The sequence below is a fragment of the Apodemus sylvaticus genome, chromosome 9 (assembly GCF_947179515.1).
Source record: "Apodemus sylvaticus chromosome 9, mApoSyl1.1, whole genome shotgun sequence".
NCBI lineage: Eukaryota > Metazoa > Chordata > Mammalia > Rodentia > Muridae > Apodemus > Apodemus sylvaticus.
The window spans coordinates 54,122,340-54,194,428 of NC_067480.1; the positions used below are offsets into that span (position 1 = coordinate 54,122,340).

At 40.6% G+C, this 72,089-nt stretch overlaps 1 protein-coding gene across 1 annotated transcript; it reads left to right on the forward strand.

The window, feature by feature from the left end:
- Positions 1-10,714: 10,714 nt before the first annotated feature.
- Positions 10,715-52,037, forward strand: LOC127692308 (cation channel sperm-associated targeting subunit tau-like). The gene is made up of 13 exons (XM_052192521.1): positions 10,715-11,092; positions 22,467-22,553; positions 23,635-23,686; positions 25,511-25,656; positions 29,767-29,892; positions 30,841-30,885; positions 31,843-31,911; positions 34,246-34,325; positions 37,942-38,076; positions 43,216-43,321; positions 45,185-45,248; positions 50,410-50,447; positions 51,675-52,037. Exons 1-13 carry the CDS (start codon positions 10,715-10,717, stop codon positions 52,035-52,037), a joined length of 1,689 nt encoding a protein of 562 aa, XP_052048481.1.
- The last annotated feature ends 20,052 nt before the right edge of the window (positions 52,038-72,089 follow it).

Sequence of the window (72,089 nt, forward strand, 5' to 3'; positions counted from 1 at the left end):
GCAAAAGCCTCACTGATTAACTCAAGGCAAATTGGTAAGGCTATAGACGACAATATCAGACCTGTCAAGTTGGACTCTTTGAGGATGAGGCGTAGGTTTATGGGAGCAAGGAGAAGGGAGGATGAGGCTCTCAATCTACTTAGATCTGGGAATGGAAGGATCTAGGGAAGGTTTGTGGGTACAGTCAGATGCGAGCAGGGGCTTTGTAAAATGGATGATTTCCTTCTAGAGATGAGTACCAAAAAAGTAGAAGGGCGAGTGAGCTTAGCACGTCAAAAAAATCTTTGATCATCAGTGTTTATAAACGATGAGGAAGGGGTTTTGTGCCACAGACTAAATGTGGAGGTCAAAGGACAACTTTGTGTAGTTGGTTCTCTCCTTCCCCATTCATGTGGGGTCTGGGTGGGCTTGTGCAAGGATGTTGATCTACTGAGCCAGCTCACCGGTTCAGCTCAGCATTCAAAAAACAAAACAAGTTTTATTTCTATTCATATGAGTGTGTGTTCACGCCACATGTGTATGGTGCCCTGCAGGCTAGAAGTATCAGATTTCCTAGAGCTACAAGAAGTTGTAAGCTGTCCAATGTGGGTACTGAGAACTTAGTCCTCTGAAAGAGCTGCAGGTGCTCTTAACTGCTGAGGTGTTTTCCCACGCTCACCTGTAGCAGTTTTTGGAGATTTTAAAACATCGCTGAGAGATATCTGGCTAGGTTTAATGTTAATTTTTACCTCATTTGCCTCTTCTTTGTATGCTCCCCTCTTTTTATTCAAAATCTTTTGAAGGGAAATTTATTCTAAGAATTAAAGGGCATCTGTCTATGAATGTACAGTATCATTAAAGTAATCAGAAAACATAATTCTGGTCTGCCAGCCAGCCGGTCGTGGGGCCTGTGTCCTACCAGGCAGCAGAGGGAGTGAATCCCCGCAGCTGTCTTCGCTACTTGCCGGGGCCGAAAAGTATCACTAGGTACTGAATTATCCTGAGCTTAAGATCTCTGGGGGTGCAAGCCGCCAGGGGTCTGCTTGCGCCCAGGACCTGAGCACATAGGCGGTTTGTCTGCCAGCCAGCCTGTCTGGGGGCCTGTGTCCTACGTGAGGATCAACTGAGGGAGTTACTCTCCACCACCATCTTCTCCCCATGACAGAGCAGTCGGGGAACACCTGGTTCACTGAGACAACCCAAGTATAACATTGCTTGAGGCAAGACTCAGCAGGGCTCCAAAGGCACAAAAGAGGAAGGCAGCATATCAGCACTCTGTGCCAGAGGAAACCCAGTCATCCAGTGTCACGAAATAACCTTAAAGGTCCACAGGAGGTTGAAGCACAGCCAGTGCTTCAAGACCATCTAACACCAGTGAGAAACAGATGGCTAAAGACAAACGTAGGAACATTACTAACAGAAACCAAGGCATTATGGCAGCATCTGAACCCAATTCTCCATCAACAGCTAGTCCTGGATACCCCAACACACCAGAAAAACAAGAGTTGGATTTAAAAGCACTGGTCAGGATGCTGTTAGAGGAACACATGAAGGACATAAATAAATCTCTTAAAGAAATTCAAGAGAAAAATGACCAAAAGCTAGAAGTCCTTACAAGGGAAACACAAAAATCACTTAAAGAAATTCAGGAGAATATGGGCCATAAGTTAGTAGCCAATAAGGAGGAAATGCAAACATCACTTAAAGAAATACAGGAGAACTTTGATCAACAGGCAGAAGTCATGAAAGAGGAAACACAAAAATCTCTCAAAGAATTAGAGGAAAACAAACAAGCAAGTGAAGGAACTAAGCAAAAACATTCAGGATCTAAAAACAGAAGAAGAAACAACTAAGAAATCACAAAGGGAGACAACTTTGGAGACAGAAAACCTTGGGAAGAAATCAGGGGACATAGATGAAAATATCAACAACAGAATATAAGAGATAGAAGAATCTCAGATGCCAAAGATACCATAGAAACCATGGACTCAACAGTCAAAGAAAATGCAAAATGCAAAAAAGCTTGTAACCCAAAACATCCAGGAAATCCAGGACACAATGAGAAAGCCAAACCTAAGGATTATAGGCATTAATGAGAGTGAAGATTTACAACTTAAAGGGCCAGCAAATATCTTCAACAAAATTATGGAAGAAAACTTCCCTCACCTAAAGAGAGAGATGCTCATGAATATACAAGAAGCCTACAGAACTCCAAACAGACTGGACCAGAACAGAAATACTTTCCATCACATGATAATCAAAACCCCAAATGTACTAAACAAAGAAAGAATACTTAGGGCAGTAAGAGAAAAAGGGCAAACAACATATAAAGGAAGACCTATCAGAATTACACCAGACTTCTCACCAGAGATCATGAAAGCTAGAAAATCCTGGGCTGAGCTCATGCAGACTCTAAGAGAACACAAATGCCAGCCAAGAATGCTATACCCAGCGAAACTCTCATTCACTATAGATGGAGAAACCAAGATATTCCATGACAAAACCAAATGTACACAATATCTTTCCACAAACCCAGCCCTACAAAGGATAATAGGAGGAAAACACCATTACAACGAGGGAAACTATACCCTGGAAAAAGCAGGATATTAAACTTCTTTCATCAAACCCAAAAGAAGATAACCACACAAGTATAAAATTAACATCAAAAATGATAGGAAGCAATAACCACTACTCCTTAATATCTCTTAATGTCAATGGACTCAATTTCCCAATAAAAAGACATAGACTAACAAACTGGATACGCAAACAGGACCCTACATTTTGCTGCATACAGGAAACACACCTCAGTGTCAAAGACAAAAACTACCTTAGAGTAAAATGCTGGAAGACCATTTCTACAAGCAAATGGTCTCAGGAAACAAACCGGAGTTGCTATTCTAATATCAGATAAAATTGACTTTCAACCTAATGTCATCAAAAGGGACATGGAAGGACTCTTCTTGCTGGACAAAGGAAAAATCCAACAAGAGCTCTCAATCCTGAACATCTATGCTCCAAATACAAGGGCGCCTTCCTTCATAAAAGAAACTTTACTAAAGCTCAAGGCACACATTGCACCTAACACAATTATTGTGGGTGACTTCAACACTCCACTCTCCTCAATGGGCCGATCGAGAAAACAAAATAAACAAGGAGACAGTGAAACTAATTGAAGCTTTGGACCAATTGGATTGGATTTAACACACACACACACACACACACACACACACACACACACACACACATATATATATATATAACTTTTCATCCCAAAGCAAAAGAATATAACTTTTTCTCAGCACCTCAGGGTACCTTCTCCAAAATTGTTCATATAGTTGGTCACAAGACAGACCTCAACAAATATAAGAAGATCTAAATAATCCCATGCCTCCTATCAGATCGCTATGGAGTAAAAGTGGTCTTTAATAACAATAAAAACAACAGAAAGCCCACATACACATGGAAACTGAACAATACTCTACTCAATAATACTTTGGTCAAGGAAAAAATAAAGAAAGAAATCAAAGATTTTTTAGAATTTAACAAAAATGAAGGCACAACATACCCAAATCTATGGGACACAATGAAAGCAGTGCTAAGAGGAAAACTCATAGCTTTGAGTGCCTCCAAAAAGAAATTGGAGAGAGCATACACTAGAAGCTTAACAGTACAACTGAAAGCCCTGGAACAAAAAGAAGCTAATTCACCCAGGAGGAGAAGAAGACAGGAAATCATCAAACTCAGGGCTGAAATCAATCAAGTAAAAACTAAGAGAACCATACAAAGAATCAACAAAACCAGGAGCTGGTTCTTCGAAAAAATCAACAAGATAGATAAACTCTTAGCTAGACTAACCAAAGGGCATAGAGACAGTATCCAAATTAACAAAATTAGAAATGAAAAGGGAGATATAACAACAGAAACTGAGGAAATTCAAAAAATCATCAGATCCTACTACAAAAGCCTATACTCAACACAACCGGAGAATCTGGAGGAAATGGACAATTTCTTAGACAGATACCAAATACCAAAATTAAATCAGGATCATTTAGATCATCTAAACAGACCCATAACCCCTAAAGAAATAAAAGGGGTCATAGAAATCCTTCCAACCAAAAAAAGCACAGGACCAGATGGTTTTAGTGCAGAATTCTATCAGACCTTCAAAGAAGACTTAATACCGATACTCTTCAAACTATTCCACCAAATAGAAACAGAAGGAACACTACCCAACTCCTTCTACAAAGCCACAATAACACCGATACCAAAACCACACAAAGATCCAACTAAGAAAGAGAATTTCAGTCCACTTTCCTTTATGAATATCAATGCAAAAATACTCAATAAAATTCTTGCCCACCGAATCCAAGAACACATCAAAACGATCATCCACCATGATCAAGTAGACTTCATCCCAGGGATGCAGGGATGGTTCAATATATGGAAATCCATCAATGCTATCCACTATATAAACAAACTCAAAGAAAAAAACCACACGATCATTTAATTAGATGCTGAAAAAGCATTTGACAAAATTCAGCATCCTTTCATGCTAAAAGTCTTGGAAAGGACAGGAATTCAAGGCCCATATCTAAACATAGTAAAAGCAATATATAGCAAACCGGTAGCCAACATCAAACTAAATGGAGAGAAACTTGAAGCAATCCCACTAAAATCAGGGACTAGACAAGGCTGCCCTTCTCTCCATATCTTTTCAATATAGTTCTTGAAGTCCTAGCTAGAGCAATTAGACAACATAAGGAGATCAAAAGGATACAAATTGGAAGGAAGAAGTCAAACTATCACTATTTGCAGATGATATGATAGTATACTTAAGTGACCCAAAAAAACTCTACCAGAGAACTCCTACAGCTGATAAACAACTTCAGAAAAGTGGCTGGTTACAAAATCAACTCAAGAAAATCAGTAGCCTTTCTATACTCAAAGGATAAGCAGATTGAGAAAGAAATTAGGGAAATGACACCCTTTACAATAGCCACAAACAGCATAAAGTATCTTGGGGTGACTCTAACCAAACAAGTGAAAGACCTATATGACCTATATGATTTTCTTCTTCTCTGAAGAAGGAAATTGAAGAAGACCTCAGAAAATGGAAAAATCTTCCATGCTCGTGGATTGGCAGGATTAATATAGTTAAAATGGCCATCTTGCCAAAAGCAATCTACAGATTCAATGCAATCCCCATCAAAATCCCAACTCAGTTCTTCATAGAGCTAGAAAGAGTAATTCTCAAATTCATCTGGAATAACAAAAACCCAGGATAGCTAAAACTATTCTCAGCAGTAAAAGAACTTCTGGGGGAATCAGTATCCCAGACCTCAAACATTGCTACAGAGCAATAGTGATAAAAACTGCATGGTATTGGTACAATGTCAGTCAAGCGGATCAATGGAATAGGATTGAAGACCCAGAAATGAACCCACACACCTATGGTCACTTGATCTTCGACAAAGGAGCTGAAAGCATCTAGTGGAAAAAAAGATAGCCTTTTAAACAAATGGTGATGGTTCAACTGGAGGTCAGCATGCAGAAGAATGTGAATTGATCCATTCTTATCTCCTTGTACTAAGCTCAATTCCAAGTGGATCAAGGACCTCCACATAAAACCTGACACACTGAAACTGATAGAAAAGAAACTGGAGAAGCCCCTTGAGGACATGGGCACAGGGGAAAAGTTCCTGAACAGAACACCAATAGCTTATGCTCTAAGATCAAGAATTGACAAATGGGACCTTATAAAACTACAAAGTTTCTGTAAGGCAAAGGACACTGTCAAAAGGACAAAACGTCAACCAACACATTGGGAAAGGATCTTCACCAACCCTAAATCCAACAGAGGGCTAATATCTAATATATACAAAGAACTCAAGAAGGTAGAACCCAGAGAACCAAATAACTCCATTAAAAAGTGGGGTACAGAACTAAACATAGAATTTTTACATGAAGAACTTCAGATGGCTGAGAAGCACCTTAAGAAATGTTCAACATCATTAATCATTAGGGAAATGCAAATCAAAACAACCCTAAGATTTCACCTCACACCAGTCAGAATGGCTAAGGTAAAAAAATCAGGAGACAGCAGGTGTTGGCTAAGATGTGGAGAAAGAGGAACACTCCTCCACTGCTGGTGGGATTGCAAGATGATGCAACCACTTTGGAAATCAATCTGGTGGTTCCTCAGAAATCTGGGCATGACACTTCCGGAGGACCCTGCTATACCACTCCTGGGCATATACCCAGAGGATTCCCTGGCATGCAATAAGGATACATGCTCCACTATGTTCATAGCAGGCTTATTTGTAGTAGCCAGAAGCTGGAAAGAACCCAGGTGTCCCTCAACGGAAGAATGGATACAAAAAATGTGGTATATTTACACTATGGAGTACTATTCAGCCATTAGAAACAACAAATTTATGAAATTCTTAGACAAATGGATGGAGCTGTAGATCATCATACTAAGTGAGGTAACCCAGTCTCAAAAGATCAATCATGGTATGCACTCACTAGTAAGTGGATATTATCCTAGAAATTTTGAATACCCAAGACATAATCCACATATTAAATGATGTCCAAGAAGAATGCAGGAGTGGTCCCTGCTTCTGGAAAGACTCAGTGCAGCAGTATAGTGGAATACCAGGACAGGGAAGTGGGAAGGGGTGGATTGGGGAACAGGGGGAGGGAAGAGGGCTTATGGGACTTTCAGGGAGTGGGGAGCCAGAAAAGGGGAAATCATTTGAAATGTAAATAAAGAGTATATCGAATAAAATAAAAATAGAATATTAAAAAAAAGAAAAAAGAAAAGAAAACATAATTCTATAATATTTAATATCCAGTTCATTTTAGAATTTTTCTGGTTGTCCCTCATGAAACTGAGAGGCCAAACCTACTCCATCTTGGGACTGGCTTCCATCTTAACAAAACAAAAAACAAATAAACAAAAAAGTCTGAGAACTTGACCTGCAGCAGAACCCAAGCTGCACCCACATACCAGGAATGACTCCACGGCTTGTCCTTGGCCAGAGTTACTCCCTGGCAACTTCCTAGCAACAGCTAATCCAAGATTAGTCTGATGATTTCAGATGTACTTTCTGACCATTTGTGATTGTATATGGTCTTGCTTCAGAGGCCCCGCCTGTAGGCTTACAGTCACCCTACGAACTGCTTGCCTGACAGCAGTCTTCCCTACCCCCCCTCACTTGCTCCTATTTTCCTATGAAAACTTGCCCTGCTGAGAGTTTGAGGCTGCTCCCCCTTCCCTTCCCATCCTGCTGGGTCAGGGTTGGGTGGGAGGAGCACCCAAGCCCCAGCTTGTAATAAAGAGACCCTAATGCTATCACATTAGAGATGGCTCCTTGGTAGTCTTTTGGGGTTCACAAACGGTTCCTGGCACAACAAAATCATATTTCATTTGGTTGTTATCTCTCAATATAAAATTATGTATTTATATTTTAAATGTAAGTTTCTTTAACATCTATTTCTTTTTCGTGTATATGTGTGGATGTGCATAGCAAGGTCAGAAGAAAGTGGGGGTCAGTTCTCCTTACACCTTTGGGTTTAGGGGACACTCTGCCGCATTCTGAGCATCTCATCCTGGGGTCAGTTCTTACACCATGTGGGTTTAGGGGGCACTCCACCACATTCTGAACATCTTGTCCTGACATTATCTCAGACCCAGGCAGGTGAAATTCTCGTAGGACTCGTGGAAGGACTTGGCAGGTTCTACACTTATGCCCTTTGTCATGTGAGCACAGTGTTCAGGAGATCTCTGCAAGGCAACACTGAGAAAGCACAGACTATGAGGCTGCAAACCCCGTCAGCTCCTCCAGTCAGCCCTCCAACTCCTCCATTGGGTACCCCGTGCTCAGTCCAAAGGTTGGCTGCTAGCATCTGCCTCTGTATCTGTCAGGCTCTGGCAGGGCCCCTCCGGAGACAACCATAACAGGCTCCTTTCCATATGCACTTCTTGTCATCCATAATAGTGTTGGGGTTTGGTGACTGTTTATAGGATGAATCCCCAGGTAGGACAGTTTCTGGGTGGCCTTTCCTCCAGTCTCTGCCCCATACTTTGTTTCCACACTTTGCTTCTGTGAGTATTTTGTTCCCTTTCTCTGGTCTTCCTTATTCTTGAGCTTCCTGTGGGCTGTGAATTGTAACTTGTTTATTCTGAGCTTTTGTACTAATATCCACTTATCAGTGAGTACATAACATGTGTGTTCTTTTGTGATTGGGTTTCCTCACTCAGGATGACACTTTCTACTTCCATCCATTTGCTTAAGAATTTCATGAATTCATTGTTTTTAATAGCTGAGTAGTACTCCATTTTATAAATATACCACATTTTCTGGACCCCCAGGGCTCCCAGGGAGTAAACCATCAACCAAGGGGTACACATGGTTCCAGCCTCAATTGTAGCAGAGGAATGCCTTGTCGGGCACTGGTGGGAGAAGAGGTCCTTGGTCCTATGCAGTCTCGATAGCTGCCCCAGTGTGGGGAAGTCGAGGGGATGCAGGTGGGAGTGGGTTGGATGGAGGGGCATCTTCTTGGAGGCAGGTGGTGGGAGGATGGGTTGGGGGTTTTCTGGGAGGAGGGGAAACCAGAAAAGGGTATAACATTTGAAATGTAAATGAAGAATATATTCAATAAAACAAAAACAAAACAAAAAACCAAAAATCACCCCCCAAACCCCTCAAACCAAACAACAACAACAAAAGAAAAAGAAAAGAAAGCAAGCAAGCACAGGCTAGACCCTCAGCAGGCAGCGGTCCTCCCAGCATTTGTATCTTGAACTCGCCAGCCTCCAGCACGGTGAGAAACACATTTCTGTTCTTTTCAAATTGTCTATCACTAGTGAACGAAAATATCTAGAGATAGGAATTTGTTCACAAGACTATATTTTGTCCCACCCAAAGACCATTGCTAGTTGAAACCATCAATTAGGTTCAAATAAATTTTCAAACTTGGTAACAGTTCAGAAGAAGCAGGCTTTTGTGGACCTGAAGAACTATGCCTTTCCTTTATACATCATATATTTCACCGTAAAACAATAATGCCATTGTTTTCCAGAAGCTGCCTCCAGCGACAAATGCCCAGAGCAAGGATTTCAAATAGTGATTAACTTGTCCCTCACTGCTCAGGCCCTGGCCAGAAAACGCTAAGCATTCTGGAAAATGCACAGAGTTATCTGCTAAAGTGTCCTGCAGACCTGGACTCTCCTTAGGGAGCCAGTAAACAGAGCATGGGAATAGTATTTTTTTTTTTTTTTGGTTTGTTTTCTTGGGTTTTCAAGAAAGGGTTTCTCTGTGTAAACCAGGCTAGCCTCGAACTCAGAGATCTGCCTACCTCTTCCTCCCAAGCACTGTGTTTAAAGGCATGCACCACCACGACCGCCTAGTGGGAATAGTTTTACAATACAAATAAAATTATCTCTCATGGTTTAACAATTCAAAAACCGAGATTAATCTGTAAATGCTAGGTATACTTTATGCTGCATTACATGAACCTGTGGAAGTCAGAATGATCTGGTAAAAAACTCTCATTGGGCATGCGCACGGATAACACACAGGAATCAGGGGGCTTGGGATTTTATGCCAAGAAACCAGAAAGGCACACTCTTGTTTCTAAACAATTCTGTCTAGAGCAGTACTACTGTGAGCCCTGTATAAGGGGTATGCCAAGCAGTCGAATGGAGACAGTTAACTGTGTCTGTGGGGTGTGTGAGAGCACTCGGAAAACTGCTTTCCGGAGGCTTTTAATCTACTTAGAGAGAGGTGGATGTGGAGAATCTAGGAAAGGTCTGTAGGTGAGATCAGGTGTGAGCAGGAACTGTGTCCGATGGAAGTTTTTTAGTGCTAGAGATTAGTTAAAGATTTTGAGCAGACTCTCACTTAAAAGAAGGCATTTCAAATATAGCAGTGAATAATAGCTCTGAGGTAGGAAAATATATTTAAAATGTTTCATATTTTTAAACATCTAAAGCGCTATCTACCTTGCCTTAGAGCCAGCTTTGGGAAATATTTTTAAACGTTGAATGGTCAATAAAGTTTCTGGGTTTGCTTTGTATATAATGGTAAAATTGTTCTGATACTGAGAGAGCAGAAGGCATTGAGTAGGCAAGCTGGAACTCTGTAAAATAAATCATTATATTTGTCTACATGACAGATACCCCAGAACATGAATGGTAAAGAGAAAGCGTTCTTCATATCAAGATACATTTTTTTAAGTGTCATAATTTTACCAATGTAGCATTACTACATCAAATGGATTTGGAACATATTAGGGGCTGAGGAGGTAAGATAAAATGTATGAATGTGTCTTGTGTTTGTGGAACAGTCAAAAATGTTCAAGAAGGTTGCTGGAAATATCCAGTTGGCACCCAGGTGACAATACACAGGAGGTGATGCTGATACTACAAATCAAGAAAGATACGGTGTGCAGAGAAGATGGCTCCTGAGACTTAGGTAGTATTTCCCATCATGTGGAGACCGGTGACCACGGGAGAGCTCTGGCTTCCGGGGAAAACGGAAACTGCCTGGCAAGGAACCACACCCGATGGTCCTGCTTGGTAAAGCCTCCAAACTCAGGCGACTGAGACCGAAACGCGGCTCAGGCGTTCTGCACGTGGTCCAGGAAAGCGCGGGAAAGGCAGCGGCGCTGCGCGTGCGCAGCAAGCAGCGGTTAGGTTAGTGGCAGATAGGGCCCTGAAGAGAATGCAGCAATGGAGTTGCCTCCTCCGGGGAACCGGAGGGTTTCCATCAATAACCCTCAAGAGACATCTGGCAGGGTTCCCACCACCCCAGCCGTTTATCCCAGCCAGCCATCTAAGATCTCTTCCATCTCCTCGAAGCGCTCCGCCTATTCTTACGCCTACAGGCCTTCCATCATGAGCAACCGCAGCTCGGGGGCCCAGTCCCTGCTGCCGAACCCCATTCTCCAGAAGACCTCCCTCAACGCCCCAGGTGCCCTGCAGAGCAAAGCGTCCAACGTCTCTTCAGTCCGCTATGCTGATGAAGAAGGCAAGCCACTCACGGACCAGGACAAGGACAAAGACAAGGGCAAGGGCAAGGGTAAAGGCACAGGAACTCGGCTGCTGAGCGTGAGTGGCCACGGAGGAGGGTGGGCCGAGGATGGGAGGATGGGAGGCCGGGGGTGGGGTGGGGTGGAGCGGGGCAGGGGCTCCCTGGGGACTAAAAGGGCAGCACTGGCAATCCTGAGACCTCCCTCATCTCAAAGGTGGTGACACTAGAGACCTTAGTCGGTTACTTTAACTTCCTGAGCCTCATTTTATCAACTAGCATATGAAAGACTGATTAAGAAGGAGATGACAATGTAATTGCTGTTTTAACAGGGCAAAGAACAGTCCCTCACCGCAGTCAATACCATCGCTGCTAAACCCCAGACACTTTATTTTTATTTTTTGATTATTTTGTTATGGAGGGGCCTTAGTTTGCTTTATTTTTGCCTTCATACACAAGCCCTGGTTGACATGGTACTTGCTGTGTGGCCCAGACTGGTCTCAAATTCTTGGCAATCCCCCTGCCTCTTCATAAGGTCTTTCTTTAATAGTAGTGAAGGGATGGAGATGTAGATCACAAGGAAGAACCAAATTGTAATTCCCTTTTATAGAAATGTTATTAGAAGATTACTAGGAAATTTCACATCCTCTGTTGGCCTTACTTTACTAAGAAATAGTGCAGTTAAATTATCCAGAAACAAAGGCAGTGATGGCACATGCCTTTACCCAGGAGAAAGAGTCAAGTGAGTCTCTGAGTTCGAGGCCAGCCTGGACTATAGAGCAAGTTTCAGGATAAGCAGGGCTGCACTGAGATACTGTATCTCAAAAAATAAAAAAAATAAAAAAATAAAAACTCAGAAACAAATGACACATACAAAAAATTGAGCTCTATCTTTGTAAAATTAATTACTTGGTCTAAGATTTTCCTAATTCCAAAACCTTAGCCTGCTTTTAAAGCATTGTCATGATAATTGAGAGCATATTAAAGCACACTAAAGGACAACTTTTTAATAATATTAAATTGAAAGGCACAATGATTTGTAAGAGAGGCATGCTTTGAAATCCAGACCATGGGCTGAGTTTATTTTGCATGATCTTAAGGAATTTGGGTTTTATTTCTCAAAATAGTGACTTTTCATATTGTTTTGAACATGATGATTCCTTTTCAATGTAAAAATTTCCTTAGCATAAAAATAACTGGTCTTTATTATTCTCTCTAGGTTGTTTTGTTTGTTTGTTTGTTTTAGTTTTTGTTCATCTGTATCCAAAATTTGATCTTCTGAGGTGCTTCCTAAAATGTTGATCGGGAAATACTGGAGAGATGGCTGAGTCAGGAGCTATGCTGTTCTCGCTGAGGAACTTAAGTTCAATTCTATACTTGGGCAGCTTGCAACCACCTGTAACTCCAACTCCAGGAGATTTGGCCTCCGAGCATATTTTCACTCATGTGCGCTCTCTCTCTCTCTCTCTCTCTCTCTCTCTCATACACACACACACATACACACACACATACATACACACACACACATACATACACACACACACACATACACACACACAAACAGACACACAATACACACACACACACACACACAAAACAAATGTAGATTTTTTTGAGACTCCACCTAGTCCCCCTGAGTGAGAAGGGTAAATGCAGGAATGTGATCAAATAGCTTTATTTTAACTAGTCTGGACGTGAGCTTGGGAATCACTTCAGAGGAAAAAGGGAAGCATTGCAACTGTGACTGGGTCTGTAGGTTGGAGGTGCATGCAGCCAGAGGAATGCAGTTGGAACCACCTCATGTCTTTCCACCCTCACTCCAGCACCCAAAATAACAACTCTGAGACTTAATTTTATTTACAAACACCTAGCCATATAGCTAGGCATGGTCTCTGGCTAGCTCACATCTTAATTATCATACTTATTCTGCTCTATGAGTGCCACGTGGTTGGTTACCCGGTCCTCAGTCTCCTGTCTCCTCTGTCTCCGGGACAGATATTTCCATGCCTCTTTATTCCCACAGTTCTCTGTTCCTTCTGGAACTCCACCCTCCAATTTCCTGCCTTTTGCTAATAGGCCATAAACTTTTTATTTACATGTGAAGCTTCCACACAGTGCACAAGAGAGTCCTTCTACAGAGGAACTGGATAAACCCTGGTAGGGATGATGTCGCTTAGTTTGTTGAATATTTGTCTAACATGCACATACCCTGAGTTCAAGCCCCAACACTTCAGAAACAGTGGCAGTGCCACAAGACTGAAATCTGAGTATCAGGAGCTGGAGGCAAAAGGATCAGAAATTTAAGGCCATCTTTGCGTACATAGTAAGTTTTCAAAAAACAGATGAATCGAGCAAAAGCAGATGGAGGAATAAGTGACTGGAAGGCTCAAATACTTTTTTAATTTAAAATTTTATTTGTTATTGTGGTTTTTTCCCCTTTGTCAACTTGACACAAACTAGAGTCACCTGGGAAGAAGAAACCATAGTTGAGTAATTCCTTCTATTGGATTGGCTTGTGCCTATAGTTTGGTTGGTGGTTGATGTGAAAGGGCTCATCCCACTGTGGGCCATGCCACTCCCAGGACTGTACAAGAAAGCAGGGGGAGCAAGCCGTGGGGAGCAACCAGTAAGCAGCATTCTTCCACGCCCTCTGCTTCAGTTCTTGCCCTGTAATATGAAACAGATCCTTTCCTTCCCAACGTGCCTGGTGGTCATATTGTCTTAATTACTTCTCTGTTTCTGTGAAGAGACACTACGATCAAGTCGATTGAAAAGCATTTAATTTGGGGCTCATGGTTTCAGGAGGTGAGTCCATGACCATCATGACAGGAAGCATAGCAACAGGCAGGCAGGAAAGCTTCTAGAACAGCGGCTGAGAGCTTACATCTGACCCGAGAGAGAGAGAGAGAGAGAGAGAGAGAGAGGAAGAAGGAAGAGGAGGAGGAGGAGGGAGAGGGAGGGAGGGAGGTGGGGGGGAGGGATGATGCACTAACCGGAAATGGTGCGGGCTTTTGAAAACCTTCAGTGACACACCTCCTCCAACAAAGCCACGCCTACCTCATCATCTTTCCTAAACAGTACCACTTATTGGGAACCAAGCAATCAAATATATGAACATATGAAGGCCATTCTCTTTCCAACAACCACCATAGTATTTTTTGACAGCAATAGAAAGTAAACTAGGATAGTTATTACAGGGAGTTGTTGCAGTGTTTGTGTGGAGATCAGAGAAGGATTGTGTGGGGTTACTATGTGTGTTCTGGGGGATCAGCTCAGCTCCTCAGGCTTAGGCAGCAAACACTTTTACTAGTTGAACCATTTTGTCAACCCTTAAAGAGATTTTTTTCCAAAAAGTTTTAAGATATAGATTACTGAGAAAATTGGAAAGATTGGTTATGGATAGTTCTTAGATTAAGATATATTGTAGCTTATGATGCCAATAAAATTGTATATTGCTATCCAGGTTTGACAGCACACACCTGTCGTTCCTGCATTCAGAGGCTATGACATAAGGATTGGGATCTCAGGGTTGGTCTGGGCATCACAGTGAAAATCTGTCTCAAGGTTTAAATGAAAGCCAATGTGAAGAAATACCCCATGTCTCAGCCACTGTTCTTTGGACCCCTTCGAATCCTTTGAGCAGATCACTGCAACTCTTAATGCTGGACCTTGTCTTCCTCATAATAGCTTCACTGCTCATGTGCTAGAGTCCAGTATCCTAGTTCCTAAACTACAACTGATTTACATTTATTAGTTCTGCTATTTGAAATACATGCCAAGTTCTGGCCTAGATGTGGAAGGCACAGTAATGGACAAGCCAGTCCCCTTCGGGGAGGGACATGAGAGGAGGTTAGAGCATATCTCTTTGTTTATTTAAGTCTCCACTAAAATTTTTTGAGAAAGAATTGAAGGATCAAATTATTTTTCTGTCATATTTTTGTCTTTTTCTCTTCAGTTTTCCCAAAGTTCTTTAATTATTTCCCAAACTTCTTTAATATATACTATATATTGCTCCTCTAATATATACTCCTCTGTGATAAATATAAAAACTAAAATAGTAGAGCTGGAGAGATGGCACTGCGTAATGAGCACTGGCTGTGTTTCCAGAGGGCTGGATTTAATTCCTAGCACCTATGTGGCAGTTTATAACCATCGTAATTCCAGTCTCAGGGGACCTAACTCCCTCTCTGGCCTCATGCAAGTTAAAGACATATATGCATATAAAACATGGATACATAGGATAAATAAATAGAAATATAAAAATAGTCTTCTGACTGCTTGTGGTATTTTTTGGCTATATGACTCTTTAATTAGCACAATTGCTTTCCTGAACTCTATTCACTATCTTTACCATTTGTTTCTTTCTTTCTGTTATTTGAACTTTCCGTTTTACTTTTACTTCCTTCACTAAGCTGTAAAGTTAGCTTAAGTGAGAGGTCTCTTTTTTGGGTTAGGCCTCTGCTGTCATTAACTTTCCCTATAGAACTTCATTTGCAGCATTTGGATGTTGTAGAACCATTTTTGTTTGTCTAAAGTATTTTAAAATTTCTCCTTTCATTTCTTTTACCTGTTGGTTTCCCAGGATCCTGTTGTTTTTGTGTAATTTCCATATGCTTGTGAATTTTCCCAGTTTCTTCTTTTTACTGATTTCTAATTTCTTACTGTTGTGGTCAGAAAAGATACTTGATACAGTGTAATGTATATGTGGAAGTAATCTATCCTGAAGAAGGCACCATGTGCCCTAGAGAAGATCTTGTGTTCTGCTGCTGTTGGGTGAAGTATTCTCTATGTTATCAGGCCCTCTTGGTCTAAAGTGTAGTTTTGAATCTAATGTTTTCTCATTGGTTTTATGCCTGAAAACCTGTTCATTGTTAACAGTTGAATACTCGTGGGGATAGCAATGATAGTGTACTTGAATGTTGTATTGTCTAGTTTTAAGTCAACTGACACAAGCTAGAATCATCAGATAGGAGAAACCTTATGTGGGAAAATGCCTATGAGATTTGGCTGTAGGCAAGCCTTTAGGGCATTCTCTTAATTAGTGATTGATAGGTAAAGGTCCAACCCATTGTGGGTAGTGCCATCCCTGGACTGGTGATCCTGGGTCCTATAAGAAAGCAGGTTGAGCAAGCCATGGGGAGCAAGTCAGTAAGCAGCACCCATCCATGGCCTCTGCATCAGCTCCTGCCTTCAGGTTCCTGCCCTGTTTGAATTTCTATTGTGACTTCCTTCAATGATGAATGGTGATGTGGAAGTGTAAGCCAAATAAGGCTTTTCCTCCCCAACTTGCTTTTGTTCATGGTGTTTCATCACAGCAATATTAATTCTAGTGGCCAGTTTAGGAAAGCAAAATAATAATAGTAATAATTATGAGTATCTAATGTGACCCAGTAGGGGTGATTCTAAATTTCTCTGATTGCACCTTCATCAGTAGAAAATATATTAGCACCTACAACCAATGTTTGTTATGTATGTGTGTGGCAACTTCTAAATTCTAAAACCCCAAATGTTTAAAATGACAAATAGACTTGGTGTCACAGGCCTATAACCCCAGCCACTCTGGAGGCAGAGGGAGGCATGTCTGGTTACAGAGTAAATTCAAGGCCACACTGGGCAACCTGGGGAACCTGGTCTCAAAATAAAAAGTGAAAATATGGCGGGGTTTCGGTGACAGCGACCTTTCCTAGTAGCTATTAGGCCATAGGTGAAGAAAGATGGGAATGAAGAACAAACAAAAGAACCAAGGGAGGGAGGAAAGAGGGTTTCTGATTGATTTTAGATACATTTTATTTATTAGCACAAAACCAAACCATTACCATATTTGAAAAGCATGATTTGGAAGTCCAGTTGTAATGTGTTTATTTCATTTATCTTTTTGTGTATATGTTTACGTGTGTATGATGTATACACACATATATGTGCGTACACATGCAGAGGTCAGAGAAGGACCCTGAGTTTACTGCTTTATCACTCGATTACCCTCCCCCTTAAGAAAGACCGTCTCACTGAACTTGGACTTAGGCTGAAGCCAGCAGGGACCGGGATCTTCCCGCCTCTCCACCCTTCCATTTTTTTAAAAAAAAAAACCAACCCAGAATTTATTATAGTTTTCCACATATTCCACACCTTAAAATTTTTCCATGAAAAAAAGTTTTTTAAAGCTTAAAAAAAATTATTATGTATACAACAGTCTGCCTGCATGTATGCTTGCATGCCAGAAGTGGGCACTAGATCTCATTACAGATGGTTATGAGCCCCCAGCTGGCTGTTGGGAATTGAACTTAGGACTCCTGGAAGAGCAGTCAGTGCTCTTAACCTCTGAGCCATCTCTCCAGCCTGAATATTTTTTCATCATTCCTTATCCATCTGTAAAATTAGACTACATACTCTACTAGATAAGGCCATATAAGTGATTGACCCACTCAGCTGGCAAATGCCATCCTCTGGAGTTAAATGTGAGCATGGAGTATTGCTGTGCCTGCTGTCACTTAGCACTTTCTAGGGATAACTCTACTCTTCAGAGTCAGTCAGTCATGCTCACAGGTGGTATGTGCATCAATAGATAAGCTAAGTGGAGCCTTTAAGAAGCCTAGATATATCCTTAGACTTTCTTCTGCAACTTTAGGGGTAATACCTGAGTTTTGTTTTTTGTAGTAGTCCTTGTTTTGTGGGAGAAAGAACCCAAGAAGGTAAAGGGAAGCCATTGTTTTTAATCTTGGCAAGGAAAAATAATGCTAAAAAGAATACACTTTGAGTGACCAGTTCCTTACACAATGAGGACTCGTTTAATGAGATCAGTGAGGCTTCCTCTAATGTAGAAGGGTTGGGCTGGACAGATGAAGACAAAGGCTTCCCTTTGTATAACTGTTTTGTATAATAATGAAACTGTAACTATTATTATTATTATTATTATTATTATACCTATCTGTTTTCAACACCAGCATTTACCACTTGAGAGCAAGAATCCTTGAAGCTAGAATCAGGCTGGTGCCAGACATGCAGCTGTGTGGGTAATCTCTGACTAATTAACTTAAGGATAATGGGGCTCAGTGAGAACTAGGAAGTAAACGCATTCCTAGAAAAGTAACTGTGTAGGCTCATGGGTTTTTGGAAAGATCTGTGGAATGGAAGAGTGTGGGTAAGAGGAGTCTCAGACTGGAGGATGGAGTGCAGACGGTGTGAAGGCGGCACAGGCTTTCCAGTAAAAGTGTCACTGGGGCTTTCTCAAAGTGGGACTGAATTCACGAGACAGAGAGCTCGGTGGAATTATCTGAAATCAATCTCTTCCCAGGCTCAGCAGACATTCTAGGTCGTATCAGAATCTTTATGTGATGTTTTTAGAACCTTTGTTAAGATTCTGATAGGAATTTGGCAAATATGTCCTTTGCTGGTGTTACTGCTGTCCAAGAGAGCTGTACTCAGTTGAGGAAGGGAAACCCAAAGGTAACAGTGTAAGGGAGGCAGCACCACTGTCAGGTCGAAAGAAGTAGGTCGTTACAGAGTAGCCTGTAACGAAGGCTTCAAAGGATCCACTTACCTTATATCTATTGATTACACATTCAAAATGGACTTCTCAGCCAGCCACGGCCCTGCCAGGACCTGCAGCGTTTGGAGACGGGGCAGTGGGGGGATGAGGGAGCGGGGCATTCCTGTGGTTTTGACAACTGTTTAGACTGTATAACGAACTCACATTAGCCTGGCCACAGAGTGAGACCTTAACAAAACAGACTTCCAAAATAAAAGAATATAAACATTATAGTAAACATGAAGTTTCACATAAATACATGCAGAATTATCATTGACATATTTTATGATATGGTAATTGGGAGTAGTTACTTTAAACTACATCTAAGCAACAGATGTGGTGTGCTTGTGTGTGTTGCAACAATAACAAGGTGATTGCAGATACATTGAATAATCAAATCAGTTGTTTATTGATAATTAGTATTGATTTTTTAATGAAAAATGGCAGTATTGGATTTCTGGGTCCCATGCATACCAGGCACTTTGAAATATGCAATACATTATTATTATTAACTATATCCAGCATTCTATTCGACAGATCACTGAAACTTACTTAGCTCATAACTGAAACTATATACACTTCAGCTACCATCTCTCCACCTGTCTACCTGCCTTCCCTGCAGCCTACACTCTAGTCTAGCAAGAGTTTTCAGGCTCCATATATAAATGAGATCATGGCAGCCTTGTCTTTCTGTGTCTGTCTAATTCACCTAGAATAACCCATTTCAGGCAAAGGGCAGAATCTCTCTCTCTCTCTCTCTCTCTCTCTCTCTCTCTCTCTCTCTCTCTCTCTCTCTCTTTCTCTTTTTCTCTCTCTCTCTCTCTTTTGGCTGAAGCATATTTCATTCTGAGTGTAGACTGGATTTTTCTCACATCAGCAATGCATAGACACTGAAGTTACTTCTTTCTTAGTGACTAAGGACAGTGCCACTATGAACGTGAAAACACAGGAAGTCTTCAGCATGCTGTGTATGAAAAGCCACAGCAGACCTTACACTCAGGTGTGGAGAGCAGGAAGCTTGCCCTCTGACTCTGAGACCTTGTCTAAGATGCCCGCTCCTAGCATTTGTACTTAAAGCAGCACTGATAATCCTATCCACCACAAGTAAACAAGAAAACAGAAAAAAAAAAAAAAAAAGGAAAAGGAAAGGAGTGAAAATTTCTGTGTTTGCTTTACACATTTAAACCTTAATTATGGTACCAGAAACCTGTAAGAACTGATAATGTAGAATATAATCAATGTAGAAAAATCACTGTAATTGTTAAATGCTTTCAGTATGTGACAGGACATCATAGTCCAGGCTGGCTTTGAGCTTGCTCTGTAGCTGAGGCTAGCCTCAAACTCTTTTTTTTTTTTTTAAACAGATTTTTTTAAAGATTTATTTATTATATGTAAGTACACTGCAGCTGTCTTCAGATACCATAATATGGCATCAGATCTCTTTTATGGATAGTTGTGAGCCACCATGTGGGTACTGGGATTTGAACTCATGACCTTCAGAAGAGCATTCAGTGCTCTTACCCACTGAGCCATCTCTCCAGCCCTAGCCTCACACTCTTGATCCTGTTGCTTCTGCCTCCCAAATGCTGTAATTACTTGTGCGTGCCACCATACCCAGCTTTTAAGCACTTTAATAAAAAATTGTCAACTAAGAATTTGTTGTATATTTTAAGAGCTGAACAAGTAATTCTTGAAAAATATTTAGCACTAAATCGGGAAGTTAATGCTTAAAAGTCTTACTGATGTTCAGCAATAGAGGGTGTGAAGACAACTGCTTCTTTAGGTTAGATTTCTAGTAGACAGCTTTTCCCTAGTCTCCTTTGGCCTGACCATTTGGGATCGAACAATCTTTGTTGGCCATCCCTTGAGAAAATGGACTCCTCTCTCAGGAGTCACTGACTGACCATGGCTCTTCAGCTAGAGGAGGACCTTGTGGAATCTCCCCATTCACATTGGAATGCCAGCTGGTGTTGTCATTATGAAGGTCTTCTTCATGCCATCATATCATTAAGATTTCATGGGTGCGATCCCCTGTCATGTCTACACAGTGATAGACCCTACGTGGCTTGGGTCCTGGAACCCTGAGAATCTGACTAGGGGCGGTGAAGAGCTGAAGAGCTGACAGATACACATACAGAAGAGCTGGGATCCTGTGGGCTACTGTGCTCTGATGGAGCTGTACCCACTGCACAGCAAGCCAGAACCCCAGTGTGTTTGTTGCATACAGCACAGGGTCAGGAGTTGGCCTTGGTAGGAGGTGTCTGTAGGTGAGCAATCTCAGGCTGGAACATCCAGGAGAAGGAAGCTACAGCTGCTGGTTTTTGCACACACTGCCCACATCCACACTCAGACGTCTCTCTGAGCATGGCCTAGGCTGTGGCTTTGCTAAATTCCCATAGGACTGCGGCGTTGGTCTTTGATATGGGCATGTCTATGTCAGCAATACGAATTCACTCGGATTTTTGTTCTTTATTCATTCACTCAAGGCTTCCTCAGCCAGTCAAGGGGTCCTGCTCCTCTGGTCCCTCTCTATTCTCTGTCCCTTGCATGATTTCCCCTTGCATGTGCGGGTGGCATGGCAGATGTATCAGTTGGGTTTGGACACCCTATTTTGACCAGTTGTGAATCTCTGTAATAGTCTGTCTCTATGGCAAAAAGAAACTTCAGTGATGGGGTAAGAGGTACATTTATCCATGGGTATAAGGATAAGTATTTAGAATATAGTTAGAAATTATATTAGTTTTCAAAAATGGTAGTTGTAGGTTCTCCTTTAGTGTCTGTGACTTCTCAAGCCACAGGTAGTTGGCCAGGTTTACAGTGCTGGCCACGAATTCCCTCCCATTAGACAACTGTTGGTTACCTGCAAGATAAAGGTGTCATTGTTGTTCCACTGGGACTGTCTTGCTGGGCTAGTGACTGTTGTGGTTCACAGCTAGGTAGGACTTGGGATTGCTTTGCTTCCTTGGCAGCTTGCATAACCCCGCCACATACGAGAGCCAGACCTCAAGGAGGAGGCTTCCAATAGGAGAAAAATGGCCATCAATAAAAATCTCTCCCAATTCTTGCCCTATAGTAAGTTCTAACGCACTTGATTTGGTTTTTCTTACCCCTAATCACCTTTTGCACATGATCAAGTGTGCCTTGCTTTTAAAAAGCATGTGGAAGTGCAGTTTCTAGGGACGAGCTAAGTGGTGGAAGGGGAGCATGTCATCAGTCTTTGTCGTTCCGATAGCCTTAATCTCCCCCACAACACCTTTGTTTCTCTTTCCTGTCACAGGTTCAGGGAACCTACTGTCTTCCTAGAGAAGCATTTCTTCTCCAAGGAGGCCACAGCTGGGCCTGCTCCTTCCCTTCAGGGCTCCTTTGCTTTTGCAGTGTTGGGTCTTCTTGATTTTCTCTCTCCGTTTGCCTCTCTCTCCTTTCTATTTTCCACATTCACTTATGGGTTTTCTTGTCTTGATCTCTGTCTCCACAGATTTGTACTGGAATTTTTATTTTAAGTCTCTCCTTACAGGAAATCTGGAAGTTGTGATGCCCCTTTCTACTGTGCCCTGTGTCTCACCTGTGTCATTTTGATATATTTGAATAGAAGCTCTGGTTCAGGTGATCGCCATACTGGTGGCAACTGGATGGAGTGATATCACAAATGTTTCAAGATACTCTGCTCTCACCAGCCAGATACCCATAGTTCATACACACTTTTGGTTTCCTTGATAATTCCATATCTAATTATGTATATTTTTCTTTGTTCACCTATTTATAAACTTATTGAATATGAAAATGAGTCTCCATCTATTGCATCCATTCATAGAGCACCAGAGCACCAGATACTTAATAGATACCCGGGAAATATTAAATTGAAGTAATATTTTATCCAGTTATGTTCTATTCTTTCTTCTAAATTGTGATATTTGTTTATTTTATTATAGATGCTAAGGAAAACTCTTCAAGGGTCTCAGAGTGACGAAATGGTAGTAGCAAATCAAACACAGAATTTGATACCATTTGGAGATGTGGTATGTATGAATTAAGCTTAAATAAACCTTAACAAATTATTTCTAATTTGATATGAAACACAGTTGATATTATCTGATAATTAAAAAGTATATGAAAAAATAGTCCGCTATGACAAACATGACCAAGAATTTTTTCTAATTCACAGAAATAATGTTTTCTATAATAAAGATTCCCAGTTGTCCCACCTGACAACTATAAGACTGATTTGGGGCACCACCTAAGATCTGTGAATGTCCTGTGAACCAATATTTTTATTGAGTTCATTAAGTGATTATACTTATTTCTAGATTGACAATTGACCTTTCACCACTCCTCCATACTCCAACCCCCACCAAACTTCAGAAGTAAGGTTTCCATGTGGCTTCTCTTTCTGCATGCTTAGAAGATACATTGTTTGGGCTGGTGAGACGATCCAGTGGGTAAAGGCGCTTGCCACTTCTAAGCCTGAGGACCTGTTTCCACCCCAGGACCTGCATGGTAGAAGGAAGGAACCAACTTCTGCAAGCTGTTCCCTGACCACCACCACCACCACCACCACCACCACCACCACACACACACACACACACACACACACACACACACACTTTTAAACAGCTTTTTTTTTTTTTTTCAATTTTGCTTGAATGTTTCAGTACTGACAAATAAGTAAGTGCACTATGTGTCTGCCTGGTGCCCGGAGGCCAGAAAAAGGCCTCGGTCCCTGGGAACTGTCCACCTGCTGTGGGTGCTGGGAACGGAACTTGAGTTCTCTGTGGTTAGAATGAACCCTTAATCACTGGGTCATCTTTCTAGTCCCAAGAAATCATACTTCTAATAAGAACAAACAGCAAAGTGTTTCTAGTGGGAAAAAACGAACGCAATTGTGTTTTCAAAATTTAAAAATAGTTTCTGCGAGTCCTCGTGGACACAGGTTGAATGAGGGAGGAATGTGCAGACAATACTGGGGGGAGAAGAGGAACGGGGAGGGGGGTGGGGGTTTTGATCATGTAAAGTGAATAAATAAAGAAGAAGAATTAAATTTGACGTTAAGACAGTTAGTGTTAAAGAGATGTGCTTGACTGTGTTTTGTTTTGGTTGTAGGTGGGCTGTCTGGCGATTCACATAAAGAGCTGCAGACAGTTTGCTCAGAGGTGTATCCTTTTGGTTTGTAGATGCCAGGACCACCGCAGCTTACTGTTTTTGGTTACTCATTGCTGACTTAATAACCACTCGAAAATACAGCAGCTTGAAACACTAACCATTTTTATCCTCAAACCCTCTGTTTACCTACTAAGTGGTCCTTGTGCTTCAGAGCTGCAGTGTGGCAGTTGAAAGGGACTAGCTCCCCTGGTGCATCAGGGTGGAGCCAGCCAATGTGGGCGGGGCTTAGTGGCTGGGTGGCGAGAACGCTGTTCCTATCACATGACCACTCGTATTCTGTGGTCAAGTCAGATTAAAACTATTATACACATTAAAAAAGATCCTGATCACTATAGTTTTTCATGTTCCCATTGATGAAAGTCTGTCTCATCCATCGAAATGCCATTTTTAGTCACATTCATTGAATCTATGTTAAAGTGATCATAAATGCCTGTTCAGGTTCCAGGACACCAAAAGTAGGTAAATCCCACTTTTCAGTGTAGAAGTAAAAAAACAAAATAATTTTTTGACCACCTGTGATTTACCCCAATCTCTCTTTGTCTTTAGATATAATGCTAATTTTTTTGTAAGCAACAAGTCTACTACTTCCTTTAAACATTTTAAAAAGAATTTACTTTAGTGCATTGTTTTTTTTTTTGTTTTGTTTTTTGTTTTGTTTTTTGTTTTTTTTTTTGGCTCTTTGAGACTAAGTCTTGCTTTATAACCCAGGCTGGCCTCTTGGTCCCCTTGTCCAAGCCTTCCAAGTGCTGGGATTAGAGGCTTGAACTACCACACTCCTCCATTCATATCTTTAAGCCACTCTCATATGGTCTTCCTTCCTTCCTTCCTTCCTTCCTTCCTTCCTTCCTTCCTTCCTTCCTTCCTTCCTTCCTTTCTCTTCCTTCCTTCCTTCCTTCCTTCCTTCCTTCCTTCCTTCCTTCCTTCCTTCCTTCCTTTCTCTTCCTTCCTTCCTTCCTTTCTCTTCCTTCCTTCCTTCCTTTCTCTTCCTTCCTTCCTTCCTTCCTTCCTTCCTTCCTTCCTTCCTTCCTTCCTTTCTCTTCCTTCCTTCCTTCCTTCCTTCCTTTCTCTTCCTTCCTTCCTTCCTTCCTTCCTTTCTCTTCCTTCCTTCCTTCCTTCCTTCCTTCCTCTTCCTTCTTTCCTTCCTTCTTTCCTTCCTTCCTTCCTTCCTTTTTTCTTTCTTTCTTTCTTTCTTTCTTTCTTTCTTTCTTTCTCTCACACTTTCTTTTTTTCTTTCCTTCTTTCTTCCTTTTTCTTTTTGTATAATGGGAGATTTTCAAATTTTCTCTATAGAGATGTTTTAAGATATTTAAATTTTGAAAGCATTTTTAAACCCCTGCAGGACATGAAAGCAATTCAGTACATTGAAAATGAAGACTGTAGTGCATTAGAGTAGGACACTTAGCTGTAAATTCTGAGAATCAATTATTTTCAATTATATTCTTACTTAAAAACTTTTATACATAATTATTTCCAGGAAATAATGTCAGCTATGTATTATACATGCTTAGTCACCTTAAACTGAACATATAGAAAATGAACATATAGAAAATGGACATATAGAAAATTTACAAAGGAATTACGGTGATGACACGAGAAGACAGATGTGCGAGGTCTGGAGACAGGTAAACACTGCTGACATTGTGCTGAACAGTGAGAGGAAAAATATTATTTTGAATTTTTTTCTGTTGCTTAATTTACTCTGATATTACCTTCTCTATCTACTTATTTTTATATTTTGGCCTGGATTGTTTAGATTTTACAGTGTGTTCTTTGATCAATCACAATACGACTTGTTTCCTAAATATTCTATTTTTAGTCGTTGGCCAACAGTATTTTAATCTGTTCATACGTGTCTCCATAAACCACATTGTGAAATGTACAAAACCTCGCCACTTGAAAGCTGTTAATAATGAAAAGAACCTTGTACTCAAGTTTGACGAGGTGAAGTATTTTTCTGTACAGGTAATGTGAAAATTTCTTTCTCAATATAATGATGTGTCTTTACAGTTTCAAATATTCCAGCTACTTATGTCTTTTGGGAAAAAGGCAGACAAGACGCAGAGGCAGGGCTAACTGTCTCCTGTAGGGTTTTGCAGTGCTCTGCTGCTGGCAGGCCTGTGGTGTGTGAAGTGCTCTGCAGGCCTGCCCTCCGCACTCCTCCCTGCTGTGTGGCTGTGAGGCTCTAATCGGGTCATAAATAAGGTTTGCTCTCCTTGCTCTTCCTGTTTCCCCTGCCACCTCCCACCATTTCTTTATCCACTCTCATTACTTTCTCTCCACTTATATATTTCCCTCAGATGCACACCTCTAATTGTTTTCAACAACCCCAAATCTCTCTTTTTCCCACCCCCTCTGTCCCACAGACAGACAGACATACATCAGACAGACACACTTTTAAAAATTTATCTTTGCAGTGAAGTAATTGAGGTACCATGAGACTTTGTTGGGGTCCTAGGGCTGGAATGTGAGGGAGCTGGGGCTTGAAGCCATACTCCCTTAAATCATCACTCAACTGGAACTTGGTTGCTTCTGTTTACAGCGAGCTTCTCAAACGCTTAAATATATTTCAAAGCTTTCTTTAAAGTAGTGACTGATAGTCCAGTGGTCAAGGCTATTGGCTGTCCTTGAAAACAGCGCAAGTTTGATTCCCAACACCCTTATCACGATGTAACTCCAGTTTTAGGGGATCTGCCGTTCCCTCTGGCCTCCATGAGAATCTGCATGCATGCAGTGTGCATGTGTACACTCAAGCACACGCACACATTTACACAAAAAGTAAATGAACAAATCTTTTAAAAATCAGTAGTAGTATTCTTTTGAGTTCCAAGATTCATTAATTAGTCCAGTCATTTCTTAAAAGCTTTATTATATTGAGTTTTACCAAAATTCTCAAGCATTTTGTCTGCTCTATATGTCTTTGTGAAGTTTATTTTAATTAAGTGTTGAGTAAGAAAGATAATTTTTAGTTCTGACTCTCAGGAGGATGTCTGGGTGAGTAAAGGCACGCACACTAATGACTTGAATTTGATTTCTGGATCTCCATGGCAGAAAGATAGAACTGACTCCTCTGCCCTCTGCCCTCTGCCCTCTGCCCTCTGCACATGCACTGTGGCACATGTGCTCTCCCTATAACACATAGATATAAATGAATACATAAATAAGTGCAACTATAACAACAAGCAAGGCATAGTTTTAAATTAACTAATTTATTTTATTTGAATATGTTAACTGTATAAAGCAATGACCTTCCCTGACATTCTCATACACATATAGAACATAACTTGATCATATTAGCCCCTCCTTACCCTCAGCTGCCCATCTCTTCTAATTTTCCTCCTTCTAAATCACTAAAAGCTTTACTTTTTTTTTTTTTAACTTTTCCTTTACTTTTATTTCCTCTTTCTCTTTTCCTAAATCCCAGTTGTGAGAGAGCACTGGTCTTTGTAAGTCTGGCTTATTGTGTTTAACACAATGATCTCCAGTCCCATTTTTTTCTGGAAATGACAGTTTCATTCTTCATGACTGAATAAAGCTTCTCTGTGTACATATGCTACACTTTGGATGTCCATTCCGTCCATTCCTGGGCACAGAGGTTGTGTGCTGCAATCTGCACGAGTATGGGGGCAGGCTCTACTGTGTGCTGACTTGAATCCTTTATTTTGAAAGTGATGTAACTCAATCAGATGGTAGCTCTGTTTCCCCTCCCTCTTCTCTTGCCAGTCCCACCCTTTCAGATCCCTCCCCCATTGCTCCTCTGAGAAGGGGAGCACCCCTTAGGTGCCACCCCATCCTAGGTCATCTGGTCCCACCTGAACTAGGCATAGCCTCTCCACTGAACCCCAACCAGACAGTCCAGGTCGGGGAAAGGGGATACAATGGCAGGGGACAGAGGCAGAGACAGACCCTGCTTCACTTGCTAGGGGCCCCACATGAAGACCAAGCCTCAAGTGTGGAGTGTGGGCTAGACCCAGGGTCTGAATGCTCCCTGGCTGGTGGCCTGGGCTCTGTGAGCCCCATGGTCCCAGGTCAGTTGACTCTGTAAATCTTCTTGTGGTGACTTGACCCCTCCGGCTTGTTCCCTTCTGCCTCCCATTCTTCACAAGATTCCCCGAGCTTCTCCTGATGTTTGACTGTGGGTCTCTGCATCTGCCTCCGTCCCTGCTGGATGAGCCTCTCAGGAGAGTTATTCTAGGTTCTTGTCTGCGAGCATAGTAGAGTATCATTAATAGCATCAAAGGTTGGTTCTCTCACATGGGTTGGGTCTCAAGTTAGGCCAGTCATCGGCTGGCTATTCCCTCAGTCTCTGTTCCATCTTTATCCCTGTATATCTTGTAGGCAAGACAAATGTTGGGTTGAAGGTTTTGTGGATGGATTGATGTCCCCCTCCCCTTTTGGAAGTCCTGTCTGGCCATTTCAGTCTGGTGGCCATTTCAGTCTCTATATCCCCCTCTGGTAGCAATCTAAGCTAGGGTCACCTCCTAGACTCCGTGTATCTTCCCATGCTCACACTCTCCAGGCTGCCTCACCTGCACCACCACTATCAGCATCATTTCTAGTGTGCTGCCCAGGTGAGGTGCAGGGCCTGCCCTCCCTGAGTGCTGCAGCAGGTGGTGGCAGGGCCAGCACTCCTGCTCTTATGACCCCATCTGGGCTAACTCTTCTATCAGCCTTTGGAAGCAAGGACAAGAGGTTATGGAGGGGATTTCTCTCTTGCTGTCCACCACACAGGAGGTGCAGGGCCTGCTCTCTCACACTCATGCACTCTGGACTAGCTCACCTACAACCCTACATCATGACCAGCTCTATTTTGCTGCCCAGGTGAGGTGCAGAGCCTTGTCTTCCAAGTGCTACAGCTGGTGATAGACAGGGCCAGCTCTTCTCCTCTCTTGACCCCGGGGCCAGGTCTCCTGCCTGCCAAAGGTGGTGAGGGGCAAGAGGAAAGGAGTCTATCTCTCTCTTGTCTACACCACCACAGGGAGATGAGTGGTAAGGGCCACCTCCCCCATGCTTGCTTGCACCCTGACTGGCGAACCTGCAATTTCTGCATTGTGTGGGATCAGCTCTCCTGCTTTCAAGTCCAAGCCAGCTCTCCCACGATGCCCAGGTGAGGGGTGAAGCCGGTTCTGCACAGTCCTCAGACATCAGCATGTCCCCAGAGGCAGCCCAGACCAGGGATATCACCTGGCCTTTGGTGGTAACAGACCCCTACTGCTATAGTGTCATGGAACCAGACATGGCCCCCAGTGTCAGCACAGGCCAGGACCCCACCATGGTCCCAGGTGGCATCAGCTACTCATATCAGACTGTTACTTACTACCATAAGTCTCCAGTTGTACCGCTCTTCATCGTGCCCACATCCTTCTGCTTCTCTTCCATTTCTCCACCACTTACTTGTTCCTGTTGGTGCTGCTGGGGTCTCTGAGTATCTGGGTCATCTCAGGAGTGGTCTCGGGAGTGCTATGCCCTGCTCATGCATTATGGCCCCAGGCAGGAGTCATATCAGGCATGGTCTGCCCCCACCTCCCAGACATGCAGGGGGCCAGACTTTTCTCCAATGTGTACTTTTTGTGCCTGTGGGAAATCAAGAGGGCGCACTGTGCGGACTTCTGCCTGACCCCGTGTTTGGCTCCATTGGCCTGTACCTGCTGTGTCCCAGTGCCATGCTGAGTTTCTCACTTTGGCTCTGTTAGGATGATTTGAAATCAGGTGTAATGATACCTCCAGCAGTGTTCTTTCTGCTTAGGATTCCTGAATCTCTTCTTGGCATGGAGCTTCAGTAGAGTGTTAAGGGCAACTCTTTATGTGTTGCTAAAAATACATAAATTGTATGTAATAGATGATTCAAAAGATCATAATTAACATTAGACATAAGCAGGTCCTGATTTTGTTGATATTAGAATATGTGGAATGATGAATTTGAAAAGTCACAAAGATAACATAAAAGCTAATAATTAGTGATGCCCATGATATAGTATAACTTAAGATGTATTATAACTTAAGATGTATTTGGACATTATGTCTGAAATTCAGAGTTAAAATTTAATACTACTTCTCATATATTTTGCTATTGAGGTTCCTAGACGTCAAGATGATGAGCGGAATTATATTTACTTGGAACTAATGCAAGACGGAGGAGATTCAGAAAAGCCTCCTTTTCCTTTAGGCAGTGCGGAGTCACATCTGTATGAAGTAATACAGGTATATATAAAAGTGTCAGTTACATAGGGGCCCACACCTTTAATCCCAGTACTCGGGGTTACAAACAAGACAGGGTTCAAGCTCACCCTCTTCCACATAGTGATTTCAGGGCTCCAGGAGACAGTCCTACAAAGACAGAAACCATTTTTCTTGGTCCCATGCTGTCTAATTGGTATTTGTCATGATGGCTCCTGATATCTGATGGGTTAATCACATGCATAGGAAACAAAGTTCATTCTAAACATATGAAAAATATTAGAATTGTCAGATGGCTTGAGGCTTAAAAAAAAGGAAATTCTGAATTTCCACTCAAGATCATGTAATTTGGAACAATCAAAGCTAATGTGGCTGAGTCCGCATTACTTTCTGAACAATTCCATAAGAGACACACTGCATGGTGGTGGTCAAACTGAAAAGAAAGCTCCGTGAAGCACTCAGCATGTAGTGTTAAGGTTCCTAACCGTGAAATTGGGAGTAGTAAAAAATGCTCACGGAAAAGAATTAAGCATGGATGTTGGACTGGGTGAGCTAAATCGTAGGACAACAGAGACGACCACAGATGCAAACCAAGGATGGAAGGTTTCAGATCCTGTCCATATCCTTGCAGTGTGAGAAACCTTCCACCTACCCAGGAGCTTGTCATGCAGATTTACATATAACTCTCAAAACCAGAATGAGAGTTGATTTCCAGAAAGGGAAGTCAAGCCAGCAAAACATATCTGCCTCTGTAAATGCTACTATTTACTTTCATTTCTGCCATTTGCAGTGGAACTTTTCTTCTACTGAACATTGATTTTAATTTACTTAAAATTATATTGTACTTGTATTTTAGCCATTGAACTAATTTATATTTTGAAAATTACTGCCTGATTTTGTATTGTTGCATGCTTTAGATAAATTACAAATATATACATGAATAATTCTACATTTAAGATTTTTTTTTTCTAGAAAGGCTGCTTTACCGAAATAATGCAATTGATGCGTAGAAACTCCGTAAGAGCTTTACAAACCTTCCTAAGATTTATGCATGTGGGATGTTTTAACACTATATAGAACTTACTCTGATAGTTTATAGCCTAAACCTTTAAAGTTTTCATTTCCCTAACCTTAGGGAATGAGTATGTGTTTGCTCATAAATTCTCTACTTATTTTATAAAAAATACAGTGTCATTTTCCAGACTCAATTTAACTTTCTATGTTTGTTCTTTATAATAATTTTTAAGTTAGAAAATAATATTATTCCCCCTTCTATGCTCCCTCCTTGTTCTCTCTCAAATTCATGGCTTCTTTTTCTAATTGTTATGTATATACACATATACAAATTTCAACACTTTGACCTTCTTAGTAAACTGTGAGAGAGACAATTAGAAATCTCTGGATGAGATGGTGCTTTTGGTGCTTTCTCCAGCTTTGCTGGAGAATCACCGAATTCTAAACGTGCTTAAAGTTAGCCATTTGATTAATTGAACAATCCAAGACACTTCTGTCATCTCGTGGCCAGACAGGCTTGAGGAACTGATAGGTTCCTGAGTATGAGGCTCTCTTCCTCCACACGTGCTCAGCCTAGGACTGAGAGGTGAGATTGCCTGTCTCAGAATTTGATCTGGGGTTGAGATGAAAGACATGTGAATGAATAACTTGAAATATATGCATATATAAAATACATACTATAAATATCTTTTATAATCCTACTAATGACCCTAAGTTAAAACTTTGTACATTTGAGCATTAGCATTGCTTAATGTTAAGATGAGAGGCCTTTAACTTTCTGAGAACTAAACAAAATCTTCTTTTGGGGTTCTTTGTGTAAACAAAGCTTTGATTTATTTTTATTTTTTTTAACTAGAAGATTAATTCTGGGCTTTTCTAAACATATGGATTTATACATTATTAGTTTCTGTCACTTCACTGTCAACATCATTCTAAACAAAATGATTTCCTCATGTTTAGGCTGTCTGCAGGGTGGAAGTGGAATTTATGTTCTCCTATGGAAGCTTTGGTTATGGATTTTCACATCAGGTTAGTTTCCTTCTTTAGAAAAATATATTCAGTAAGATCATTCTTTTGCGCCTCCATTTTTTTTCCAGTTGGGCGACATTAAAAAGTAAAAATTTTTAGGACTGGCATATGGCTCTGTGGGTAAAGGCTCTTTCTACTGAGCCTAATGACCTGGTTCAATCCCAGGAATCCATATAGTGGATGGATCTTCCAAAAGTTGTCTGCTGACCTCTGCTTGTATGATATAACTCATGTGTCCCCCTAAAAAATAAATATTTAAAATGTGATCACTTAAAAAATGCTGCTTTGCATTCTGATCTTGAGATATAAGGGCTTTTCTTCAGAAAAAAAATAATACTTTATCATCTTTTGCTTATACATTTTAAATGATAATACTTTATCCAAAATGTCTTTAAGACTTCCTTCTTATTTGTTTCTCTACATTATTAAAGCAATGCTAGGTGTTTCATTGAGTGTTGAATTTTACATCTAGAAATATTCATAAAATGGAGTCATTGATCATAGACACATGCCTGTGATCTCAACATTCACACTGAAGAAAGAATTATTCTAGAAAAATAATACCAATATATAGAAACACTGTCACCCAATGTTTGAAAGAACTCTTGATATCCCTGGATCCTCGGAAGCAGGCATGTGTTAACCTGACTCCATTAATGCTGCTGTTGCTATATAGGGGAATGACATTTCATTTCTGATTTTTCCTTAATAGTCTTTGTGGGAGTTTTGATTAGTAATCTTACTAAATAAGTCTATTGCTATGCTAATTAAAAATCCCTATATTTACATTTTCCCACAGTATATCATGATTGTTAATATATTTTGAAGTGGAAGTGTACAGATGACAGCCCCAAATAGCAAGCCTTTCTTCCTTATCTGTTTTTACTGTATTTATTTATTTATTTATTGATTGATTGATTGATTGATTGATTGAAATGCTGGGAGTGCTGACACAGAGCCTTGGGCACAGTAGGAAGATGCTCTGCCACTGAGTTACATGCCCAGTACATGGCTTTTAGACATAGAGACTTTCTATATAGCTAAGGCAGGTCCATGAGTTATCCAGGTTCACTTTAAACTCATGATCTTCTGCCTTAGCCTACTGAGTGGTAGGCTACTACACTGGTGCACTGGCATGCCTAGTTCTTTTATTCTCTGTGTGTATATGTATACACGTTAGGGTGCACATGTGTATACATTAGCGTGTGTGTGTGTGTGTGTGTGTGTGTGTGTGTGTGTGTATGTAGGCTAGGGGCCAACTTTGCATGCCATTCCTCAGGAGCCATTCACTTTGATTTTTGAGACAGGGTCTCTCACAGGGACCTGGGGTTCACCAGTTAGAATCATGCAGAGACTGCCCTGTTTCTTTCTCCCCAGCACTGGGATGACAAGTGCATGCCATCATGGCTGGCTTTTTATGTGGCTGCTTGGTATTGAACTTAGGTCCTCATGCTTTCCATGAAAGCACTTTGCTGACTGAGCTACTCTCTAGCCCTTATATTCTCTTCTTGTGATGAATTATGTCTTATTAGAATCCCCACTGTCATTTCTGCAAGTTACATTTATCAGTCATAGCTCATGAGGATTTTTTAGAGTTAGGTTTGTGTTCAAATGTAAGCATGGCATATAAGAGTAACTATTCCTAAAGGGAGAGGTTATTTTCAGATTTGTAATCCCAGCACTGGAGAGGTAGAAACAGGAAGAGCCCTGGCACTTGCTGGCCAGCCAGTAGAGCCTACTTGATGGGCTCCATGCCTGAACTCATTCTCGGGACTATACATGCAGCACACACACATGTGAACACACATGCACACACATCTTCAGATACAAATGAGCACACACAGAGAACATGACAGCTTATGTTCAGTATTGTTTTATGTAGGTAGACCTTATTGAAAACACAGAGCAAAGGGACTGTATGGAAAAGAACTGGCTGTCCAGTAAGAGTGCAGTGCAGCCCTGCGTCTGCAGTGATCGGCCTCCTACTCACCTCCTGTGACGATGTGAAAAGATCTCCATCCAAGGATCGGAAAAGCCTCACTCACGCTCCACGTCATTCACTCATGCACACCATTTTGTAACTCTGAGTGAACCACTGATCTTCAGTGTAATCTATAAAATATGCACACTTAGTTCACAGTTTTGTCAAAAGCATTTGAGAAAGTTAAGGGTATGTAATGCCTGGCAGGTTAGTGCCCAACACATTAAGCTGTTGCCTTCACTCTGCTTCTCTTTAGATTCATCGCTTAGGAGCCTATAGGCCTCTGGGAGCTGGGGTGGTGTGTTAGCTCTATTACTGTGAGTTATAACTAACTGTACTTACACTTTTTTCAGTTAAAACCTCTTCAGAAAGTCACTGAACCATCTATGTTTATGAATATTGCACCTCCTCCAGAGAGAACAGACCCTGCCACGTAAGTTTCATTACCGTATTAAGATCAAGTGGCATTTTACAGGTATGATGGAGTGTATTAGTTATCGTAAGAAACCCTGAGAACATGGCCGAGATGGGTCAGAGCTTAAGATAAAGTGAGCACTGAATTCCTTTGCTTAATATTTGCGAGAAAGAGTTGGAGCTCATGTCTGTAACCTCAGTACTTGGGAGACAGAGGCAGGATGATGGGGAGTTGGGGGAGGGGTGTGATATGAGACTCTGAAAACAAGCAAACAAAAAGATGGAGAGATACTGAGTTTGTAGGTGTCACCCTGGGATAGAGAGCTGAGGTCTAGAGAGGAGGGGACCTTCTTTGTGAATGAAAAAGTGGCTTAATGAGGAGATTAGCCAGCAAGATCCTTCTTATTGAATAAAAAGGAGGGTTTCTTTTTTTTTTAATTTTTTTATTCTATATAATTTATTTACATTTCTAATGATTTCCCCTTTTCTAGCCCCCCACTCCCCGAAAGTCCCGTAAGCCCCCTTCTCTTCAGGACAGCAGTGTTAGCCTACCCTACACCACTCACTCCAACTCTTACTTTCAAATTTACTGTAAAAACCAAGCAAAACTATGTTTAAAAATAATATTAGTGGGGCTGGGACTGGCATCCATACACTAAGCCAGACATGGCCGCAGGTGTATATATCCCCAACCTCACCAGACAGAGACAGGCAGATCCCAGGAGTTCACTCGCCGGGCCAGTGAAAGGCCCTGTTCCAAGGGGCTAAGGCAGAGAGTTACAGAACAAGACACCTACAGTCTTTTGATTTCCGCATCCATGTACATGGGTACACTCACCTGTGCATTTATGTGCACACATCCCCCACACACTCCATACCACCCAACACAAAAATATTTTAAGTTATTAACAAATGAACTTTAGTTTAAAATATAGTATTTCACGTTCCCTGCATCTTGAAGCAGCTGGCTGAACTAAATAGTTCAGTGGCCTGTCCGGTACGTCAGTCACTCACCATCAACACCTGCAGGCGTGGCACTCTGCTCTCCAGGTGGTTTGATGTGTTCTGAGTCACCAATATCTGTTACCAGTACCTGGTGCATCTTGTCCTGTAGCCAGCATTCAGTAGTTCTTGAAACAAGGTGCAGAAGTGAAAACTGCGCTTCTCATCATTGTGCCTGATAATTCCTGAGCAAAATCTTCTCTCCTGGTCTTGTAACCTTATCTTCTGCTGGCCTAGAGCTAATTCCAAAAAGGTAAATGCTTCCATTGAGAGACTGTACTAACTAGAAGTTAAGGCTGCTGCACAGCTTCTGGGCTCCTTATGACCCAGAATCACCTGGTAAAGGAGTCACTGCACTGGTAAATAATGGATCCCAGCTGCAGAAGAAAGCACGGAGGACTGTCTCATAGTGGGCAAAAAGAAAGGTGTGCTGAAATACATGAGACTCTGTAGGGCATCTCTTAATATCACCATACTTTGTGATTTATGTTATTTTGAATTAAAAAATTATCGTGGGCCTAGAAAAATAGCTCAGTGGTTAACAGCACTGACTGTTCTTCAAGTGGCCCAGTGCTCAGTTCCCAGCACCCACATGGTGGCTCACAACCATCTGTAACTCCAGTTCCAGGGGCTCTGACACCGTCTTTTGGCTTCCATGAGTACTGCATGCACATGGTACACAGATACACATGCATGGAAAGGACAAATAAACGTAAAACTTTTAAAAATTAAAGAAAAATTATTTGGGGGTAGGAGCATGCAGTGGAAGCCGACGGCAGCGTGTGGAAACTGGCTCTGTCCTTCCTCCATCTGATGCTGGGGTGGGACTCAGGTAGCTTTACCTGCTGAGCCGTCTCACTGCTCCTGAATAAAAACTTAATAGAAAAGTACACTGTAATCTGAACAGGACTGTTAATGTCTCAGAAGGATGGAAGTTTTGATCACACCACCAGGTAAGGCACCAGCTACAGAGATTGCTAAAGCAAAGGAAGGGCAGAATGAACAGTGGAAGAATAAAGAGGTATAGGCTGTGATGGTGAGAAACAGAAGCAGGGTATGCTTGTTACAAGTACTTCCTCCAACGCTGATTATGAGTGTGTTTGTATGTATCTATACATAGATGTAAATACCCTCCCCCTTAGCCCTAGATCATACAACATCACAATAGTAAAGTTCTGAGGTGCTGAGGAGAGGAGTAAACATCACTCAAACTTTACTTCCTCTCCTGGTCTGTTGGCAGAGGCACTCATATTGGGCCAGGTGGAACTGTGATCATGTGATCATCTTCATTTGGAGGTTTGGATGATCGAAGGGATGAATATAGATAAATACAGATGCTAGGCTGACAGCAAGCAGATCATTGATAACTAATGTGTCAACTTGATTGCCCACAAAGTGATAAGATTTTGGTCATCATTCAGGGAGAAGTTTTTGATGAGATTAATACTTAAATAGGTAATATAAATAAGGCAGATCCTAATGTGGGCAGCCTCACCTGACCTGTTGAATACAGCAAGAAGACTAACCTCTCCCCAGTAAGGAAATTGTTCCTAAGCACCTTCAATCTGAAATACCAGCTTACAGCAATCCCCCTTGTTCTTGAGCCTGTCTGCTTTGAACTGGAATTGTGCTGTTGCCTCCGTTATACCATTGGCAGATCTGGGTCACCAGCTACCAGACTCAGCCTGCATAGCTCAATCTTCTACAAGGTGATGGGGCCAACATAAGATGACAACCTGTTTATATATATTCGCACCTCACTGAATCTATTTCACTCAACATCCCTAATTCAGTGGGACAGATGACCACATTAATTTGTGAAATATTTAGGATGTTTAATCATAGTTTTTGAGATTATGGAATGATAGATCAGAGATGAATGATGACAGAGAAAAGTGAAGTGACAGTGATAGTTGACATTTATGACCACTGGGTGCCTATGTGACACTTATTTCCTGAGCCAGGGACTATGGGGAATAACATAGTCAGAGAATGGAGAAGTTATGCATTCTATTTTGGAAGTATTTTGAACCCGAGGTGTTCACTACTGTGTGTAGCAAAGACTAGCCAAAAAGTCACTTGCTAGCTGCTAGGTATGTAAGGGATCTCTTTACTGCTGGCTTTGTTGTATGCCAAGTGCATAAAAATAATTATTATTCTCTCTGAACATAGTTTTCCTCTCTCCTCCCCTCCCAGCCCCTCATCTGCTGCCTTCAGAAAAGGATTCCATAATTGTCCCGTGACTTTTCTGTGAGGGTGGAAGAAAACAATCTATACAGACTGTGTGATACAAGACCGAGCTCATATAATTAGTTGTTTGAAAGAATGAGGGACTCTGAAGGCAGATTTGGCTATGAATGGTTACTAAAAGGCCTGGGCTCAAATTCTTTTTTTTCTCCTTGCTTTGGGTCGCCCCCTCTTCTGTCCCTACCGCCCACAATCTTGACAGGACAAGTAACCAAGAAAGCATTTCTGTCAAGATTCTGATCCTCCTTCCTTAGCCTGTTGTCTTGATGGCCATGTGCTGGGTGAGCTGGTGTGAGAGGAGGAATGACCCAGACAACTAGAACCACACTGACTGCAGGGGTGGCTTTGACGTCATGGCACCATTTAACTCTATTACCATTTTTCAGAAATGTTATTACCCCGCAACGAGTAGAATACCCGGCATTCTTATCCCCAGAATTTAATGTTAACATTGGGGTTCCTGAAACCAGCCAGGCGGCTGTGGTGCAACTTGAAAAACTCCGTGAGAAGCCCCGGGAAAGGTAAAGAGCATGCATTTCTTTCACTTACGCGTGGTCTATAGCATTCCAAATTCTGTCTGTTGAACCCTGGGCTTTCTAGGGCTCCATGTTTTCACACTGGTCAGCAAACTGGGTACTTTATTATGGCATGACAAGAGGTGACAACCCGGTCATAAGGCGGCCGCTCCGCCACCCGTCTGGTCATCTGTGGTCTCTTGGGCTATGTTTTCTCTGTCCCTCTGGGTATTTCCCTCTGACTTACACTCCACCTTACTGGCTCTTTCTTTTTTATAGTCTGCTGTTGAACTAATTCAAGCTTGAATTTTATTTATTTTCTTTCTCAGTTATGGGATTTCCATTTATTTGTATAGTTCCTTCCACTCTGCAACAAACACTCTGCTGTGGCTTCTAATACCTTGATTATGGATGGGTCACCTGCTTAATTCAGGAATTCCTAGACCTGGAGGAACAATGAACTTAACCTTTACTTCGAGCACTCCGCCCTAGGTGGAGCAGGATCCTGGCTATCTGGGAGAAATTAACCTTGACCAAAGTCAAACTCTGACCATGTGCACGACTGCCCCAATATGGCTCTGTACAGTTTTGTTTGAAAGCAATGTTATAAAAGCAGTGAGTACTTGCTGATCCTAGATTCCATGAAATACAGAGACCCAGGGCTGTTGAGTCCATTGTTCTGTGCCATATTTTCAAGGGACTTGGTTATAGCCAAGATGGTAAAGATAGCCAAGAGCTAAGATAGATATGCAGTCCTGAAGAAAACAAAGGCCAGAGGTCAGTGTATCCCAAGGATGATGGACTTCATAAACACCCAGACTTCTACCTGGGTCAGCAACGGACCATGACAAATTAACTCTGTCTTTAAATGCCATGCCCTACAGCCTGCAGGAGTCAGTATGTGTCACTGCCTTAGAGGTGCCAGTGGAAGTGACAGCTGTCGGGCTGAGGAAGTGTTTAAACAAGGAGCCTGTTTCATCATGCATTATAAATAGAGAATATTGAAACAGACATATAATACAGGCTAGAACTGAAGAACTATCCATAGTATCACTGATCTAGTGAGTAAATCATATAATCTTAGTTAATAGTACTCGAGGGAGCCTCATATGCAAAATAAACATTTTAGAATCTATAAACATTTTTAGTAACTAAAGATGTTTCAGGTATTTCAAAGATAAGAACAGCCAATATATAGATAGTATATATTTATATGAACACAATTATTGAAAGTTAACCTCTGTGTGGAAAGTATTAATGAGCCAAGATGTGCCTGAATATCAGGGTACTTCAAGCTGACACTCACACATTTTAGAATATGGGAGTTAAACATAATGTGTGTGATGTAATAGGATGACTGGTGCTTGCCCTCAACTTGTAGGACAGCATTAACCTCAGGTTAAAGTAACCCAAGCAATTTAATTTGTATATAGGCTCAGGCCTACATATAATTTAAATCTGTACTATGTTAGTGCTACCACGAAAGTTTCAACTTATTTTGCTGTTTTATTCAATAAGAAAAGTAAGTATACACGAGCCTTTTATTTGCGATGCTGAGGCTGTTGGCTGAAGAAAGCTAAAAGGCTGGCCGGGTGTGAGGGTGACCAGCACAGGGTGTCCTCTCCTCTCAGTGCTGCTCAGTTCTTTGTCTGTGAGACCCTGGATGCAGGCTGTGGCCTGTTAGAGCTGGCTGCTGCAGAAACTGTGCTTTTGTGTGTTGAATGGACTGGAGCATCTCTAGAAAATGCCACAGTGGTCTCTGTCCCGTGTCCATTGCTGCCCTCCCATCCCCCACCTTTCCTTCCCATCCCTCCTCCCCTCTCCCATCCTCCTACTCTTTCTTTTCAACAAGATGAAGAGCACTGGGTAAGAAACAAGGTGAAGTGGTTAATCAGAACATTATGTATAATTTTAAAGGTAAACCCTGAAGTTTCTTAGTGTCTCCTTTTATTGTAGGCATTATGTGTTCTTTAGTGATTATAGAACTTGAATTGCTCTAGAATGTGAATTAATTTGTGTTTTATTCCTTTTGAGGAATTGTCTTTTCAAAATTTAATATTGTATGATTTCTTCCCTGACTTTAGTAAAAGTTATTAGAGGACTTACTCTGCTAGTATCTAACTTAAAGTTTATCTTTTATATATAGTATAGGTTATTGAAAGTTCTGCTGCTTATAGCAGTTAAGACTCAATCTTAGAAGTGCATTTCCAAGCTCTGTTTTTACTAATGTCCAGGGCACAGTTAAAGCCTGTGCTAGGATGCAGCAGGAATGGCGGTGTGACTGACTGCTGCCAGGTGCTGGGAGAGCAGGGGATAAACTAGAGGAGATGGAGAGTACACAATGGGGCATTTTGTGTCTGTTTAACTCCATATTTATTATTTTGTAGAGACATTTGTGATTGTTTAGTTGTTGTTTTGTCATATTTATGTATAAGATTGTCTTTTCAAAAAAATAAATAAGCCAAAATTTGGTTTTGGAAAATAGAAAACCTGCCATGCCCTAGCTGCCTGCTGCCCACCACTGTCCACATTCTGTCATTAGAGGTAAGAGCTGGCTGCCAGAGGTACACGCATGCCTTCTCTGGAGGAAAATGTACACGTGAGCCTCAAAGTCTACAAACTGTATACAGTGGCTTGTACCAAGTAAAAACTATATGCAAGAGGATATAATCTTTCACACACACACTCATTCACACAAACACTCACTCACACACTCGCATACTTACTCACAGACTCACTCACACTCATACACTTACACACAGACACTCACTCACACACACTCACTCACATACCCCCCCAGACACTCACACCCCCCAGACACTCACTCACATATTCACTCACACCCCCAGACACTCACACACATTCACTCACACACACACACTCACTCACACACACACACCATATACTCACATTCACTCTCTCTCCCCCACTCTCTCTCACACACACAAGTAAAACACACACACACACACACACACACACACACACACACACACACACACACACGAGCAAAAAAGTAAAAAACAAACAAACAAAAAAAACAAAAACCCACCAGACACAGACTTAGAGGAGTACCTGGTTGCAGAGTTATCAGGTGTCGGCTCTGAGTAGCAACGGTGGCTGAAGATAAGATGTTTAAGCTTCCCACATTCACATCATATGTTGAAGCCATCACCCCTTCCATGGTGACGTTTGGGGGCAGGACCTTGCCCTTTGTTGCCTACAACTTTAGAGGACTGGCAGATGGATGAGCAAACTCTTAGATTTAATATGCTCTGTCATATGCATATACCCAAAATGGATACACAATGCAAGAATTGGCTCAATTAGGCAAGGTTTCTTTGGTAAGACTTGATACTTGGTTCTCTTATTATGGAGTGCATGATGTCTGCCTTGGCAGCTTTTTAATTTGTTGGTTTTTGTTAGCATCCATACTATATTTCTGGGAATACAATATCAAATTGTTATTTTAATTCTTCCATTTTGTTTTTTATTAATTGGAATGATTTTTATAAATCACCTTCTTGGTTGCCCAGTGTTCCTTGTAGGAAGAGAGGAATGAATGATCATCTCTCCTTCAGTTACATAGTTTTCAAGGTTGGGTTCTGATTATCGTTCAAATGCAATGCTACTAGTTGTCTATTGCCATATTAAAAACCACACTAAATGTAGGTATATTGCATATTTCTGTAGGATAACTTTTTATTTTTGCTTATTGGCTGGGCTCAGTTGTACAGTCAGATGATAGTAGAAATAGATGAACCACAAAATGTCTTTGCTCATCTAGCTGCGTTTGATGCCATCTATGAGCTGGGGCCTGAGTTCTCCACGTGCCTCTGGTAGGCTGCTTCATTACAGAATGGCGTTCTGCAGGCAGCATTGAAGGAGGCCGTGCACCACTGTGCAAAGTACTCCTCATACTTATCCTAATGTCACACTAATGGCGTCCCATTGGCCAAGGCAAGTCTCATGGCCATCTTTGGGGATAAATACATGAGGAACTCTAGACTCAGTTTTTTGAGGAGAAAATTAGCTAAGAAATTTTGTGGTCAAATATAGTATTCCCTCCATTCTTATACATGGACATCCTCAATGCTGTTTTTTGGTTTTAAAGGAAGTTTTAAATATTTTGCTATAAGGTTTGTTATAAAGGCCATCCATGGGCTTTTAGTTGCTACTTGTATTCTAGTACTTTCTTCAGGGATTTGCAATGATTTTGAAATTTTGCTGCCCCTGCAGCCACTGTCACCCCCACTTATAATGCATATTATATCAGTTAAGAAGCAAGAATCTTTTTTAAAGGGAAAAGCATCTTTTGTTGATAAAAATAGTATCTACACATGCAGTGACAAGAAGTCTAGATATCTAGTGCTACAGCAGGTATTTTTAACCCACCCCAATTCTTCTTGTTATTTGTGCTGCTGGGGGCTGAACTCAGGCTCTCAAGTGTGCTAGGCAAATGCTCTACCATTGTGCTATATCACCAGCCTTCTCAATTGATATGTTAAAGTTTTAATCTCTGATGTAACACTATTTAAAGGTAGAGATTTTGGGAAATAGCTGGGCAGATCATGTTTGAGGATGAAGCCCTCATGATGCAGTAATAACCTTATAAAGGTTACAAAACAGGAAGACTTTGTGCCCATCCCTCCACTGTGAGGACGTATGATGAGGGTCACCTGAACCAGGAAGACCCTTGCCAGAATTGGAGTGGGCTGGCACCTTAGACAGCCCAGCCTTGAGAATTGTGAGAAATAAGTGTCTGTTGTTTAATCCACCCAAAATACAGTATTCTGTTATTGCAGCTCAGACTAACCAAAATACAGAGAATAATACATAACTGAATAATTTCTGAACTGTGTTTATGAAGCATAAGTAATGATAATAAAGTTACTACCTGGTAAGAAATACATCATTATCACTAATGTAAATACATTTGTGTGCCTTTATGAGGTGTACCTCTGTCCCTGATTGATTCCTGTAACCATGACCCTTATTTTTGTTGTAATTCTTGTTTTAACTATATGTTGTTGGGTGTCACTTTTGGAACTTTGTGTAAATGGATCATGCTGTGTTGTTTTTCTGTGACTTTTATCACATTTTTCTGTCACTGGCTTTGTTTCATCTCTAGCTGATTTCTTTGTTTAGGTTGGAAAGAATGAAAGAGGAGTATAAAAATATGAATACATGGATAGAAAAAGCTGATTATTTAAGAAACCTTATTAATCCAAAAATGGTAAAAAGAGAGCCTAAGGTAATTAACAAAATGCATTATTTTATATGTAGCATGCAGTACATATGTTTATTAGAAATATGAGTTGATAATTAAAGTGTTTGATCAGATAATTGCTTATTACCATTATATAAAATGCTACTCATACTTCATAACCTTTTCTATATTAACAGTTATCATTCCATAAGTGTTTATTCATGATTTATAAGGTTAAGTGTTTATTCATGATTTATAAGGTTCAGTTGGCTGGCCAGTTTAAAGCCTGCATTTCAGTGGCATTTAGTTTGTCCACCAAGGTGTGTATCCATCACCATACTCAATTTTAGAAGTTTTTCATCATTCGAACAGAGGTAGGCGCACACCAGGAGTGAGAGCTTCCTCAGTTCTCACTGCCTTCCAGCCTGCCCTCTGCAACAGACGATCTGTGTTGTTCTTCTGCATGCTTGCCTGCCCCAGACATTTCCTAAAAGTGGAACTGCCTAGAACACATGGTCCTTTGCCGCTTACTTTTTTCTCTTACCGTAATGTTTTCCAGTTCTGGCATATAGCAGCACTTCATTTGTTTCTAGAAACAGCCCTGTTGCATGGACACACACATCTGTCTCTGTGACATCGGGGCTGCTGTGAGCATTCACGAGCGGACTTCTGTTCTTCTTGAACTGGGCTCTCACTATGTAGGCTGGTCTTAAACTCAAACTCGCTGACAACCTTGAAATCCTCTTGCCTCAGCCTCCCCAGTGCTGAGATGACAGATGTGGATCGGTGTGCTTGGCTTTCTTATATATATTTTTTGTGTGAACAATTTTTTTTTTTTTTTAGTTTTCCTACATGAATGTCCAGGAACAGATGCTGGGTCACATGGTAATTCCCAATTTAAAGTTTTGAAAAAATGCCCAACTATTTGTATGAGCAACCTTGTCATCTTACATTGCAATAAGAAAGTGTGCGGTGATGTTGAATCTTGACCTCTTGTTGGTTTTCATATTGTGATTGCTGGTCCCAATGTTTCCAACAACCTTGGGAATTCAAAGTGCCGACTCACTGCATTTTTGGTTTTCATTTCTCTAATGATGGATGGTGTGAACATTTTTTTTCATACATTCACTATTTGTAGATCTTTTTTTAGATAAATATTTATTCAGACCTTTGGACAATTTTTAAATTGGACTCTTTGTCTTGTTGAGTTGCAATGGTTTTTAAATGCATTTTGATAGTAATACTTCATTTGAAATTTGGATATAATCTAATGTATACATTTTGACCAAGAAATAAAGGATTTCCATCTCATATAAGACATTTACTAAGATCACAACCCTGAAATGATAGTCATACTGTGCTGATATTTTTATGCTTTACAACTTCCCTGTAATAATTGGGCAGTAGTATGCTGCTACAGGTTAAATTAACTAATATTTACTACTATAGAAGTAATATTTTAGGAGAAACTTAGACTAAACATTAGAGAGGTTGTGGATTTGTGCTCTTATTATTAAAGGTACTTTATAAATGGTTCAGTGTCACTGTACAGTACAGATCTGCTTGAAGCTTTGTAAAGATAAACATACTTGTAAAGGCCTAGGCCATAAGGTTCCAGCACACATGCGCTTCTTGCTCTCCTCGCTGCTTGAAGTTGTGGAGTGGCCATCATGCTCTGCATCCCTCCGCCGCTCGGCCGCTCGGCCGCTCCACCGGCTCTGTGATGCCGCTCTCGAGCTTGGGCTGCTGCTCTCTGGGGCAGCAGTTCCGCTGAAATCATGCTCCTTGGATTAATTTTCTCACCAACTCCTTGTTCTCTGTAAAAAAAAAATATGAAAGCAGAAAATTATTTCAGTTCTTTAAGTATTCTACCCAACTTGTTCTCTTTTTCTTTCTCTGTGTGTCTAGGGAAGTAAAGAGCCGACTGAATCAAATTCTAGTATATTAGAAGAGCTTGAAAGAACAGCATATGGTAAAAATCAAGTTAATTTTTATGTTTATTAAGATAACTAAAGTAAGATGGTATATTATAAAAGTTTATTACTCTAAATGAATTTCACTTTTGTCACAGATCATACATACATTTTACTATTGTATCAATTATATTTGTATTTTGTAATAATCTCTAAGAAAAGCCTTGGCCCCTATCAAGAGGTTTTCTTTGAACTTTTAAAATTGCTTCCTACTTTCTGTGTATGGGTGTTTTATCTGTGTGTATGTCTGTGTATCATGTGTATTCCTCATGCTCTCAGAGGCCACCAGAGAGTATCCCTTCCTCTAGGAAGAGAGTGACAGGTGGCAGGAGTCACCTTGTGGATGCTGGGGCATGAATCTGTATCCTCTGCAAGGGAAGCTACTGCTCTTCCCACTGAGACATTTCTCCCACCTCAGGAGAGAGAGGAAAAAAAATTTTTTTAAAAAATCTTTTTAATGGTTCTTTGCTTCTTTAAAAATAGAAAAATTTAAATCTTAGCTGTGATATTTGTAAAAATATTTTTGTTAATCATTTGAACTATAGAACTATTGAAGTAGGTGTGTGTGTGTGTGTGTGTGTGTGTGTGTGTGTGTGTAAAAGACAAGTCAGAACAAGACAGGTAGAAAGAGAAATTATAGCAGAGGAAATTCAGTTAGTATCTAATTTGAGAACTTACCCTAAGTTATCAGTAAGAGATGTAATTAATGAAAAATGGTGTTCACAGGTCTCCTAAACATCCTCTCAAATTTATTTAGAAAGCAAGTTAAAGTATATTTACCACTGTACTTTAAATACGTGTTTTTATATCTTTAATGTCTTTATGTATGTGATATAATTTATTATTGCAAGGTTTTTGTAACTTAATCATCTTTTCATGCTAATTCCATTTCCCCAGTTATATCAACCATTTGCATGCATGTGTTCATATTTCTGGCTCCTGTACTGACTTAGTATAGTGAGGCTGTTGTCTTCAGTCTACTCTACATGAAATGGACACGCTGCTTTTGGTGCTGTTGTTACTGTTTGGTTGCTAAAGAGCAAACCTAGGACCTCACCCCCGCCAGCCCAGCACCTCATGCTTTAAGGGGGACTCATCGGACTCCCTCTTCAGTCTCACACACTGGGAAGAAGTATCAGTGCTCTCTCTCTCTCTCTCTCTCTCTCTCTCTCTCTCTCTCTCTCTCTCTCTCACACACACACACACACACACACACACACACACACACACCTTTTTGTATTATGGTTTTTGCTTCTCCAGAGGGTTTTATTTTATTCTTTTTTTTTTTTTAACATATCCAGTGGACCATCTAATGGCTTGATTCTTTTTTATATTTCTGAGGCCTCCAGTATTCCAGCACATACAAATGTCCTGGGCACTTTCATGTTTTTATAGACGAGTAAACTGAGATTTAAGCAGATTAAATAACCAACTAATTAGAATTCAGTCATTAACTGAGGCACGCTGGCTTTGGGCTTACTCAGTTTGATGCTGGAGCGTGAGTATTAACTATATTGATATTTACTTCTTCTGTTGGGGTTTAGTTTTCAGAGCTGCGGACAGAACTCAGGACCTTGTGCTTGCTAGGCAAGCGCTCTGCCACTGAACTAAATCCACAACCCTGCTATTCACTTCTTATGCACCACATCCATAAAATAATCTGTTATCGTTTATTTTATAGCTGACAAGCCACAGCTAGAAAAATGAGTTGAGGGAAGAATGTCACCAAGACATGAGCCTTGGGACATTTCTGGCCCTCTACGGATACCCCAGTTCCAACAGTATATAAAACAATTCCTTTCTACAAGAAATGCCTTTATGTCTGACAACATGAGTCCAAATCCATGCAGGTGGTAGCCAAAAAAGACTGGGGTGGTTGGACCTAAATCATAAAAACACTAGACAGAACTTTAAAGGAGACATTATAATATGTTCATTATATGACAACAAAGGAGTCAATGCATCAAGAAGAAATCATTGTAAATATATGCAACCAGTGTCAGAGAACTTAACAATATGCAAAAGAGGATAAAAGGAGAAACAGGCAACAACACAAAAATTATGGGAAACTGGACTTTCTATATTAATAGTACAACGAGACCATTAACAAAACAGAATTTTGTAGCACTGTAGAGCAAAATGACATAACTATAGCCCAAATGGATGTATGTAGAAGAGTCTAGAGAACAGGTAGACTCTCCTTAGGAGGTCATAGAATATTCTTCAAAGTAGAGGTTACTAAATAAGCCAACAAATTGACGGTGGTTTATATCATACCAAATACCTTTCCAATTACAGTGGAATAAAGCTAGAACTGTCAGCAGAAAAAAAATGAAAATTCTTACTATGTAGACATTTAAATTCAGAATCAATGTAAAAAAAAAAGAGAGAGAGAGAGAAAACACCCCTAAATACAGTCACTGAAGCAAAAGCAATCTGAAAGGGTTGCTTACATTTATAGTAAGGATCAGGGTGTTTGTTTTAATGGCAGTAAAGGCTTCCAGAGAAAGAAGAGCTGGGGCTTTGTGGCTCAGATTGCCTGATACTCTTGCAGAGTTTGCAGTCAGAAGGCTCACCACTGCCTGTAACTCCAGCTGCTGGGATCCAGTGCCTCTATCTCCATAGGCACCAGAATACGTGTGCACAGACACACACATACTCATAATTAAAAGTAAAAAATGTATTTTTTTGAAAAAAACCTAAAATCAAACAACTTAACTTCATACCACTAAGAACTAGATCAGGAGCTAATTTCTAATTCAGAGGAAATAAAGATCATAGTAGATTTTTTTAATTAGAAAATTGAAAAAAAATCAATAAAGCAAAGTTTAAAAATGTAAATAAAATTGACAAATTAAGCTAGACTAGAAAAAAATAAAGTGTGGCTGGAGAGATGGTTCAGAAGTTTAAGAGTTTTTGTTGCTCTTGCAGAGGGCCCAGGTCCAGTTCCCATTGCCTACATTACAGCTCACAACCATCTGCAACTCCAGTTCCAGGGAATCCACCGCCCTCTTCTGCCTTCCTCACACAGCAGGCACACACACACACACACACACACACACACAATGTACAGACATGCACATAGGAAGACACTCATCCACATAAAATAAATAAATCTAAAAAAGAAAGAACGGAGGAGTGGCCCCTTGTTCTGAAAAGACTCAGTGAAGCAGTATAGAGCAAAATCAGAACAGGGAAGTGGGAAGGGTTGGGTGGGAAAACAGGGGGAGGGAGGGGGGCTGATGGGACTTTCGGGGAGTGGGGGTCCAGAAAAGGGGAAATCATTTGAAATGTAAATAAATATATCAATAAATTAAAAAAAATAAAAAAGAAAGAAAACCCCACTATGTTGACCAGACTAGTGGCCTTAAACTCAAAGCAATGCGCCAACCTCAGCCTCCCATGTGCCTCTATACCTGACCCCTCTCCCAATTTTTTAATGGGTAGTTTTTCTTTGAATTTGGAACAAAGTGAGGGTGTCCTTCCCTGATTCTTGCATTGAGCATGATACTAGAAGTCCTAAGAGAGCAACTGGTCAAGATAAAGAGATAACTTCCATCCTGCTTAGAAAGGAAGAGGACACCATTTTATTTTGACAGGATATGACCTGGAATTTTTAGGATCTCTTTATCTTTTAATTTTATCTACCATGTATATGGTGTATCTTGGTTTTATATCCAACTTAAGTGCCCCCTTTCTCTCTCTGGATCCCCAACACTTTCTTTCCCAACTTCATGTCATTGTTCCTTTTGTAATAACCCATGATCCCCTTGAGTGCTGCCTGTGTGCATGTGTGCATGCACTGTCCACCAGAACACAGGCAACCTACCAACAGCCACACCCAAAGAAAAGTGGCTCATGGGACTCTCCCCCACTCATGCTGGCAAGGTGACCATCTTAATTTTCTACGGGTGGTGTGTAGGTAGCTACTATGAATTCATGGGTGCAATGGTCACATCCTATTCAGAATTTGCATCCTGTGGTACTGCTCCTCATCTTCTGAAAGCCTTTCTATCTACTGTGTGTCCCCCACTCTTCCCCGGGGGTGTGATGTGGATGTCCTGCTTAGGGCTGAGCACGCAGCAGTCACTCATTCTCAGTGCTGTGACCAGTTCTGAGTGTCTGCACTGCCTGCTGTCTGTTGCAAAAAGGAAGCTTCTCCAGAGGCTGAGAGCAGCAGTGATGTGTGGGGAAGACACGGCCGTGTAGAAGGCAGGGGGGACAGCACAGGGCATGATCATATATGTACATCACCTGAAAGACTACAAGAGACGCATGTTAGAACTGAAGGTAAATCTGACAAAGTACACAATACAAAATCATGTGAAAACCCACCTCATTCACCTCATGAGCTATCTAAAAAAAGAGAGTGCGTTAAAGAGTTTAAAATATGAGGCTTCAAACTCTAAGATTAGCGGATGACATATGAGAAAAGTTCAGTGAGATTGGTGTAGGTGAAAATTCCTTTAACGAGACAGTGAAGGCACAAGTCCAAACACAAAACAGCGGGCTATCTCCAGCTAAAGAGCCCCTGATGGCAGACAGTGAGTGAAAAGGCAAGCACAGGATGGGCCAGAAGGCCCGCAAAGCACACTCTGGTGAGTGGCTGAGACCCGAACGACATAAAGACTCTTTCAATTCACCACCAACAACAAGTCAATGTAAATAACCTGATTAAAAATGGCTCAGGGACTTGCATACAAAGCTCTACAAAGAGAAAAACAAATGTTCAACATCACTGAATACCAGTTCAGTGTAATAAACTATCATTTTATTGTTTACCAAAACCTGGTCAGATGGTTGTTAACCAAAAAGTTAAAAGATAACAAGTGTTGGCTAGGCCGTGGGGAAATGGCAACCCTTGTACATTGTTGGAGGCCCAATGGCCCAGGGACTTAGGGAACAATATTAAGGCTACATACCCAATTCATGCACGCTCCATTCTCATTTCCACACCCCTTCTTATCTCTCATCTGCCCCCATCTTCCCAGAGACTCATCACCATGTTTTCACGAAGGCAATGTTCATGTTTGAATGGCTGCTTTAAGTTATCCTTTATTTGAAGGGAGAGAAATTACAATCATAGTTCATCAGTGTACATACATGTAAGCAATGCAATGTTATTTCAATAAAACAGACTTCATAATTTTTTTTAAACAGATATTCATCACAGAAAATCTGAAGCGATTTCAAATGAGGTAAGAGGATTTCTTCTTCTTTTGTGTTCTCTTGTGTTTTGCCTGCATGCCCCAGGCGTGCATACTCATGCCTGGTTCCCACTGAGGTAAAAGAAGACTCGCTCTTTCTGGGAACTGGAGTTGTAGATGATGGTGGGCTACCATGTGGGTGCTGGGAATCAAACCTGGGTTCGCTACAAAGGCAGCCATCTCTCGGGCCACAAGAGGATTTCTAATAATAATTTCTAATAATTTCTATTCTATGAAGGGATGGGATATAAGTAGAACAGTTACAGGTAAAACTTAAAAAACATCCCTAAAGTTATTCAGTTATTTTTCCTAGATAGGAAATATCTATACTATTAGTTTCAAATTAAATTGTTCTATGAAAACAGATTTGAGCACAAAACAGTAACAATTTAGAGTATATAGCAAGGAGAAGGAGTTAACGATGTTGAGGAAGGAAAGGGAAAGCCCATGGTACTTTACTTAAGATCTGAGGAGTAGATGACCTCAGCACATTTTTACCTTTGCCAGATTGCGCATCACAGTGTGAACCTAACAATATGCATTTAATAATAGAAATCAGTAAAAATTTAATTATCTCAACATCATTTTTCATTCTATTAAGGAATAAATCCCCATGTAGATCAGTAAAGCATAAAAGCTTTGCTTCTGCTTTCTGGTGCTACTTAATAATTTCCATACTGGTTCTGTGACTGCCAAATGTCAGCTCAAGTATCAGCATGTACTGTTCCCCAAGTGAAAGACAGGAGCTGGGGAGGCGGGGAGGCAATGGAGACTTTTGTGTAACATTGTATAATACTGAGTGCATTTAGTTTAAGAAGCTAGCCTTCATTTTCCTTTTCTTTGCATTATTTTACTATTACATTTATTTTATGATGTAATTGTGATATTTTGGTATGAAAGTTACCCTTGTTTCATGACATTGGTGATAATGTGACAGTAAGACATCAGCCCCCAGATTTCCTTAACACGTCACCAGAGTATGCAACCCAGACATATGCAAGCCATTTCTTCACAAACAACTGCTTTATCATGTTTCAAATAATGATCTATGCTCAGGCCAGTTATAAGATTTTTCAATGTCTTCTCGAGGAATGTAATGACTTACAAATATCAATGGCAGTATTTAAAGAACAGATAATTGATTTATTGATTTTTAAAACTCACTAGTGAATAATGACTAATAAAATTTATTCTGTTGCTCTTTGTTTGTTGGTCAATTATGGTGATAAGGAAGGCCGGGTCATACCAGTTTTAAAGCTGTTGGATCAAAATTATTCAGAGTCATCTCTAACTAAAAGTGGTGAATCCACGCCGCCGGAAGATGTTCTGCTGCCTCCTATTCACAGCCTGCAGATAATAGAAGAGGACGAAATGCCACGTTTACAAAAGACTGCCGAACCAGAAGACAAACCACGCGAAGAGAGGAAAAGTATAGTATTTTCATCGGATGAAGAGCTAATGCCCAAACATCCAAGCATTTTAAAAATATCCTCATCTCTACAAGAGGTAAAGTTGAGACATTTACCCATAAATCCTGAGAGAATAAGGAGGAGGAATTTAGGTTTCTCTCCAACAGAATGAGGTGCCAACTGAAAGGACGAGGGCTAGCTTGGGCTCCTGAAAGGTGAAATGGAAAGGTGGCTTTCAAAGGGAAGACCCAACAGAAGCTCAACTCAGTGAGCCTCCCCTACGGCAAGGCCTCAGACAGCAAAACCCAAACTAATTATTCTTAAAATATACTAAGTACCAATAAATTCAAAGTTATTCAAATGCCTCTAAGTAGAAACGTGTCTAAATATATTAAGTGCTCTTTGTGTGTGCTGATCAATTAAGGTGGAATCCTTTGAAAGAAAAGCAAACTGTCAGAAGTACAAATTAATCCCCTGCATTAGTGTGTGATTCTGCTAAAAATGTATAACAATTACAAATATAAATTCAAAAGACATGTAAAAGCCTGAGAAATTATTTTAGTAGAATTTTAAAAAATTGTTGTCTTACAAAATTACATATTTCCTCTTGTCTCAGACTCTGAGTGTAAATGTAAGGCCCACTAGAAGAGCCTTTGTCAGCACCCTCCTCCCTTAACGGCAGCCATTGGCTCCTCCCTCCCCCCCCCCCCCCCCCCCCGACTGCCTGGTTGGGCCTCAGTGGAAGAGGATGTGCTTAGACTTGCTGGGACTAAGATGCCCCAGGCTAGGTGGTACCCAAGGAGGGTGGGCTCCCCTTCTCTGAGAAGGGATATGAGAAATAGGGGGAGGGTTTGTAAGGGTGGGACTGGAAAGAGAGGAGGGGGCTGTCATCTGGATGTAAAGTGAATAAAACAAATCTAAGGAAACAACAAAAAAGAGGCAGCTGGGAGGGGTTAGAGGCCTCTCAGCAAGACTCTCCCAGCACACTGGCTTTTAACATTCCAGTGTTTAGCTCTATCTCCTCATCTTTTTATGGATTCAAAACCATAGCTAAATTCCCTCTGAAATTTCAAAAGGTATAATTATATTAAATAACTGTAGCTGGAAACGTATGCTTTTTTTAAAAAAAGGATGTATTTATTTTATTTATATAAGTATACTGCAGCTGTCTTCAGATACACCAGAAGAGGGCATCTGATCCTATTACAGATGGTTGTGAACCACCATGTGGTTGCTAGGAATTGAACTCAGGACCTCTGGAAGAGTGGTCAGTGCACTTAACCGCTGAGCCATCTCTCCATCCCTGGGAACTTATTCTTAATTAATCAATAGCTTAAAGCAATATAATTTGAATAATGTTATTTACTTGCTGTAAAGGTAATACATGCTCATTACAAATTTGGAAAACACAAAGAATGAAAGACAAGCTGAACCAGGAAATGATGGCACACACCTTTACACTCAGCACTTGGGATGTAGAGGCAGGTTGATCTCTTTGAGTTCAAGGCCAGCTTGGTCTTATAGAGTGAGTTCCAAGATAGCCATTGCTATACAGAGAAACCCTGTCTTAAAAAATCCCAAACAAAAGACAAGCTAAATACAAGTAGTTATAATTCCCTTACCACTCTAACAATTTTAGTTCTTTCAATCTTTGTTATTCATATATATGTGTATATATATATATATGTTCCTTTTTTATACTTGAATCAAATTCATTTTTATTTGAATTAGTTCTTTGAAATGTTTATATAATGGATTTTGATCATATTTACCCCTCCCCCAATTCTTCTCATATCTAACATCCTTTCCCTACTTACCCAATGCTGTGTACTCTTTATTTTGTTAAATCCATCAAGTATAATTTGCACTGCAAGTGTACTCTTCAATGTGAGGGTTCCTACTGGAACGTGGTCAACTTACAAGGGCCTTAAAGAAACCTGACTCTCTGTCTCTCAGCAGCTCTTGGTTTCCAACTGCTCTTTGGCTGGGGTATGACTTGATGCTTATGTGTCTTCTAGGATGGGATCTTGGTCTGATTTGAGCTGGCATACGTCTTCTGTATGATGTCATAACCTTCTGTGAGTTCATATGTGCTGAGAGGCCAAACCCACTCCATCTGGGGACTGGCTTCCATTTTAAAAGACAAAGAACCTGAGAACTTGACCTGCAGCTGACCTCAAGCTGCACCCAAGTCCCAGAAAGGACCCCATGGCTTGTCCCTGGCCCATACCCCAGAGTTACTCCCTAGCTACTCCCTAGCTACAGCCAATCAAAATTAGTCTGATAGTTCCAGATGTACTTTCAGACCATTTGTGATTGTTCATGTTTTTGTGTCCGAGCACCTACCTGTCAGCTCACAATAGTCATTCAGTTATGCTTGCCTGGCTAGAAAGCCCCTCACTTACTCATCATTTCCTGTAAAACTGTGTCCTGCTGAGGGCGCAGGGCTTCACCCTCTTCACAGCGCCCGCTGTGTCAGGGTTGGCGCTGATTCCAAGCTCAAGATTGAATAAAAGAGACCCTAGTGTGATTGCATTGGAATTGACTCCTTGGTGTCTTTTGGGGTTCGCAATCCTAAACGGGTACCACGGTGCATCTTCTCTGTTATGTCCTAAAAACAGTATTTCTTTGTATGCATTCACTCTGACTCAATCTTCCCATCTTTTACATAATGATCCTTGAGCCTTGGGAGAAAGAAGGGGAAGTGATAGAGATGTTGCATTTAGGACTGAACATTCTACTTTCATTTTCTATGTCTCTTGACCAGTTTTAAGTCTCTGTGTTAATCACCATACACTACAAAAAGAACCTTCTTCAATGAAGGCTGAAATATGTAGTAATTTATAGGTATAACTGTAAGTCATTAGGCTTTTGTTTGATACTGTATCCACATAGAGTAGTATAGGATCTCCAGTAGGACCTATGACCTCTCTAGGTGTTCTTGGTCCCAATATCAGTATCAGGTTCGAGTTGCAACTTATGGATCAAATTTTTTAAGTTATAAAGTGGGTGATTCCTCCTATAACATGCCATTATTTTTCCATATCTTTGCAGGGGGCTGTTACTGTAGCTTACAGGGTCCACAGCTGTGTAATACATTGATGACTACTTTATTCCTCCAGTCATGTTCTTAGTACCTTCTAACACTAAGAAAAAGGGCACACACATATACACACATACACACTCACACACATGCACACTTACACACTCACACAATGTCTTTTATGACTTTAACACTTTAAACATTATACTTGGATTTAGTCTCAGAAATTTTTATGATGTAGAATATTCTTTGATGCTATTTTGTATTTTCAGTAAAAGCATTTAAATATTAATGGTCCTTTAAGTAATGAAAAATTTAGTGCTTAGTAGTCATTTTTATTTTCCTCCTGTGAATACATTTCTCTTTTGAGGAGTTGGAGGATTTTCTTAAATTTCAAAATTTTTAACTTAGGAATATTAATCATTTAAAAGTCTGAAGTTTTGCTGGGTGGCATTGGTGACTGTGAGGCAGAGGCATGCAGATAAACATAAATTTGAAGCCAACCTGGTCTACAGAGCAGTTCCAAAACAGTTAAGACTACCCAGAGAGACCTTTCTAGAAAAGGAAAAAAAAGTCTGTAGTTGGCCATGGTATCGTTTAATCGTTTATGTAGTATATTCAGTCTGACTCCTAAAGTATTCAGTTTGCATGTGCGAAGTCATTTATTGCTACATAACAAGTGACTCCAAACATTAGTGTCTGAAAATGACCTTTTCCCATCTCTCAGTATTCAGTGGAATTTATTGTGCTTAGTTTGACAGTTCTGCTTCCTAAGATCTTGGATGTTGTATGGACTTAAAATCATTTACACACTTGACTGGGATGGAACTCATGACAGCTCCCTCCCACGACTGACAGTCACGAGACATGCTAGGGCAGTGTTGTCCTAGGCTTTGATAGTCTCTCACATTCTGATATTCTCTCCCCCCTTGCTCTGCTCTTCTGTGCCTCTTTATTTTGTAATGTCAGGCATTATCTCTCCCTTACACTCTGCATGGCTCTCTTCCTATGGCCCCTCCATGTACTCTTTCAATAAGGCATCTGAACTTCTTATGTGTCAACCCAGGCATTCTAAAACGAAAGCAGAAGCCATAGGAGTGCGTAAGACTTAGGCTTAAACTTAGTCTAGGTTCACTTCCACTGCATCCCAGACTGATTGAACCTTGGGAAGCATTGTTGTTGGGGACCAAATTAGAGTATAAGGTGCCACACATAGATTAACTTCCCAGCAATGAGCATCCCCTATACATGTGAAATATTCCCCTTCCTTCCCAGATCCTCAGTCTCACACTGTTACTTCTAAGAGACTCAGGCTTGAAATAAAGAATGTTAACATTTAAACCAGGGACAAGTGACAGGTGACAGGCTCCTTAAGTAGTATGGCTGCTCTCAATGATCTGTTCACCACATACAGTAGAGAATCAGAAACAGAATTTGTATTTCAAGCTGGAAAACCCTCAGCGTCTCAAAGGTAGAGTAAAATGTGATGCACAGACTACCCAATTGATTAATATCTTTTACATTTGTTCTGGCACCCTTGGGTTTTGGCTATAGGCTTTTAATTTTTTTAAATAAGAAACTATATATATATATATTTCCATGTCTGTCTTTTGTGTCTTTTTATGGAGGAAATTGTGGATTTAAGTAGCTCTACTCACTTTAAGCTATTTCAGTGTGAAGTGTACTACAATTAATTTAAAGTGTGGGTTTCTTATGTAACTAATTTTTAATAGTCAACTATCACACTATATGTTTTAAGACATGCCTGCATTTCCTTGGGCTTAGCCTTCAGTGGTTGTGGCAAAATAGCCTGAAGTGGTTAAGAGTTTGTCTAGAAGACAGAGCCTAAGTTGCCACCTAGTATTCTCCAAATAATGTCTGTTAGGCATCTGATGACATCCTTCTTTTGGTTTTAAATAATGTCAAAGCCTTGTTATCTTGGCCTTGAAATCAGATTTGACTAGCAGCATGCTAGATTTGCTTTCTGCCATGAGATCACTCTTACTTTGAGACTCATTGACTAGAAGTATATGTGGAACTGTGTATTTTCCACCACCAGCAAAGTGTGCTTCAGGGTTGTTTTCTGTGGATATTGCGGAATTTTATTGTGGAACTTTATTGATTTTATTGTGGAAACAACAGTCCCTCTTCTAGTTCACTTGATGCTTTCAGCCTGAAACCTAGAATTCTTAGTCAGAGACTCCAGTTCTGTCTGCCATGAGACTAGTAAGAAGAGGGCTGCCAGACCATGATAATGTTTAGTTTCCAGTGAAACTCATCTTCACATCTTTCTTAAATCATCTGTTTTCTTGCGGATCTTCCTTTGTTTTTTGTTTTTTTGTTTTGTTTTGTTTTGTTGTTTTGGTTTTTTTTGTTTTTTTTCCAAACAAATTCCACATTTTATGAGTTTTGTTATATCAGCAATTTATTTCTTGGTACCCATTCCTAAATACTTACATAGCAACTATCCCAAAACGTACTGTCTGGAAACATTTTTACTCTCATAACTTGTTTCATAGTCTATACTTCTCTGGGAAGTTCTGTTTCACCCAATACCAGCTGAAGAAATGCTATTCCTGGAGTTTGTCATCCCAATAAAGCTCCTCTACTTGTCTGGTGCCATATTGGAAATGGCTCAAGACTGGTACCATTTAGGTTCCTGAAATGACTGAGCCCTGAACTCTATGTTGTCTTGGAGTCTCTCCCTCTCCACAGGTTTATATAATAGGAAATGAAACACTTCTGTTCTAATAGCTTAGAGTCTTTATTAGAGATAGCGCATATCTAGTATATGAATATTAATCATCTTTCCATATGTGTGTCACGTGCATAACCAGACAACTGCACATTAAAATTGTTTTACAGAATGTGTCTTATGCAATGTATGTTCCCCTATGCAAGTGCATATAACAATATTTTTATAGTTAATATTTTGAGTGTTATAAATACATAGAAAGATATGCATAGGTTATATGCAAATGCCATCCTATTTTGTGTAAGGAACTTGGCTATTTGAGGATTCTAGTATCCTGTGAGGGTCCTGGAACCACTCTGATAGATACTAAGGGGCAACCATTTGAATTTAAATATGCTGTAGTAAACTGACTAGTGGTCCCTAAAGATAATGAGTCCTGATCTCTGGGGCCTGTAAATGATAATCTTATATGGTTGCAGGTGTGGTTAAAGATGCTAAAGTGGGAAATAATGGTGGGCTACCAAGATGGGCCTAAATGCCATCACAATATCCTTGTGAGAGAGTCAGATGGGAATAGACACTCAAAGAGCAGGTGATGTGAAGATGGAGCAGTGGGATTCGGAGTCAAGGAACACCTCTTTCACCAGAAGCTGGTTGATGCAAGAATGGATTTTCCCCATCCATCCTCCCTAGCTTCCAGAGGGAGTATGACCCTCCTTATCTTGATTTCAACTTAGTAAAACTGATTTTGGACTTCTGACCTTCAGAAGTGTGAGAAAATAAATTTGATTGTTTTAAGTCACCAAATATGTGGTAATTTGTTATAGCAAGCACACAAAGTAGGTACAGTGTGTGTTAGTCATGTTTTTCATTGCTGTGACAAAGTACCTGAAAAAAAATAAACAAGAAAATATGTACTTGGCTTATAGTCCTGGAGGCCCAGAGTTACCTATTGCGTTCTCACGTCGTTTATGAGACTGCTTACCTCCTGGGAGCCAGGAAGCCAAGGCGAGGGAGTTCGGAGATGAGATCCACCCTTGAAAAGCATGCCCAGCGATGGTCCTCAGTCAGGCCCGTTTCCCATGGTTTCCATCACTTCAAAATAATCCACTCAGGTGTGAGTGGGTACCTGGATCAACTCACAGATTAGATCAGAGTTTTTGTAACATAAGTACCTCTCAGTGATTTGCTAGCTGAGTGCTGACCATGCCTTGAACATACAAGCATTTTGGGGAAACAGTTCATATTCATCACGTAACAATGCCAAAGAAAACATTCTCTAGCAATATGTACAGAATTGAATCTTTCCTCCCCTCTCCTTTCTTCAATTCCTTCTTATACATAGAGCTGTTTGTCTGTTGTCTTTAGGCTCATAGGCCACATCTTGGTTGTGTGGCAGATTGCAACAACTGTGAGGCTACCATGTGCCAATTTCCTTCAGTGTAAAACAAACTGATTTTAAAAGAGTTCTCTCTCTTGATACTAAAGATTTTTTTTTTAAAAAAATATACTTGATGACCCCACAGGATGTTGGAATTTGCTGAACTTGGAGATTGGTTTACCCAGATAATTAACCAGGATAAATGCTAGTCTTTTGTCTTGACAATTGTACTTTTGGTACTGTTGAACTCTAAATTTATACATTTCCATAATATCCTCTCTTGAGCTTCACCATAGTGAAGCTAACAGCGAAGAAACACTTGAATGTCTAGCCAATAGTCTTCTAGACATTTCTAGACATTTCAGCTTGAAGTTTCTGTTAAGCTAGAACATTCTATCTGTTCTTTATTGGTTGTGCCTTGTCTTATTTTTTAGAAAAAAAATTTCCTTTAAAATTTTTGTTTTTATCTTTTGAGATTATAATTACATCATTTCCCCTTTCCCTCTGGACACTGCCATAGGACACCCCTTCTTTATTTCTTTAAAATTTGCCTAGTTTTCATCAGTTGTCATTATATAGAGATATGCATATTTATATATTCCTAAATATAACTTTAGTCAGTATGGTGTTACTTAGATGTATGTTTTCAGAGTTGACCATTTGGTATTCAACAACTAATCGGTGTGTTCTTCCCTGGGTATGGCTGCTTTCCCACTCAACATTCCTTTGTCACCTGTGGCAGAAAAACTTGTTAAGCCACCTAGTCTACCCTGGGGTCATGGTCGAGTCACTTCTGGAATGCTTGAGTAGGTATTTATATGAGGTTAGCGTTCATCATGGAGCCTTTAGGTCCATTCCCATGTCCTGTTTATGCATCTTTTACTATGTGGTCTTCAGTTTTAGTATGTCTTTGCTCATAAGCCTAAATTTCTTTTCTGCTTTGATTTTGAGCGAACTGGCGTGAGAAAGCCCCACTTTCTCAGCTCCTCTTTCCCCTCCATTATTACAGAACTCTATAATGTCGTTGTCACTGTTATTCCTCCATTCACTGTGCTTTCAAATGTTCCAGAAGACCAGATCCACTTTCTACTTATGAATTTGAAGTCCTGCGAATTTTCTTTGGGTTTGGCTGGCTGGCATGATGGAATGCAATGTTGGGTGCTGCCTTTAGACCTCACTGAATGTTAGTTTCTCTAGAGCCTTCAGATAAATTTTCTCTGTAATGGTCATGGGGAGAGTATCTCAAATTCAGATTTTATGTCCGTGTAATTTTTTTTCACTACTACCTGAGTGCTTCAGCACTAGTCAGCTGAAACACTAGTTCACTCCAGCAAACCCAAGAGATGCCATTTCTTAAATTGTGTTTTATCTACAGTGCCTAATGCAATGAAAGACAGCGGCTCTTTACATTTAGGGAAGAAATGTGAACCTGAGTTTTGGGTGGGATTTTGTTGCTCTTGTTTTTAATCTAAGACTATGGCTTTCTCACAATGTTTTGTTTGTTCCTTTGTTTATGTATATGAGTACACTGTAGCTGTCTTCAGACACACCAGAAGAGGGCATCAGATCCCATTACAGATGGCTGTGAGCCACCATGTGGTTGATGGAATTTGAACTCAGGACCTCTGGAAGAGCAGTCAGTGCTCTTAACTGCTGATCCATCTCTTCAATTCCCCTCAAAATGTTTTTTAAAGAATAGTTTTGCTGGATACTAAATTTTTGATCGACAGTGTTTGTTTCTGGACCTATTCCCTTCCATTGCCCTTTGGCTGCCCCCTGTTGTAGTGAGAAGTCAGCGTTAAGCTTACCAGGTTCCTCATACATTGAGTGATTTTTTTTCACCAAAAGTCTCTGCTTTCTGTCATTTGATAGTTGCCAGACTCATTAAAGTTTGGGTGGCAAAAATGTTTATGTGCTTATAGCATAGGAGGTTTTTGAATATTATAATAATCAAACTAAGGTAATCAACATGCATGCAATTACTTTTTTTGAGTTTGGAACATTTTTTTTTCTTTTTTATTCTTTTTCTTTTTCTTTTTTTAACTTTTTATTGAATATATTCTTCATTTTCTTTTCTTTTTTTCTTTTTTTAAAATTTTATTTGATATATTTTTTTTATTTACATTTCAAATGATTTCCCCTTTTCTGGTCCCCCACTCCCCGAAAGTCACATAAGCCCCCTTCTCTCCCTCTGTTCTCCCACCCACCCCTTTCCACTTCCCTGTTCTGGTTTTGCCGAATACTGTTTCCCTGAGTCTTTCCAGAACCAGGGGCCACTCCTCCGTTCTTCTTGTACCTCATTTGATGTGTGGATTATGTTTTGGGTATTCCAGTTTTCCAGGCTAATATCCACTTATTAGTGAGTGCATACCATGATTGATCTTTTGAGACTGGGTTACCTCACTTAGTAGGATGTTCTCCAGCTCCATCCATTTGCCTAAGAATTTCATGAATTCATTGTTTCTAATGGCTGAATAGTGTACTCCATTGTGTATATATACCACATTTTTTGCATCCACTCTTCTGTTGAGGGATACCTGGGTTCTTTCTGGCTTCTGGCAATTATAAATAGGGCTGCTATGAACATAGTGGAGCATGTATCCTTATTACATGCTGGGGAATCCTCTGGGTATATGCCCAGGAGGGGTATAGCAGGATCTTCTGGAAGTGAGGTGCCTAGTTTTCTGAGGAACCGCCAGACTGATTTCCAGAGTGGTTGTACCAATTTGCAACCCCACCAGCAGTGGAGGAGTGTTCCTCTTTCTCCACATCCTCGCCAACACCTACTGTCTCCTGAATTTTTAATCTTAGCCATTCTGACTGGTGTAAGGTGAAATCTCAGGGTTGTTTTGATTTGCATTTCCCTAATGACTAATGAAGTTGAGCATTTTTTAAGATGCTTCTCTGCCATCTGAAGTTCTTCAGGTGAAAATTCTTTGTTTAACTCTGTACCCCATTTTTTAATAGGGTTGTTTGGTTTTCTGGAGTCTAACTTCTTGAGTTCTTTGTATATATTGGATATTAGTCCTCTATCTGATGTAGGGTTGGTGAAGATCTTTTCCCAATTTGTTGGTTGCCGATTTGTCCTTTTGATGGTGTCCTTTGCTTTACAGAAACTTTGTAATTTTATGAGGTCCCATTTGTCAATTCTTGATCTTAGAGCATAAGCTATTGGTGTTCTGTTCAGGAACTTTCCCCCTGTACTGATGTCCTCAAGGGTCTTCCCCAGTTTCTTTTCTATTAGCTTCAGAGTGTCTGACTTTATGTGGAGGTCCTTGATCCATTTGGAATTGAGCTTAGTACAAGGAGACAAGGATGGATCAATTTGCATTCTTCTGCATGCTGACCTCCAGTTGAACCAGCACCATTTGTTGAAAAGGCTATCTTTTTTCAATTGGATGCTTTCATCCCCTTTGTCGAGGATCAAGTGGGCATAGGTGTGTGGGTTCATTTCTGGATCCTCAATCCTGTTCTTCATTTACTTTTCAAATGTTATACTCTTTCCCTGATTTCCCCCTCTCAGAAAGCCTCCAACCCATCCTCCTACCCCCTGCCTTCAAGAAGATGCCCCCCTACCCAAACCACTCCCACCTACCCCCCTTGATTTCCCCATGCTGGGGTATCTATCAAGTCTTCATAGGACCAAGGACCTCTCCTCCCACTGATGCTCAACAAAGCATTCCTCTGCCACACTTTTGGCTGGAACCATGTATACCACTTGGTTGAGGGCTTAGTCCCTGGGAGCCCTGGGGTGTCTGGTTGGTCGACATTGTCGTTCTTCCAATGGGGTTGCAAACCCCTTCAGCTCCTCCAGTCTTCCTTCCAACTTCTCCATTGGGGACCCCACGCTCAGTCCAATGGTTGGCTGCTAGCATCTGTCTCTGTAAGGCTCTGGCAGGGCCCCTCAGGAGACAACCATAACAGGCTTCTTTCAGCAAGCACTCTTGTCATTCATAATAGTGTCGGGGTTTGGTGATTGTTTATAGGATGACTCCTCAGGTAGGACAGTCCTCCTCAGGTAGGACAGTCTCTGGGTGGCCTTTCCTTCAGTCTCTGCCCCACACTTTGTTTCCACACTTTGCTCCTGTGAGTAATTTGTTCCCTTTCTCTGAACAACCGAAGCACCCACACTTTGGTCTTCCTTCTTCTTGAGCTTCATGTGGTCTGTGAATTGTAACTTGTTTCTTTTGAGCTTTTGGGCTAATAGCCACTTATCAGTGAGTGCATACCATGTGTGTTCTTTTGTGACTGGGTTACCTCACTCAGGATGACACTTTCTAGTTCCATCCATTTGCTTAAGAATTTCATGGATTCATTTGTTTTTAATTGCTGAGTAGTACTCCATTGTGTAGATATACCACAACTTCTGTATCCATTCCTCCGTTGAAGGACATCTGGGCTCTTTCCAGCTTCTGGCTAGTATAAATAAGGCTGCTATAAACATAGTGAAGCATGTGTCCTTATTACCTGTTGGAGCATCTTCTGGGTATATGCCCAGGAGTGGTATAGCTGGGTCCTCAGGTCTAATTTTCTGAGGAACCACCAAAATGATTTCCAGAGTGGTTTTACCAGCTTGTGATCCCACCAGCAGTGGAGGAGTGTTCCTCTTTCTCCACATCCTTTCCAACATGTGCTGTCCCCTGAGTTTTTCATCTTAGCCATTCTGACTGCTGTGAGGTGGAATCTCAGGGTAGTTTTGATTCGCATTTTCTTGATAACTAAGGATGCTGAACATTTCTTTAGGTGCTTCACAGCCATTCCTTCAGTTTCTTCAGTTGAGAATTCTGTTTAGCTCTGTACCCCATTTTTAATAGGGTTATTTGACTCTTTGGAGTCTAACTTCTTGAGGTCTTTGTATACATTGGATATAGGATTGGTAAAGCTCTTTTCTCAATATGTTGGTTGCTGTTTTGTGCTATTGACAGTGTCCTTTGCCTTACAGAAGCTTTGCTGTTCTATGAGGTCCCATTTGTCGATTCTTGTTCTTATAGCATAAGAGATTGGTGCTCTGTTCAGGAGACATTATGTGCCCATGTGTTCAAGGCTCTTCCCCACTTTCTCCTCTATATGCTTCATTCAGTGTATCCGGTTTTATGTGAAGGTCCTTGATCTACTTGGACTTGAGCTTTGTACAAGGAGATAAGAATTAGTCAATTTACATTTTTCTATATATTGACCTCCAGTTGATCCAGTACCATTTGTTAAAAATGCTGTCTTTTTTCCACTGGATGTTTTTAGCTCCTTTGTCAAATATCAAGTGACCATAGGTGTGTGGGTTCATTTCGGGATCTTCAATTCTATTCCATTGATCTTCCTGCCTGTCTCTGTACCAACACCATACAGTTTTTTATCACTATTGCTCTGTAGTAGAGCTTGAGGTCAGGGATGGTGATTCCCCCAGGAGTTCTTTTGTTGTGGAGAATAGACTTCACTATTCTGGGTTTTTTGTTATTCCAGATGAATTTGCAGATTGCTCTCTCTTACTCTGAAGAACTGATTTAGAATTTTGATGGGAATTGCGTTGAATCTGTAGCTTGCTTTCGGCAAGATCGCCATTTTTACTATATTAATCCTGCCAATCCATGAGCATGAGAGATCTTTCCATCTTCTGAGATCTTCCATTTCTTTCTTCAGAGGCTTGAAGTTCTTGTCATACAGATCTTTCACTTGCTTGGTTAGAGTCACACCAAGTTATGTAATATTATTTGTGACTATTGTGAAGGGTGTCATTTCCCTAATTTCTTTCTCAGCTTGTTTATTATTTGAGAAGAAGGCTACTGATTTGTTTGAGTTAATTTTATATCCAGCCACTTTGCTGAAGTTGTTTATCAGCTGTAGGAGTTCTCTGGTGGAGTTTTTGGGGTCACTTAAGTATACGATTGTATCATCTGCAAATAGTGATATTTTGACTTCTTCCTTCCCAATTTTTATACTTTGACCTCCTTTTGTTGTCTAATTGCTCTGGCTAGGACATCAAGTACTATATTGAATAGATAGGGAGAGAGTGGGCAGCCTTGTCTGGTCCCCGATTTTAGTGGGATTGCTTCAAGTTTCTCTCCCTTTAGTTTGATGTTGGGTACTGGTTTGCTGTATATTGCTCTCACTATTATTAGGTATGGGCCTTGAATTCCTGATCTCCATGACTTTTATGATGAAGGGATGCTGAATTTTGTTAAAAGCTTTTCAACATCTAATGAAATGCCCATGTGTTTTTTTTTTCATTGAGTCTGTTTATGTAGTGAACTGCATTGATGGATTTCTGTATATTGAACCATCCCTGCATCCCTGGGATGAAGCCTATTTGATCATGGTGAATTATTGTTTTGATGCATTCGTGTATTTGACTGACCAGAATTTTATTGAATATTTTTGCATCGATGTTCATAAGGGAAATTGGTCTGAAATTATCTTTCCTTGCTTGGTCTTTCTTTGGCTTTAATATAATAAGCATTATTGTGGCTTCATAGAATGAATTGGATAGTGTTCCTTGTGTTCTATTTTGTGGAATCATCTGAAGAGTATTGGTATTAGGTCTTCTTTGAAGATGTGATAGAATTCCCCACTAAACCCATCTGGTCCTGGGCTCTTCTTGGTTGGGAGACTATTAACAACTGTTTCTATTTCCACAGGATTTATGGGAACCATTTTAAATGGTTTTTCTGATCCTGTTTTAACACTGGTACCTGGTATATGTCTAGAAAATTGTCAATTTTATCCAGATTTTTCAATTTTGTTGAGTATAAGCTCTTGTAGTAGGATCTGATGATTTTTTTGAATTTCTGAAATTTCTGTTATCTTTCTCTTTTCATTTCTGATTTTATTAATTTGGGTAGTGCCTCTGTACCCTCTGGTTATTCTGGCTTAGGGTTTATCTATCTTGTTGATCTTCTCAAAGAACCAGAGCCTGGTTTGGTTGATTCTTTGTATAGTTCTTTTTGTTTCTATTTGGTTGGTTTTGGCCCTGAGTTTAGTTTATTTCCTGCTAGCTACTCCTTTTGGGTGCATTTGCTTCTGTTTGTTCTAGAGCTTTCAGGTGTGTTATCAAGCTGCTAGTGTAAGCTCTCGCCATTTTTTTTTTTTTTGAGGCACTCAGAGCTATCAGTTTTCCTCTTAGCACTGCTTTCATTGTGTCCTATAAGTTCTGGTATGATGTGCCCTCATTTTCATTAAATTCTAAAAAAATCTTTAATTTCTTTATTTCTTCCTGGACCAAGCTATCATTGAATAAAGCATTGTTCAACAATCCATGTGTATGTGTGTTTTCCAGTGTTTTGTTTGAGCTTAAGACCAGCCTTAGACCCTGGTGATCTGATACAGTGAATGGAATTATTTCAATATTCCTGTATCTGTGGAGGCCTGTTTTGTGACCAATTATATGGTCAATTTTGGAGAAGGTACCATAAGGTGCTGAGAAGAATGTTATTTTTTTTTTTTTTTTGCTTTAGGATGGAATGTTCTATAAATATCTGTTAGATCCATTTGTTCCGTAATTTGTTAGTTTCACTGTGTCTCTGTTTAGTTTGTGTTTCCATGATTTGTCCATGGCTACGAGTGAGGTGTTATATCACTATTATTGTGTGGGGTACAATGTGTGCTTTGAGCATCTATAAAGTTTCTTTTATGAATGTGGGTGTCCTTGCATTTGGAGCATAAATGTTCAGAATTGAGAGTTCATCTTGATAGATTTTTCCTTTGACCAGTATAAAATGTCCCTCCTTATCTTTTTTGACAACTTTTGGTTGAAAGTCGATTTTATCTGATATAAGAATGGCCACTCCAGCTTGTTTCTTGGGACCATTTTCTTGGAAAATTGTTTTCCAACCTTTGATTCTGAGGTAGTGACTGTCTTTGTCACTGAGGTGGGTTTCTTGTATGCAGCAAAATGTTGGGTCCTGTTTATGCATCTAGTCTGTTAGTCTATGTCTTTTTATTGAGGAATTGAGTCCATTGATGTTAAGAGATATTAAGGAAAAGTGATTGTTTCTTTCTATTAATTTCGTTGTTAAAAGTGGAATTCTGTTTGTGTGGCTATCTTCTTTTGGGTTTGTTGAAAGAAGATTACTTTATTGCTTTTTCTAGGGTGTAGTCTCCCTCCTTCTGTTGGTACTTTCCACCCATTATCCTTTGTAGAGCTGGGTTTGTGGAAAGATATTGTGCAAATTTGGTTTTGTCATGGAATGTCTGGTTTTCTCCATCTATGGTTATTGAGAGTATTGCTGGGTATAGTAGCCTGGGCTGACATTTATGTTCCCCTAGTGTCTTTATGACATCTGCCAAGGATCTTCTAGCTTTCATAGTTTCTGGTGAGAAGTCTGGTGTAGTTCTTATAGGTCTGCCTTTATGTGTTACTTGACCTTTTCCCCTTACTGCTTTTAATATTCTTTGTTTAGTGCATTTGGTGTTTTGATTATGTGATGGGAGGACTTTCTGGTTCTGTAGGCTTCTTGTATGTTCATTGGCATCTCTTTCTTTAGGTTATGAAAGTTTTCTTTTATAATTTTGTTAAAGATATTTACTGGCCCTTTAAATTGTAAATCTTCGCTCTCTTCTATGTCTATAATCCTTAAGTTTGATCTTCTCATTGTGTCCTGGATTTCCTGGATATTTTGGGTTACAAGCTTTTTGCATTTTGCATTTTCTTTGACCATTGAGTCAATGTTTTCTATGGTATCTTCAGCACCTGAGATTCTTTCTTTTATCTCTTGTATTCTGTTGTTGTTGCTTGCATCTATGACTCGTGATTTCTTTCCAAGGTCTCCTATTTCCAGAGTTGTCTCCCTTTGTGATTTCTTTATTGTTTCTATTTCCATTTTTAGATCCTGGATGGTTTTGTTCAGTTCTTTCACTTGTGTTTTCCTGAAATTCTTTAAGGGATTTTTGTGTTTCCTCTTTAAGGGCTTCTACTTTTTGACCCATCTTCTCCTTTGTTTCTTTAAGGATTTTTTTTTTGTGTTTCCTCTTTAGGGGCTTCTACCAGTTGACCCATGTTCTCCTGTATTTCTTTAAGGGATTTTTGTGTTTCCTCTTTAAGGACTTCTACCTGTTGACCCATGTTCTCCTGAATTTCTTTAAAGGAGTTATTTATGTTCTCTTATCAGCACCATGCGATGTGATGTTAAATCCAGCTCTTGCTTTTCCAGTGTGTTGCGGTATCCAGTATTTGCTCTTGTGGGTGAACTGGGTTTGGATGGTGCTGTGTTGCCTTGGTTTCTGTTGGTAATGTTCTTGCATTTGCCTTTTGCCATCTGGTTATCTCTGGAGCTAGCTGGTCTTGCTTCTTGGACTGTGGCTTATCTGTCCTGCAAGCCTGTGTATCTGAATTCCTGGGATTCCCATTCTCTCTGTGCACACAGGATGTAGGCACTTCTGGGAGACCAGCTCTCCTGTGGTGATGGTTGTGTATAGCTCTGTGGGCCAGGATCAGCTCTGTGCTCTCAGGCCTCTCCACAGTCCTGGGAGGTTAGCTATCCTCCTGCTCCACCTGGATATGGTGCACTGTGCTCCAAGGCCTCTCCTTGCTCCAAATGCCCGAGTGCAGCTGCTTCTCTAGGATGTATCAGGAAATGGTGCCTTCACTGTGGCAGAGCTGGCAAGAGTCTGCCCCAGCAGAAAGGACATGCGGAGGATGGGGGCGCATGCCATTACTTTACATGTAGTTTTTCATTATATGTGTTTACAGTATATAACATAATGTTATGGGACATATATAGAAAGTAAAAAGGTTACGATGTGAAACACTTAACATATACTTGTATAACTACCTTTTTGTAGTAAGAGTTGCTAAAATCTACTCAGAATGGTTTTCATATGCAGTATCATTTTATTTTTAAAGGCATCTGAGGTTTTTCTATTTAACTTTATGTATATGGATATTCTGCCTCTCTCTCTCCTCTCTCTCTCTCTCTCTCTCTGTGTGTGTGTGTGTGTGTGTGTGTGTGTGTGTGTGTGTGAGTCATGCTTGGTACCTGTTGAGGTCAGAAGAAAGTGTCAGATCCCCTGGAACAGGTCTTAGGACAATTGTAATCCATCTTGAGGATTCTGGGTGTGGTGGTTTGAATATGCTTGGCTCATAGGAAGTGGTATTGTTAGAAGGTGTGGCCTTGTTTGAGGAAGTATGTCCCTGTAGCCTTTGGAGGTTTCCTCCTATGCTCAGGAGGAGACAGCTATAGTAGAAGAGAGCTTCCTCCTAGTTGCCCGAGAATGCCAGACTCCCTGATTGGCTTTGAATCAGAAAGCAGAGCAGTCAACTCCTTCAGCACCATGTCTGCCTGCATGCTGCCACAATTCCTGCTATGATGATAATGTACTATAACTCTGAAACTGTAAGCAAGCTCCAATTAAAAGTTTGCCTTTATAAAAGTTGTCATGGCAATGGAAACACTAAGACAGAAGTTGGTACCAGGATCCAATGTATTGTTGAGATAGGCCTGACATGTTTTTTTTTTTGGAGGAATGTGGATTTGGGGACTTTGGATTTGGAAAGCCATGGAATGCTTTAAGTGGAACTTAATGAGCCAGCCTAGTAGGAATATGGAAGACATTGTTGATTCAATTGACTTGAACTCTGGAGATTGTTCTTATAATGTTTTGGTGAACAATGTTGCTTTTTGTCCTACCCCAGAAAACCAAATAACCCTATTAAAAAATGGGGTACAGAGTTAAACAAAGAATTCTCACCTGAAGAACTTCAGATGGGGGAGAAGCATCTTTAAAAAAATGCTCAACTTTATTAGTCATCAGGGAAATGCAAATCAAAACAATCCTGAGATTTCACCTTACACCAGTCAGAATGGCTAAGATTAAAAACTCAGGAGACAGCAGGTGTTGGCGAGGATGTGGAGAAAGAGGAACACTCCTCCACTGCTGGTGGGGTTGCAAATTGGTACAACCACTCCTCTGGAAATCAGTCTGGCGGTTCCTCAGAAAACTGAGCACATCATTTCTGAAAGATCCTGCTATACCACTCCTGGGCATATACCCAGAGGATTCCCCAGCATGTAATAGGATACATGCTCCACTATGTTCATAGCAGCCCTATTTATAATAGCCAGAAGCCAGAAAGAACCCAGGTATCCCTCAACAGAAGAATGGATGCAAAAAATGTGGTATATATACACAATGGAGTACACTATTCAGCCATTAGAAACAATGAATTCATGAAATTCTTAGGCAAATGGATGGAGCTGGAGAACATCCTACTAAGTGAGGTAACCCAGTCTCAAAAGATCAATCATGGTGTGCACTCACTAATAAGTGGATATTAGCCTCGAAAACTGGAATACCCAAAACATAATCCACACATCAAATGAGGTACAAGAAGAACAGAGGAGTGGTCCCTGGTTCTGGAAAGACTCAGTGTAGCAGTATAAGGCAAAACCAGAACAGGGAAGTGGGAAGGGGTGGATGGGAGAACAGGGGGAGGGAAGGGGGCTTATGTGACTTTCGGGGAGTGGGGGACCAGAAAAGGGGAAATCATTTGAAATGTAAATAAAAAATACATCAAATTAAAAAAATCCAAAAAAAAAAAAAGTCTGCCTGAGCTAATAAGGTAAAGAGATTTATATTAATTATACTAACAAAGGAAATCTTGAAGCCCAGAAGACTTTGTCTTCTGGTTTACTTTCATGAAGAATGATTTGATTTAGCTTAGAAAGGAAAAATACACAGTGTATGGTTCCAAGAATACAGGAGCACCAGGAAGTGGAATGAAGCTAAATCCTATGCTTAAGGATATTAAATGGGATTAAGAGAGTGGTGACTTCAGGGCAACATCCACCCAGCTAAACTTATGCATGTGCAGTTGTATGAGGGAGAATTATGTCATGCTAGGCATTATTATGACCCAGTTATTGTCATTTCATATGGTCATTTCATGTTATTTTTATATGGTCATAAGGAGATATGATTATGTGTCAAATTGACAAGGGATTGATTGTGATGGATATTCCCAGTTTTCATCTTAAGATCTATAATGAAAAGCTTAGGTCCAGGCATGGTAGCACATGCCTTTAATCCCAGGAGACAGAGGCAAGCAAATCTCTGCATTCAAGGCCAGCCTGTAACAGAGCAATATCCAGGTAAAGAAAAGCTTAGGTCCAGTAATGGTGGAACATGCCTTTGATCCCAGGATTCAGGAGACAGAGCTATGCAGAGCTCGTGAGTTCAAGGTCAATCTACAGAGAAAGTTCCAGGACAGCCAAGCTTAAGCAGTGAACGAGGTTGGAAAACAAAAAACTGATGATAATGTAACAGAACAAGGGACCAAGTTCCAGCTCTAGCAAGCAGCAAAATTCAGCACCATAAGCCATGTGGCTCTGGATTTAGAGTCAAGAATAGAAGGGACTACTGGGACTATTGATGCTGGCTTGATGGAGCTAAGAAATTAGTGGTAATTAAAAAGAGACCAGAATCACTGAAGTAAAATCTACTGGGATGTGTTTTCTGAGAGCACAAAGAAGCTGTGTTCCAGAGATAGGCAATGTGTTGTACCTTGTGCTGTACCTGAGAATTCCCCAGGTGGTACAGGCTTTGAAGGCATGAAGGGGTCAAGGAGAGAAGCTGAGGCTTGGCACTGTGAGAAGCTGGGGAAGGCAATTGGTGAAGGTGCAGCTTAATTTGCAGTTCATAGCCCAGGAATGAAGGGGTCATGCAAAGGAGTTGAGGTTTGTCAGCATGAAGAGAACCTAGGAGAGGCTATTGGTGATACCTAGTTGCAGCAGAAGACTCTCATATAATTGGAGATGCCAGTACCATGGGATGATACCAAGAACAGCAGCAGCAGTGGAGTGGAGTCATCCAGATACTAGAGTGCTGCAGAGGGCAGAGCTGGAGAAATGACCCAAACTCTTTGGAGGAGCCCAAAAGATAATGTGTGTATCCCAGACATTGGAACAAGAAGCTGTAACACTGAAGTTGTCTTGGATACACCAAGATGTCAGAGCCATGTGATGCCTGCAGAGGAAAGCTGCTAACAGGGAGTAGAACCAGCCCAAGAGAATCAAGTTTGTTGCTGCTGAATGCTAGATCTGCCAACAACAGTTAACCAGAAAAGAACTGGAGATCTGAAGAGTGCTTTGAAACTAGACATGGAGACACAGAGTTTGGA

Bases quoted from the DNA above. Each gene is read 5' to 3' on its own strand.
- LOC127692308 (XM_052192521.1), top strand. From the start codon at position 10,715: ATGGAGTTGCCTCCTCCGGGGAACCGGAGGGTTTCCATCAATAACCCT. The intron at 31,912-34,245 runs GTTAGTTTCCTT...CACTTTTTTCAG, and splicing joins GTTATGGATTTTCACATCAG to TTAAAACCTCTTCAGAAAGT. The intron at 34,326-37,941 runs GTAAGTTTCATT...ACCATTTTTCAG, and splicing joins GAGAGAACAGACCCTGCCAC to AAATGTTATTACCCCGCAAC.